Source organism: Chenopodium album, chromosome 17 (genome assembly GCF_948465745.1).
Source record: "Chenopodium album chromosome 17, dcCheAlbu1.1, whole genome shotgun sequence".
NCBI lineage: Eukaryota > Viridiplantae > Streptophyta > Magnoliopsida > Caryophyllales > Amaranthaceae > Chenopodium > Chenopodium album.
The window spans coordinates 50662776-50715834 of record NC_137850.1 but is presented as its reverse complement, the minus strand read 5'-3'; the positions used below and the strand labels follow the sequence as shown (position 1 = coordinate 50715834).

Here is a 53059-nt window from a genome sequence, read left to right as displayed (position 1 = left end):
TTTCTCTCTCCTCACTTAAAATCACCACCACCACCACCCAACACCACCACCGCCACTGCCACCGACGTAAAACAACATCCACCACTTTAAATCACCACCACCACCGCTTTATTTTTTTTCGCCGGAAAAGTAGACGAACCGTCCTGTCTAGGCGGTTCAACCATGGTCAAACAGCCTAGGAAAAACGGTTCGACCGTGGTCAAACCGCCCAGGCTAGGCGGTTCGACCGTGGTCAAACCGTAAGCGGTTTGACCACGGTCAAACCGCCTAGGCAATACGGTTTGACCATGGTTGAACCGCCTAGCCTGGGCGTTTTGACCACGGTCAAACCGTATTGCCTGAGCGGTTTGACCATGGTCAAATCGCTTTTTTAGGGCGGTTGGAGCATTTTCCGGCAAAAAAAAATTATTTAGTCATCCGCAGTGGAGATGCGACATTTGGGGGGTGGTTATTGGGCGGCGGTGGACTGTGGTGGGGGTGGTTGTTGGGTGGTGGTGGACAGTGGTGAGGGTGGTTATTAGGCGGAGGTGGGCAGTAGTGGCGGTTGTTTGGCGGTTTGGCACTAGGGGTAACATTGTAATTTCATTCATTAAATGCGGGCGATGTGATAAATTTGTGGGCGTCGTTTAGCGATTCACCCTTAAAATGATTGGTCCCTTAGCAACTAAAAAGTACTATTTCCGGTCAAATAGCTTTGGAATCTTGTCTAGTCATCAATATTTTAGGGACCATTAAATTTTGTGGCCAAATTTAATTAGTATTCTATTACAATAGTATAAGGACTTGTCAAATTAATTGATTAAAGAGAATAGTTTAGGAACTACTTGATTGATTTGGCAAAAACAGTCATAACAAAAATAGTTTAGGGACCTTTTAATTTACTCATACTTGGAAAGTGAGTTTCTTAAAAAAATTAAAAAATATTTCAATATTAAACCACAATGACATCTTCTACTATTACACTTGAACCCCTGCTAATAAATACTCATGTTATCCATATTAAACCACAATGACATCCTAATTAATACTATATGTGTACGTTTCTGTATTTGAGTTCCTAATGCACCCGCAATAAATTATTTGTGCACATATGAATGTTTTGGATTATCAACAACAATTTGAAGAACATACGACAATATATAGCCAAATTTCAATTTATAATAACTTTTTTTTTTTGTGGTTGTATATATATACGAGTAGATTAACTCTTAGCGCTAACAAATATATAGGATGAAAAATGTACCGTTATATGTATAATAAGTGATAGGTGATAAATATTTTAGGGGAAAATATTCAACGTATATGATGGTAAAAAGTACCACCACATGCATAATAGTACACAAAAATTAAAGTATTATTTAGACAATTTATATTTTAATAGTACATTATACATGCATAATGGTAAATAATAATACATTATAATGTACCACTGTAGAGTCAACTTTTTTCAAAAATTTGTCAAATTTACAATTTGCCCAAAACATATAGGAGCCATAAGAGTATACAGATATGCTACAAAAGGAAGGAAATTGAAGGCTTCAGGTTTAAGTGTCCTTAATTTAGCACTAGTAGCAACGTGGAAATACTATACTGAGACACATTATGCACAATACATTAAAGAATAAACAACTGTTAGTTGTACTGTTAAACATGAAGTGCATTACATTTATGATTTTCCAATAATAATCTAGAATGTGTCCTGGAATATAAATAATACAATTATACTCAATTATCACGAATCAAATTTTGATACTCGCCTATGAAAAGTTAAAACTCATTTTTGGTAAAATAAAACTATACCTTTTTTAAAAAAACATTTATTACATATGGGGCAAATTCAAGTTTCTCTTAGAGATAAATTTGTTAATATAATCTAATCATTTTCTTTTATTTTTTAAATAATAAAAGTAAAATAATAAAGTGTCACATAAATCATTTTCTTTTATTTTTAGGGCTATATATAACTTTTTGATTCATAGTCAAAATTTTCATAAATTTGAGAAAATTCGGCAAAATTACATGTTGATTTATTTATTTATTTTTTTAATGAAAACAATTATATGTTGATTAGTTTTATTAATGGTGCTTAATAATTTTAAATCTTTCTTTCTTTAAATTCTGATATACAGCCGTAAAGGTTTCATGTACCGAGTATATATCATTTTCCCTTTTTCATGGAACACCATATGTGACCATTTATTAGGGCCTGTTCATATTTACTGAATTGAGCTGAACTGAACTGAACTGATTGGAACTGAAATGAACTGATTGGAACTGAACTGAACTGAACTGAACTGAATTGAGCTGAAATGAATATTTTATGTGAGAGGGAAATTAAGAGCTGAACTGAACTGAACTGAACTGATTGGAACTGAACTGAACTGAACTGAACTGATTGGAACTGAACTGAACTGAAATTAAGTAAATGTGAACATGCCCTTAGTGTCAATATATAGCCAAAAGAAGTCATATTTCCAACCATTGACTACTTCCTTTAAAGTACGAGTACCTATCAAAATAAATAAGGTACATCGAAGAATTTATAATATAATGTCACATAATATGCAGTATCTACTCCACTTGGCTGGTTGTGCTCATTAAACATGCTTACATCAAAGGGAAGTTTACAGTTGGGATAAAGCTTAGATTAACTTTCCCTTGGCTTATTTGTTACTCCGTATCAGATAAGTTTGGATGACATTCTAATTAACTTCGTTTATTGCCAAAGTGATCCAACAAAAAAATCTTAAATGAGTTAGTGGTAAAGAAACAATTTACTCCATATTTCTTGAAAAAAACCACAAATCAAACGTTGTATGGACATGCATGATACATGTAAACTTATTTTTCTTCCACATGACTCTATATGACTGCCCAACCACTCGATCCATGAATTAATATGGTTCGGCTGATGGTTAGAAAGTATGCGTAATGGTGGACTATGTGAATTTAATGAATTGATTGAAAAGAGATTAATGTTCCTTACAAATCATTAGCCAAGTGATCAATTCAGCTTTGTCATAATCTATTGAAGGTATATACATACATACACAAATCATTAGTAGACATTATTTTATTTAATAAATGTGAAATTTATAGGATTGGATTGATTGAGTATTAAGGGTCTGTTCACATTTACTGTACTGAACTAAATTGATTGGAGCTGAAATGAAATGAAATAAATATTTTATAAGAGAAAGAAATTAGGAGTTAAGCTGAATTGAACTGAACTGAACTGATTGGAGCTGAACTGAAGCTAAAGTGAGCAGGCCTTAAACAAGACTTTTCCACGGGTTGAGGATTACGGAGTACGGAAGATATGATGGACCAAATGACGTTATTTTCATTGTATTTAGTGGACGAGTGGTATTTATAGAAAATGATCAAGAAGGATCGAGGCCAAACCTAGTGGATGGGTATTTTTGTTACAACTTGTCATACTAAGTTATGATAATGGTCCAAACTGTTCTTCATGAAACATCATCCTAAATATGAAGTGCCTTTTAAATATGCTCTCGTAAGTAATTATAACTATGTTCTATAGAAAACAAGTTAGTTATATAGTTCAACTCTATACATTAAATTAGTAGTTTAAAACATGTGAAATGAGAAGTATTACAGATTTACAGCTGAAACATATTACTCCGTATTAAACATGATTTACTAATTAATTAACAAGATTAATTGATTTAGACTTTAGAGATGGACAAACTTGTAAGTAGCCGCCTCGTTAAACCGTTTTCGTATTTGCATAAAGCACATGGCCTGAGCAACTAATGAGCTGGTTCTTTATTGATTATACATGTCGCTTAAAGCTAAACATCTAATAATTAGCCTATAATTGTGCGATTAAGGCTTTATTATATCTATTAGTGATGATTAGAACTTATTGTGAATGATTGAAGAGTATGGGCATTCTTAGCATTTGATTAATTTAAGAGATTAAAACTAAAATACTAATTGAACAGCTTATTTATTTTATATATAAGATCCACATTACAAGCTAATTATTGAATAGTCCCTCTTATTTTATACTATATAAGTCATTTTACCAATTAAATAGATGAAATTCGACTATAATTCAATTCCAAGGTACCACCAGTCCACGATATTATTGTACTCCATATACCATATGTCCATATATGGTTATGTACAAAAGTTTTAAAGATGTTGCGAGTAGTTAATAATATTTATTTTGGTACTTAATATTACTGCATTAAAAAAATAAAAAAAATCCATGATGATATATACTACATATTCTATAAATTAACAAATAATAGTATTAATATACACTCGGGTGCATATAGAGGTAAGTGCACCAAAATGTGTTTTTTGCTCATTTGATATAATTTTGCTCATTTTAGATTTTAAAATGAGCAAAAATATACTCTGCTGTATATCAAATTAGTAGAATACACTTGGGTACACTTTACAGGCTTACACCCGGGTGTATATAAAAGTTTTCTAATAGAATGGGATTGTAGAAGTTGGTATAGGGATTTGAAGTGATTATATGAATATCATATTGAGTAATAGAGCAACAATGAATAATTATATACTTAGCTATGACACAACACATTAATGAACTTCATCGAGCATTTTTTTTATTTTTTTATTTTTTTTATATGATGTATTATTTTGAAAGGTAGTACAGTGTAGCTATAATTGTACTAACAATTGTAAAATTGGTACGTACAAGAATAACAAATGTTTCAGATTGATGTACAAAATAAGGGAATACGTAGTTGCTTACGTTTTTATGAACTCGTCACCCTCCTTAAATGAAATACAGAAACAATAATCATGCAAAAGATTAACTCTAAGATACTAATTATAATGTGAAATTATGACATGCAATATTGTTTCCTTTGTACTGGAATAACTTGGAGAGGTTTAACCTTTTGCAATGTGATACCAAATTTCTCATCCATGTCCAAATCTTTTGGATTCATTCCATCTTCAAGTTTCCAATCAAAGGAATGAACAAAATTAGCCATCATTAAGTTCAACATTCTATAAGCCAAAGTTAATCCAGGGCATATCCTTCTTCCGGCACCAAAGGGCAAGAGTTCAAAATCTCGTCCTTTAAAGTCAATGTCACACCCTATAAACCTTTCAGGTGAAAATATTTCCGGATTTTTCCATACCTTTGGATCGCGACCAATGGCCCAAAGATTGACTAGAACTTGTGCATTTTTTGGTACGACGTAACCATATAACTCTACATCAACGTCTGCCTTTCGAGGTAAGAGAAATACAGTTGGAGGGTGTAATCGCAATGTTTCTTTAATAATGGCTTGCAAGTATGGTAGTTTTGAGATATCAGATTCTTGGACCATGGAGAAACCTTTGCCAATGGCTAGTTCGATTTCATTTTGAACTCTAATCATCATCCCGGGATTTTTAACAAGCTCAGCCATTGCCCACTCTAATGTGCTAGCTGTAGTATCAGTCCCGGCATCAAAGATGTCCTACATGACATAATCATTAGCAATTGTTAGCTTATAGCTAGGTATGTAGCAAAATATCTTTACAAAAATTCAAGCTCGTAATTAATGAATATAATTAGTGCATACTTCATTTCGTTTTTACTTTTTTATACTACTTTCATTTTCTATTAGTTGCAACAAAAAGGTATTATTTATGAGACATAAAAAATTACTTTGTTGCAAATAATAAGGAATTGAGCTAGTATTTTAACTTTTGAGCTAGTACTATATATATCACATATTCACTTTTAACATAGTTTATGATTTAAATACGAAGTAAAACACAATTATGTAAATTCTTGCTAGATTTATCTCGATACACGTAATATTTTACACAATTTCAATTTCCGTAATTGATTATAATCGCTATAATTAGTAGTTTTAAGAAACTTATAAACTTTAGACTCCATAATAGCTTTAGAGAAAAACACCTTTAACTAGCAAATTAATTAGTAGTGATTTATTATTGTAGGGAAATAATAGCAATAAGTATTGATTTATCTAGTTGCCTAAAGTTGGTTACATACATTATATTATGTCCTGTGTCTTTTATTGCCGACTTAATTCTGTAACGGAGTACTCCATATTATTGTACGGAGTACATGATCATTAATTTCAAAACCTTGAGCAATAAAATATCATACCTTAAACTAGAGAAAATCTTAAATTAATATTTATCTACAATTACAAACCGAAAATAACTGTCATTCAAGTTGACTAATTAAAATATAGTATAGCCTTATATTTTCAATTATTTCATTATTTATACTTTGTATATATTAAAAACTATTATTAGTAATTAGTGAAATAGAATTACTTACCACAAGAAGATGATTAATCTCACCCATACTCAACTCATTTTCATCGTAGAGGTTGAGAAGTGTGTCTAAAATATCACCCGTTTGTTTTTCACTTGAAACTTTGGTTGATCGAATTTTTTGCCTTTCACAAATTATGTCTTGAAAAACAGCAATAAGTTTATCAAAGTAAGCAGCCAAACGACGCCTTATTCCGAATGGATCAACGTAGCCAAGAATGGGGAAAAAATCGGCGTAATTTGGTTTACCAATTTCCTCCATTATATTCCACATGAGTTGCTTAAACTCTTGTGAATTATCCGATTCGTGGCTTGCCAATTCCGTTGAGAAAAATGTATTTGATAATAAGTTTAGAGAAGTTGTAAACGCGGCCCTCCCTATATCAACGGGTTGCCCTTTCTTAGAACAATCTTGCACGTATGCAAGAAGTTGTTCGACCTTTGCTTGTCTATGGGCTTGGCTAGCATCAAGTCGTTGATTAGAGAGAAGTTGCACGGCGGAGATCTTTCTAAGATTCCTCCATTTAGCTGATATGGGCAACCACGACATGGAAAGTTTGTCGTGGTCTCCTGCCCTAACAGAATCAGGAATAGTTCGATTAGCAAGTGCCTGGTCATTTTTAAGAAACATTTCTTTGGCTACGTTAGCTGAAGACACTACAATAGTTGTGATACTTCCTAACTGTAAGCTCACCAAAGGGCCGTGGATCTTAGCAAGATTTGCAAATGATCGATGAGGCTTCTCCCCAAGATCGAAAATATTGCCAAAGATTGGCATTCTTTTAGGCCCGGGTGGGAGTTTATTGGACTTTGTAGAGTGGTTAACAAATGATCGAACCAAATGAAAGCAAATAAACAAAATTGAAAGTATCAATGCAAGTGTTGTATGTTCCATGGTTTAATTTAAGAATGGAACAAAAAATGAAATAGGCAAGGCTAGATAGTTTAAGGTGTGTGTATATGTATGTAAATATTATGTTTTGATGAGTTGTTATGATTCCATGCTTAAAACCCACTATATATATACAACCCAATTGAGAAAAATTGGTGGTTGAGTAAAAAATGACATATTAATAAATATTCGCATAACACCTGGAATCATAAGATATTATGAGAGGTATGTACCAAATTAAATTAAATATATACAAGTATATAGTTAGATATAATTTCTCGTTCAACACATTAAGTGGACCAAGTTAAGGTCAATTCCATAAAAGTTACTAATTAAGTAATCTTATATCACTAATTATTGTATACTTTTTTTTTAATTGAAAAAACTACTTATTGTATACTTAGGGCCTGTTCTGATTGACTGAATTAAGCTGAACTGAATTAAACTGAACTAAACTTATTGGAGTTGAACTGAACTGAACTAAACTGAATATTTTAGGAGAGAAGGAAATTAAGAACTGAATTGAAGTGAACTGAATTGAACAGACCCTTAGTATTAAATAATATAAAGACATCAAAGGTGTTCTAGCTCATCATATAATTAACCATGATGCTCTATTATATCACATGATTTAAAAGTTCTTGTGTGAAAGCTAGGAAATAACCAAGGAACGTCAACGTATTAGCTGACCTCACACGTGCACCATTTATTGACTTGATGATGGAAACAAAATTATATGGAGTACATTGTCTTATACGGAGTAGTAATTGTCATCATAGTATTTATGTGCAGTGTTATACTCTATATCTTGGTTCAATCCGAAATAAGTTGTCATATTTATTATATTGTCGTTAAGCATAAGTTCTTATTTTTAAGCTTTAGTTTTGAAATTTATGTACATACAATAATATGATAAAATTACAAGTTGATTTTGTAAGTAATGTTTAATATATTCACGTACTTTTAGCTTAGAGTAGCATATATATCTAATACGGTGTAACTGAATAGTAATCATATATGTAGATGTCAATTAGATATTTAGGTTATTAGTCAATAAAATTCTTGTGGGTGGTATTCAAAACCACATCTACTATATCTAAGTTATTCTGACGGGTGTATCACATATTCACATTACATCTATCCCATTACCTTATGTGACTATCTGTACACCAAAAATAATATAGTAGAATAGTAGTCAATAGTCATCATAGTTTTAATAATTGAAAATTAGATAATACACCCGGGTGCACCATGCTCATGGTACACCCGGGTAAACAAAAAAAGGCGGAAAGAACATATAGTGTTTGATAAAGAACATACCTATGTTTGACAAAGAACATACCTTTAATATATTCTTTGAGTGTGATCAATGTGTTCTTTGAGTAAAATTATATGTTCTTTACATTATAACTTATGTTATTTAACATATGTTGATAAACATATATGTTTTTTTGGGTTTAATAATACAAAGTATGTTCTTTGAATTTGGCGTGTATGTTCTTTAAGGTCGTAGTGACGCCCAAATTCTATTTTTATTATCATGTCATATTTAAATTACTTTTATTATCGTATGTCCTTTAAGTTTGATTAGTGTGTTATTTAGGCATTAACTATATGTACTTTACAATATAAATTATGTTCTTTTAACATATGTTATTTTGAAATTTGATAATGAAATCTTAAATTATTTTTAATTGAAAACAATATTAGCGTAAAAAAATTAAATTATTATGGGAAGTTGAATTTTTTTTGGAGAGATAGAAAACTATTTTTTTGGGGAAATGATATCTTTGGTAAGGATTTTTTAAGAGGTGATCAACATTGGCATGACTCGCATCCGACTCGATCCGGCTCGAAATAGAGTGGGTTTGGGCAAACCTATAAATGCATTTTTAGTTAAAACTCGAACCGGGCTCGAAAAAAGCCCAAAAACCCGCTACTTTTCTACGGGGTTAGGCACGAGAAATTATGAAATGGCCCGGCCCTACTCGGATTTTAATCACCTCTAATTTTTTCCGTTAATATTGTGTAATTTTTCAGAAAATTTTATTAAGTTTCTATCTCGTTCTTTTTATTATATCTTTATGTTCTTTGGTAATACATGTTTTTGTCAAATACAAACATGTTCTTTGTCAAATACATGTATGTTCTTTCCGCCTTTTTTTATCTATCCGGGTGTACGATGAGCACTGTACACCCGTGTGTATAAACTACGGATTATTAATAATATTCTATACTGTGATAATAGTCTCTTTTCTGTCATCAAAATTGATTCTTTAGGTAAACGTACAACTTATATGACAACACAAACCTCCAAAAAAACCAATGCTGAAAGTAGCTTAGCTAGCCTGGCCTTTATATTTTATCACCTTCATTTAAATGAAAGTAAAGTATTTTCCTAACGTTATTCCAATTTAGTGTATGTCGATATTAGAATTACCTGTTGACAACAAATGTGAAAGTCTATCTTTATCTAATAACCATTGTAGATTTGTAGCCTTGTATTCTCCATTAAGGCATTAATAATAATGTGTTAATTAAGGTCAGTTAATCAAATAATAATCCAATAATCCCACTCTTCGTCAATGTTATTCGGTCAAATATAAGAGCCTCAAAATGACTAGAATATGATCGTGTACAGAAGGGGTCAAGTTGTATACTTAGCTTCCACTTTGAGTTTAATAAGACTATAAGAGTGAATAATATTTAAAACTTCCAATTTGTTTTTTTTAGAGTCCCTAGTCTCCCTTAGTATTTAATTTAAGGAAATTTTGCAACAAACCACCTTTTAAATCTTATTTTTTGCATATAACCACCTTTTTAAAAAAATGTTACAAAAGACCACCAAATTTAAAATATTGTTGCAAATTACCACCAATTCAATGTAAAACAATTGATAAATTTGGCTAAAAAAAACACAAAAAGTCATAAGAATATCTTAGTGTGGATGAGAATATATATGGTTTAATTTGACAACTTAGTATTGATTTTCAAGTTTTTTATGGCCATGTTGTACATTACGGACTCGTTCTTTTCAGCTTCTTTCTAATACTTGGCTTAATACTTATTCTTATCAAAATTAAATCAGATAATCAGATCAGTTCAGAAATTTTGAGATCAAACTGGATCAAAACTTTTACTCATTGCTACATATATATGCCTCGTACTTTTTATTGTGTATAAGAGAATCTATGAAAATTACATTATTTTGAAAGTATACAATTAGACAAATCTAACAAGATTTAATATAATTTTTTATTTTTTTTTTTCCGTTAATGTGTAGTTAATTTATATTAAACCTGACATGAAAAATTCATACCACACCAAAAAAATCTTTTTAAACCAAACCAAATTACCTTATTTTAGATAGCTAAAAGTAATTAATTCTGATAAATAACTTGTATTAAAACCCAAATACTCGGTAGCTAAAAGAAAATTTAAACAAAAAATAATCTTAAAACAGTCAACCCATCTGTTTGACTGAAAATCGGCCCTATTTTTATCAATCCTTCGTTTTAAACAAGATTTATTTGTATGATATACATTTATACTTGTATTATTGTGTAGTTGTACTACGTATATGCTTACTCGGTTTAGGCATCGATGCACATGCACGTTTAGGCACATCCGCACATGTAATTTCTATGTTTGCCAAAATGTAATTCGATAAGAAATTTCATCTTCAAATAAAAGATGTAAGATTGATGATTGGTTTTTTGGTGCTTAGAGAGCCATAAGATTAGGTGATGAAAATCGATTCTTAGATCCCCTGAGATCGGGAGTGAAGTTCTAACCACCTAGCTATCTTTCACTCTCAAAACCGATGATTGGTCAATTGCATACTTATATTGGTAGGAAGAAATCATGCATTCACACTCCGATACTCTGCATATATAACCAGAATGCATACTTTTTTTAATATTTGCAAGGATAAGTAATTAACTACGAAGAATCACGGGTAATTAGATATTAAGACTGCATTTGTTTTCGTAATGATTTAGTTTAACTTTTAGAAAATGTTCTTGAATTGATGACTAAACCATTCCATCTGGATTCTGGGCCGATAAGGCAGCAGTTGATGCGATTGGCATATGGACTAAGTGGTATGTTAATGGCCCATCCAGAATTATTATTGTTGTATTGGGTCATGGTCTCCTTTGGGTTTCATTAAACGGGTTAGGTTAATGTTAAGGTCCACTTCCATTTAACTTTGAATACGAACACAAGAATAACACGACACAACACATTTATCCGCTTTACTTCTAGCTACAACATTCATGTTTCTCACGCATCAAGTTTCATATCATAGATGTATAAAAACATTGAAAATAGTATAGTGCACCCGGAAAAAACATTAGACATATTTTAAAGAACATAGGCAAAAAAAAGAATATGCTAGGTTTGAAAAAGAATATACCTGTGTTTGACAAAAGAACATGTTTGTGTTTGACAATAACATGACATTACAAAGGACATAAAGTATTTAAATAAAAGAACATGTTATTTTTCATGGTTACTCGGGTGGTTGAACGTGTTTGAAAAAGAACATTATATTTGACAAAAAAGAACATATTTGTGTTTGACAAAGATAGAGGTGATCATTGGGAGGGTCGGGCCAAGGTTAAAAAAAAAGCTCACTTCTCAAGTCGGGCCAAGTTTTGGGCCGAAGTTTTTGTGCCCAAACCCACCCAAAATGTGCGGGCTTTTCGGGTCGAGTAAAAAAAAACAACTAAAATGCATAAAAACGCATTCCCAAACCCGCCCAAAAAAAATAAATTTACGGGTTGGGTCCGACCCGATTTGGGGGGTGAAAAAATTCTGCCCAAAACCCGTCCAAAATCGGGCCGGGTTGGTCTAACTTTGATCACCTCTAGCCAAAGAACATAAAGTCTCTACAAAAAAAACATGTTAATACATTAAAGAACATGTTCTTTTTCCTGGTTACTCGGGTGATTGATATTTTTTTTTTTAAAATGTACATACATTAAAGAACATATTATATAATGTAAAGAACATATAGTTCAAACTTAAAGAACATATTATGCTCACGTTCTTTATAAATATCTATAATGTTCTTTTTTTCGCCCACATTCTTTTAAATATACCTAATGTTCTTTCCGGGTGCACCATGCACATGGTGCACCCAGGTGCACCAACCACACATTATAAAAACATTCAAATAATATATGCACTCGAATACACTTAAAAAGGGAGTTGTATAACACCTCGTCACCTCTACATATATTTCTAAATCATACTTCATATGTTATCAAATTTTATGTGATTGAAATATTTAATCCTAATTGCAAAGAATAAAAAGATTAATGTGTGATTTCCACATATATATCAAACAGTGATATGTATGTACCAGATATCAATAACACTAAACTTATACACACAATGCCCCATATGAAGATACGTTCAACTGGTCTCGGCTTAGATTTGGTGCTTGAAATCTTCAAGTAGCACAAGCATGGGATTGTAAGCGCTGCAGAGGTGCAAAGCAATGCTCCCATGAGAGACAATAGGTAGCCAAAGAACGGAAAAGCCAATGCTATAACTACTTGTGTAGCAACCAAGGTCAATCTAACAATATAGTTGAACCATCTAGTCTGGTAACGCCTAGGAAACCAACCTTCAGTCGAAATTACGACTGGCTTCAATAATAGTGCATATTTCACCAAAGGAGTTATCAATGTAGTGTAAATTGCAACATTAGAGCTCAGTTTTCTCGTTGGAAGGTTCAAAGTTATTTGTGATTCGACACTTGAACCAAACATCAAGCATCCTAACACGGCCATCGAGACATAGATAAAGGTTGAGAATGCGAAGCTCATGAATAAAGCCTTGGAGAAATGATGTTTTTTCTGCATTGAGGTATAAACTGCAGGAAAAACTGTTTGACCACTATAACATAACATGTATAAGCTAGCCGCCGTTGTTATTCCTTTCCAATTGAAGAGGGGAACTTGATTTTCTACTTGGGGGAATTCAATGCCATCAAAAACTCCAACACATAAAATCGATCCAAGTATTAAAAGACTAGCTAAAACACCGGCTGCAGAAATGTAAGCCAAAATGCTTAAGCTATCCAATAGGACTGTTGGGAGAAGAATGAGCGCGATGATTATAATGAAGCATGAATTGCCTTCGATTGTTATTCCAAATGCACCAAGTGAAAATTCCGGGAATAATTTGTGTAGATTATCTCCTTCCGAGATTAAGTAACTTGTTGTAGCCATATATAGATCTCCATAAAGAACAATCGATACAATTACGTTACCAACATTTCCAAAAGCATACTCCCCTACGTGTGAATAAGTTTTGATCCTTGGATCTACTTCCATGCATCGTTTTAGTAGCAAGCTCGTGTAGGTAGCTACCCCGGCTATGGCGAAAACCACGATTAAGCTTAACCAACCTCCATGAGCTAATGCATAGGGGACTATCAAAACTCCATTGCCTAATTAAAAAGGCACAAAATAACTTAACGGTTACGGTTAAATACCTTAAAAAGCTTAAAATGTTGTGACCATGGTTACATCATTTGTTATCCGATATGATTGTGAGCATGATTTATTGTATCAAATGCTTTTTTTTTTTTAATTTTTTTTTATCTTAATTAAATACATGAACACATCTATCCTATAAACTTTCAATGTTTTTTTCTCTTGTGTATCTTACTATGAATAATAATAATAATTCTCCGACAAAGATATTTTACTATCTCAACCTCTTTACCATCTACACTTTTTTTTTTTCTTACTTTATCTATTTTTATAACACTTTTTTTCTAAACCACATTTTATTCACCTAACTCATTTTAATTATCGATCTCCTTTTAGTTGAATCAATCCATTTAATATTCACTAAAACAAGCTAGAGTTGTACTGTGCAAGTGGGCATGATAACCAAAATTAAAATAAAATAACATAAACCGGAAGTAGTAGTAGATAGAGCTACAAAATATCTTAGCTAGCTATAGTTATTAGTACATATTAATCACCTAATCTTCACTTAACTAAATTAACTTTGAACTAAATAAAACTCATTATAATTGTATACATAGAGTGTGGATAACACTTATTAACTCTTGTAGTATTATATACGAGAAAGAGTATTAACTCTTGCATGAGTTATAAAACGAGATCTAAGCTTATTTGTTCGAGGAGGTACGAGGATGTGAACTATAATTTAATCCAAATTTTGAGTTATAATTTTAGATATTTTTTTCCCTTATTAGTGATTTTACAATTAACTAGAATTGCATCGATATTTGTAATCGATTTTAGGATTTATACAGTGGTACATACCCAAAAGAAAAATAATAAATAAATAAAACGAAATAATAGTAATCATACTCAATCCGTTCATTTTTGTTCTTTTTACAGTGACTTAAACTACCTTTTAAAATATACCTCAAATAGTAATAACAATGAAGATTGAACGGAAAAGTGTGAAACCGAAAATGAATTAAAAGGAGAAAAAACCAACCTAGTATGACGTTGATGCCATTAAAAACAGTCTTCAAGAAAGAAGTGTTGGATTCTTCAAGTGAAGATTCATTATTGTTGGCCTCTAACTCTAGTAATGGTTGTGTAAGAGAGGATTTCATTTTGCTCTTACTCTCCATCCTCTCTTAGTAGTATGGAAACAAAAAAAGAAAAAAATTAATTAACATAGAGATTGAAATAAGCAGTATCTTATTTTATGATCGAGTGGATTTTTTTCTTTCTTGTCTGATTTATAATTTAAAAGAGTGTTGTCGCTATTTGTATAGACATTAGTACCCTATTGTGACATTGACAAATATTGTCAAATAACGAGTTTAATTTGAGGATCACGTAACTGTGTTATGCACCACTTATTTTTAATCTAAACAGGAAATGGTGCGTCCATTAAAAATGGTCACTATTCAACGTGCTAATGCACAATAATTACAGAAATATTTAGATAAATTTTTATTAAACTTTTGATACAAAGTTACAATCCCACTTATATATAAAGGCTAAAGCAAAACATTTATCATGAGATAATGTTTAATTTTTGGTTATCAACTTAAATTTTGTTGTCTTTACCTTATTTTTAATCGTAATTTATCATCATTTTCGTATCTTAATGTTAATACTCTGCATGGATGGTAACAAGGTGGTGGAACCTACCTTAGATCGAATCTCTTCTACATCACTACATACGTACCCTTGTAGCTCTCTTTACACCAGGCCAAAAAATATTCACAAGAGTCACAAGAGAGCTCATTCAGTTTCATTGTCAAATGGATTAGTATATGCACTAAAGTACGCTTAAAGAAGCATATAGTATACATTTAAGCATCTAACAAGCAAGGAGTACCAATAAAAATTTGCGCCAAAAGAAAAAGGGAAAAAAAACAGTTAATAAAAATAAAAAAAAAAACCATGTGTGACACACAATTGCATACAACGTTACTGTGTGATTTCCACCAATATATCTAATAGTGATGTGTATGTGCCGGATATCAATAAAACTAAACTTAGGCATACAATGCACCATATGAAGAAGCGCTCAGCTGGTCTCGATTTAGAAGTGGTGCTTGAAATCTTCAAGTAGCACAAGCATGGAATTGTAATTGCAGCAACGGAGCAAAGCAATGCTCCCATAAGTGACATGAGATATCCGAAAAAAGGCAGAGCCAAAGCTATGACTACTTGCGTAGCAACTAAGGTCAATCTAACAATATAGTTGAACCGCCTACTACTGTGGTATTTGCTAGGAAACCAACCTTCTGTTGAAACTACGACAGGCTTCAATATTAGTGCATACTTCACTAAAGGAGTGATCAATGTAGTGTAGATTGCAACTTCAGAGCTCAGTTTTCTCGTTGGAAGGTTCAAAGTTATTTGTGATTCGACACTTGAGCCAAACATCAAGCACCCTAACACAGCCATTGAAACATAGATGAAGGCGGAGAATGTGAAGCTCAAGAGTAAAGCCGTAGAGAAATGATGTTTCTTTTGCATAGAGATATAAACGGTAGGAATAACTGTCTGACCACTAAAACAAAACATGTATAAGCTGATCGCCGTTGGTATTCCTTTCCAATCGAAGAGGGGAACATGATCTTTTACTTGGTGAAATCCAATTATTCCTTCGAAAACTCCAACCCATAAAACAGATCCAAGGGTTAAAAGACTAGCTAAAACACCAACAGCAGAAATGTAAGCCAAAATGCTTAGACTATCCAACAACACAGTTGGGAGAAGAATTAGAGCAACGATTACTATGAAGCATGATTTGCCTTCAATTGGGATTCCAAATACTCCAATTGAAAATCCCGGGAGTAGCTTGTTTAGATTATCTCCTTCCGAGATCAAGTAACTTGTAGTAACCATATAAAGTTCAACATAAAGAACGATTGATACGATCACTTTACCGGCATTACCAAAAGCATACTCGCCTATGTGGGAATAAGTCCTGATCCTTGGATCTACGTCCATGCACCATTTAAGTAGCAAGCTCGTGTAAGTAGCTACCGCGGCTATGGTAATAAACAAGATTAAGCTTAACCAACCTCCGTGAGCTAATGCATAAGAGACTATCAAAATTCCATTGCCTGTTCATGTTATGTAAGTCTATTCATTAGTCTCATCTTGTAATATATACACAAACTTAAGCTGCCCTTAAAAAAAAAAAAAAAAAAAAAAAAAAAAAAAAAAAAAGCAATAAAATCATTAAAAACAGAAAATGTAGATTAGAAAAGGAAAGAGAAATTTAAGCACGAACCTAATATGACGTTGATGCCATTAAAAACAGTCTTCAAGAAAGAAGTGTTGGATTCTTTAAGTGAAGATTCTTTGTTGTTGTCCTCCAACTCCAATAATGGCTGTGTAAGAGAGAATTTCATTATGCACTATTTAGTCACTTACACTCCATCCACACTTTATATTATCAAATTGAATATGCATGTCCTGATCATCTTTAAAATCAGGACCTTTCCTGACATTTTATGGGCCCTAGGCAAAATCATAAATAAGGGCCCTTAGAAAAAAAAAAAAAAGCAATCTCTAGTACAATATATACAATATACTGCATACTCCATATTACTCCGTATTACACTTAGCTATTAATCTAGACATAGTTCTGTGTACTACGGAGTAAATAAGAACAATGTTTCATTGTAACTATGATATATTGCTATACTACGTAGTATATTTTAAGAGTATGAACAATTGAAATATTTTTTAATTACATAGATTTAAAATAAAGTTGAATACTTGATCATAAGTTTGTTAATTTAAAAGTTAAAACTACAGTATCTAAATTAAACACTAATTCCCAATAATTATCCATGGATAAAAACAAAGAAAGGAGAGAGAAACTTTATCTGAATTTGAAAGAGAATAAACACAATTAGTGGACACAAATACAGGCAAACAACTCAATGAGATGATTAAATAAATGATTTTGTTATTTTCATTCATAGTAGGATAATTAAAATGTACGAGTATAATTGAAGCTAATGACTGGTGTAGTCTTTTACGAGTAATAGTTTTTAACAATATTTTAAGTGCTTATAACATTCCCATAATTTCATTTACATTATCAAAATATTTGGGGAATTGATAAGAGTGAAAGGCAAGACCCATTAATTTACTTGGTGGGAAATGAAGTTTTTTACTTGTATTTAATGCTAAGAGAATTGGATATAGTGGGAATTGCAACAATTTTGAAGTGAAGCGAACGGCGAAGGATTAAAGAGTGTTGTCTTTTTTTTTTTAATTTATTTATTATAATTTTATGAAAGCTGAGGTAATATATTATTTTGGGCCCCCATTGGCCATGGGCCCTAGGCCATGGCACTCCCCGCCTACCCTCAGGGCCGGGGCTGTTTAAAATTTGAATTGCACGTCTAACATGAATGCATATCCATCTTTTCATCCAAATAGTCGCACTAATTAATAAGCTAGTAGATTCATCAACATGCATGGGGGTACTAAATTGTAGACTTGGCAATCCTGACACGACCCAATTGGCCCGACCCGACCCGACCCAAAAATGTCAACCCGAAATTGACCCGAACACAAAACTGACCCGACTTGACCAATACCCGATCTAAAGTGGAGTTGATCAGAACTTGACCCAGTAATTGAATTGACCAGACCTGAAGTTGACCCGATACCCGAATTGACTCGACCCGAAGTGATCCAACCTAATCTTAATCCGAATTGATTGACCCGAAGCGACTCAAACTATACCCAAAATGACTTGGCCCAAAATTAACTGATACTCAAAATGACCTAACTGATTTAGAGCTTAATTACTTTATCCGATCGATTAAACACTTATCAAAAATAATCTAAGCAATACAGTCTCGTGTAGTTGTGTGTATAGTACTGTTAGAAAGTGCGTGAAATAATTTAGTACTCGTGATTCATAAAGAGTACCACTTGATTAGGAAAACTTGTTATTGTTATTATTACTATTACTCTTCTTTTTTTTTCAGTGTTACATTGAAATTTTTTCTACTATTCAAAATTAACATTAGTGTCTTTTTTTTTTTTTTTGTTTTTTTTTTTTTTGCTTCGGAAAAAACTAATTTGAACTTTTGACCAATTAATCAATTATAGTTATTATACATATGAAACAATACAATTTTGGGTGTATAGTACTGTTGGAATTGTCATCTAATAAAAACTTTATTAATACTAGGGAGGCTAACGTGTGCATTCTCAATTGTTATACTTTATACTTATTGTCCTGGTAACTATAATATACTATTGATCAGATTGGTCTGAACAACCCGTTTGTCAGGTCTACTAAATAGTATAAAAACTACCCTTTTTTTTTAAAAATGAAAATATAAATGAATTACCTAAGTTTTCTAAAACCTCTCATAAGTTAACAAGATATGAGTTAGCAAGTTAGAAATTTAGAATTGAGTAGTGGGGGGGAAGAGTAATGGAATCCTTACTCTCAGAGTGCTCCTACTAAATATTGAACTCTTAAATTCAAGATTAAAAGGTCATTTCCTTACCACTAAATCAACTAACACTTGTACTTTGAAGCATTTGTTAGCTATTAATTAATACATTCATATGAATAACTAACAAGTTTTATTGCGAGAGATTATCTTAAATTGACAATAGATGATTGCTCGCTACATGCATAATATGAATATAAAAAAAAGACAGATAATATAAAATGATGAGCGAGAGAATGTATGTAGTATCTACCTGGTATTCGAAACTTGGCATGTCTAAAATTGTGGTTTTTGGTTGAACTTTGTTTAGCCAACCAAGCTTTGAGGATAAGATAGAGCACATTGGTAGCTTGGAAAGCTGGGGTTCTTCTTCAAGATTTGTTTCTTATTTATATTACTTCTCATCATGGAACAAAGATTAAAGTGCGTCAAGTGTTAAGAGTTTCAGCACGTGCTTAATATTTAACAGTTTAATATAATATTACAATTGCGAAGTAATTTTTTTTTTTTTATTTAGGTGATACTATATATAATGATTGGGTTACAAGTATAGAACTTGAAATGACTCGAGCTATTCCTATCGATATTTGTATGGTGCCATTCAATTAACGGGATTAGTACAAGTCACAGCCACACCAATTGTTTGTTTGTCTTTTTTCCTAATAAGGTATGGGTGGTTGAAATTGTTGCTTCTTGTTTACATAGGGAGTATCATTGAAACCTATGATACTTCTTCCAGTTTTTATTAAGCTAACGCGTTTAATCTAGGCACGTATATTAAGGAGAGGAGAAAGAATGATAAAACATGTGGCATAGACTAAATGCAAATTATAAAACTTAACTAAAAAGAAAAAGTCTCAGTTAAAAATAAACTTCCTTAAAAGGAATACTTGTCAACTAAACAAATGGAGGTAGTATGAAGTATCTGTTGGGCCTGGGTCACCCACCTTAACTGGTCGCACGCACACTCTACATTAGTATGATATTGTCCGCTTTGAACTACCCCGCACGGATTTGTTTTTGGGTACCTTCTCAAAAGGCCTCATACTATTTGGAGTATGCACTTACTTATAAGGAAGTCCTCTCTTCCTTATTTCTTCCATGTGGGACTTAGGGCCTGTTCTCTTCAGCTTATTTTCAGTTCAGTTTAGCTCCAATAAGTTCAGTTCAATTCAGTTCTTAATTTCCTTCTCTCATAAAATATTCAGTTTAGTTCAGCTCCAATCAGTTCAGTTCAGTTCAGTTCAATAAATCAGAACAGGCAACAGTATCATGTATTAGTGTACTAAAGTAATATGAAGTTGTGTGAAAGGATGGAGTACGTAGCATCAAGTAGACAAGTACCAAACAAAATATATTAGAGGCCGGATGTCTCACATGAATGGTAAGACTTTTCTTACTTCTAATTTTTGAGGTTCGAATCTCGTTCAGTAATATTGCTTTAAGGTTTTGCACCAATTGAATATTGAAAATTAATTTTGTTCTTGTATGTGATTTTTATGAAGAATTATAAGATTCTATATAGGACATGAGGATATATACAATGTACACATATATGTGTAGTAAAGTCTTACAATTTAAAGGATTTTTTTTATCATATACCACTGAGTTTAACGTTAATTCACCATATACCATCAAGAATTTTCAAATTCACCGCATAACCTTCAGTTTTATGAAAATGTCACAACATGTCCTTTCCGTTAACTCAGTTAGTCATTAACGTTAATTGCGCCATGTTAAATAGGCAATCGTTTTTCAAATCCTAAAAGTTTAGGAGTCGAAGACTTACTTTCAAACTAAGGATTTTAAATAAAGTCTTGGTGTACTCAAATACGAGTAATTAAATAACAATGAAACTATAAAATTAAATTACTCACCCGATTATGAACATTTATAGCAACAAATGTTTCATGTGTGGATGGATTTAATTTACACGATAATGCCTTTGAGGAAATAATTAATACTTTGTAATTAATTCATAAGTAGCCAATAATGTAAGAATTTTTAAAACATAAGGATATATATTATGAAAGGAACCCGAGCATCGCTTGGGGTACGTACTATTGTACTGGTGATAGAATTCTAATTATTCTAATATTTGTAAATATGTTTTGAGATTTCCTAACATGATTAGCACTCATCTTTGTAACCTTTTATACACGTATCAATAAAATACACTCGAATTTGAGAAGTTTTACCTTATGTAAAAATGGTATCACAACTTTAGTTTTTTCAATGTAGCTTCGCAATTTTATTTTCTCTTTTAACTTTTTCACCCAGCCGATTTTTTCCCCCGTTGAGTTTACCAATTTCTTCTTTCCACGACACCAAATTAATTCGGTCCACCCACTTTTGTCCACTCTCTAAAATTAATTGGTTTACCAATTAGTTCTCTGTTCTTAATTCACCTTTTACAATTAATTTGGTGTACCTAATTTCTTGCTGCCATCATGGGTAAAGATGGTGATCCTTCTTCTTCCAACTTTCACCCCGCTCTAGGTGACTAGGTGTTAATAATATCAAGAATGCCTTTCCTCTTATTCTTGATAGAAAACGTACTATATTCAAATTGTGTAGAATTGTTTGAATGTCATGCACACGCCTTTAACGTGCTTGATCATATTGACCCTAAAACGCCTAAGCCGTCGGACTTATCGGATGCTACGTGAAAACGTCTTGATTCCGTTGTCAAGAACTGGATTTATGGTACAATTTCTACGGATTTGCTTGAAACAATTCTGTGCAAAGGGGACACGGCTCAGCATATTTGGAACAAACTCAAGGCCATATTTCAAGATAATAAACCAACTAGAGCTGTTTATCTTGAAAATCAATTTAATGCCCTGCATCTCTCTAATTTTACAGCATATTTGAAAATCAACTTGCCAATGTTGGTCAACCCGTATCGAAACAAAAGTTGGTTATTCGTATGGTTTCAGGGCTTACAAACACCGACTTTGATACCGTGGCTGCTATGATTCAACAAACGGAGCCATTACCTTCGTTTGAAACGGCCCGATCTCGGCTCTTACTTGAGGAATCTAGTCGTTCCAACGCACTAGTGCCGCACCTTCATCTTTTGTGGCACAAACCGGCAGCCCTGCTCAACCTGCTACCGCACCTTCCACTCAACATCAATAGACCCAGTCAGCCGGTCGTGGTGGTGGCCCTGCTGGTCGTGGTTGTAGGCGCAGCAAAGGGCATGGTAGAGGACATCAACACAAGCATTTCCAACAACAAGCAGTACCACAATGGGGTCACTCTCAGGCTCAATGGACAGCATCGCCACAACAACCTCAAGCCTAACAAGGGGCACCGCAATGCGGTCAGGCCCCATGTCCATATCCCCAACAGCAGTGGGCTAGTCAACGCCCCTCATATCCTGCTCCACAAGGCAATAGGCCTCATGCCGCATGTATTGTTGGGCCAAGCCCGTCTGCTTACCAATATCAGCACAACCACAATCATACTACAATTTGGGCCATATTACAACTTGGCAATGATGACACCCACAGATCTCGGGAACACTTTTACTACAATGGGCTTTCAGAATTATGAACCATCGTGGTATATGGACTCTGGTGCTACTTCACACATGACTAATAATGCTGGTAATCTCTTACCTCTTTTCAATTTGAGAACTCATAATTATATTCAATTGGGAAACGGTCGATGCATTCCAGTAACGGGTTATGGTCATTCTTGCATTGCTAATAAATCCCTCACCCTTTGTGATGTTTATTTAGCTCCTCAAATTATTAAAAATTTAATTTTTGTTCTTAAATTTACCGATGATAATTTTGTGTCTATGGAGTTTGATCCAAGTGGTTTTTCTGTGAAGGATCTTTAAATGGGGAGAATTCTAACTAGATGTAATAGTACGGAAGATCTCTATCCAGTTACAACCACACCATCAACCTGTCTAGTTACATCTCTCACAGCCTTGTCTTCATCTACATGGCACAACCATTTAATCAGGACATCCTGGAGCACCCACTTTAAGCTTTTTTAGGAGTAAAATTTTGATTGAAGGTTGTCAGTTGGGAAAACATGTTCGTTTGCCTTTTCATAATTCTAATAGTAATACCTTTTCTGCGTTTGACATAATTCATGTCGATTTGTGGACTTCTCCCATTCGTATTGATAAAGGTCATAAATACTATTTAGTTTTATTGCATGATTATACTCATTATATCTGGACTATACCTCTTGCTCATAAGTCTCAAGCCTATCAAACCTTTCTTAATTTTCGACAATATGTTTTTACTTAATTTGAACGTCCTATTAAGTCCAATCAAAGTGACCTATGCAAACACTGAATCCTATGCTTACATATTGAGGAGAGGAGAGAGAATGATAAAGCAAGTGACATAAACTAAGGGCATGTTCACTTCAGCTTAATTTCAGTTCAGTTCAGTTCAGCTTCAATCAGTTCAGTTCAGTTCAGTTCAGCTCCAATCAGTTCACTTCAGTTCAGTTCAGCTCCAATCAGTTCAGTTCAGTTCAGCTCCTGATTTCCTTCTCTCATAAAATTTTCATTTCAGCTCTATTCAGTTTAGTTCAATTCAGTTTAGCTCCAAACAGCTCAGTTCATTTCAGCTCCAATTAGTTCAGTTCAGTAAATGTGAACAGACCCTAAATGCAAATTATAAAACTTACCTAAAAAGAAAAAGTGTCAACTAAAAATAAACTTGCTCAAAAGGAATACTTATCAACTAAAAAAACAGAAGTAGTATGATGTATCATGTATTAGTGTACTACTGTACTACTCCGTATGAAGTTGTGTGAAAGGAGTACGTAGACAAGTACCAAACAAAATATATTAGAGGCCGGACGTCTCACATGAATGGTAAGACTTTTTTTATTTCTAGTTTTTGAGGTTCGAATCTCGTTCAGTAAGGTTGCTTTAAGGTTTTGCTCTTGTATGTGATTTTTATGAAGAGTTTTAAGATTCTATATAGGACATAATTAAGGATATATACAATGTTCACATATATGTGCAGTAAAGTAAATAATTTAAATTCCTCCAATGTAAATATATAAAGTGTTTCATAAAGCTCGGCTCAATTTTTTATCAGGAAATTAACTCACTTTTGCATTATTTCAATTTAGTGAACCCGTTTAACTACTTACTACGTAGTTGCTACACCCCATTCGCTAATTTTCACTCATTCTCTTGTATTTCAATGTTTTACTATACCCACACACAAACATGATTACTGAATCTCTCATTATTTACGGAGTACAAATGAAAGCAAGTTCAACTGCCAGTCATTCATTATCTGTAGTATCATGGTCCTAAATTGGCCTCATAGATGTTAAAGTTTTTTACCATATCTTCGGCAACAAAGCGAATTTAATCTCTTTGGTTTGTTGTAAAGTCATTTTCAACATTATTTGCCTTGGTCTCAGCTTGATTGAGCATGAAAAATGAGATTTAACGTGTGATGATGAATTGGAGGTGTTTGTCTAACTGATTGTCACGACACGTTACTCACGTATATAGACTACTAGATTAAACCATGTGCGATACACAATTGTTAAATAATTATAAGGGTTTTTTGTCAAAAACTACCTAATACAACTTAAAATTTGTGAGAAACTACCTAATAAAAAAAATGTTGTAATAAACTACCTTATAAAAGATAAAATGTTATAATATACTACCTTAGATCAAAATTCCACCGTTGACTTAATTTTAGGATGTTGATCCACCTTAGAACGCCCCCAAAACCACCGAGAGGGTTGGTTTTCAAGGTGGTAAGATTTTTTTCGGGGTGGTTGGAGGATATTCCGAGTTAGTGAGGGTAGATTAGTGCTTTGGGATGGTGGTTTTTAGGGTTAGAGGTGGTGGTTTTGGGGTTGAAAGGTGGTTGAGATGTGGTAGAGACGAGTTCAAGCAAGTTGTGTTAGTTTTGGGAATGAAAGCGGTGGTTTTGGGAGTATTTTGAGGTCAATCAACGGTAAAAATTCGGTATAGGTAGTATTTTACAACATTTTACCTTCTCTTAGGTAGTTTTATACAACATTTTACCTTTATTAGGTAGTTTATTACAACATTTTTTTTATTAGTTAATTTTTCGCAAAATATGGATTTTATTAGGTAGTTTTTGACAAAAAAAACCCTAATTATAATGACGATAAATTTTATGTCATATGGATTATTATTATATATATAGACTACTAGATTTAACGTGTGACGATGAATTGGAGCTCATTCAGTTTCATTGTCATACGGATTAGTATATGCACTCAAGTACGCTTAAAGAAGCATATAGTATATATTTAAGCATCTAACAAGCAAGGAGTACCAATACTTTTATATTTTATTTATTTTATTTTGCTAATGCCAAAAGAAAAAGGGGAAAAAACAGTAAAAGAAAAAAAAACATGTGTGACACACAATTGCATACAACGTTAATGTGTGATTTCAACCAATATATCTAATATTGATGTGTATGTGCCGGATATTAATAACACTAAACTTATGCATATAATGCACCACAAGAAGAAGTGCTCAGCTGGTCTCGATTTAGAAATGGTGCTTGAAATCTTCAAGTAGCACAAGCATGGAATTGTAATTGCAGCCGCGGTGCAAAGCAATGCTCCCATAAGTGACATGAGGTATCCGAAAAAAGGAAAAGCCAAAGCTATAACTACTTGCGTAGCAACCAAGATCAATCTAACAATATAGTTGAACCACCTACTAGTATGGTATTTGCTAGGAAACCATCCTTCTGTTGAAATTACGACAGGCTTTAATATTAGTGCATACTTCACTAAAGGAGTGATCAATGTAGCGTAGATTGCAACTTTAGAGCTTAGTTTCTCGTTGGAAGGTTCAGAGTTATTTGTGATTCGACACTTGACCCAAACATCAAGCACCCTAACACAGCCATCGAAACATAGATAAAGGCAAAGAATGTGAAGCTCAAGAATAAAGCTGTAGAGAAATGATGTTTTTTCTGCATAGAGATATAAATAGTAGGAATAACTGTCTGACCACTGAAACATAACATGTATAAGCTGATCGCCGTTGGTATTCCTTTCCAATTGAAGAGGGGAACATGATGTTTTGCTTGGTGAAATCCAATTCCTTCAAAAACTCCGACCCATAAAACAGATCCAAGGATTAAAAGACTAGCTAAAACACCAGCAGCAGAAATGTAAGCCAAAATGCTTAGACTATCCAACAACACAGTTGGGAGAAGAATTAGAGCAACGATTACTATGAAGCATGATTTGCCTTCAAAGTAGTAGTCCATAAAACCATGAAACGCGTACAGAAAGTGTATAATAGAAAAGGAAAGAGAAAGAACGAACCTAATATAACGTTGATGCCATTAAAAACAGTCTTTAAGAAAGAAGTGTTGGATTCTTCAAGTGAAGATTCCTTATTGTTTGTCCTCCAACTCCAATAATGGCTGTGTAAGAGAAGATTTCATTATGCACTTACTCTCCATCCACACTTTATATTGTCAAAATGAATTGAAAATATGGACTATAGACGTTTTAGAACCATCCACACTATATGGCCTGTTCTCTTTAGCTTATTTTCAGTTCAATTCAATTCAGTTCAATTCAATTTAGTTCACTTTATTTCAGCTTATTTCAATAAATCAGATTAGGCCCTAAGTTACCCGTTTATTATTATTTTTTAAAAAATACAAATTACTGCTTCAGTACTTCCTCTATTCTTTTTACTTGATATGTTTAATTTATCACCTTATTAATGATATGCAGAACTTTAACCATCAATAACTTTAATTATACTCTCCATAAGTAAGAATCATAAAATTCATATATTATAATTGTACTTATTGAGATGATTCTAACAAGATCCCAAATGAATATGTTTTTCGTTACATACAATTCATCAAAAAAGACGGTTAAAAGAGAGGATATGAATATGTAAAAGTCAAAACGGGTTAAGTTAAAAAGAACAAAGAAATTACATTTTTAAGGTAAGAACTACATCCAGATGCTCTCCCAAGTTAACAAAATCTGAGTTAGTAAGTTAGAGACTTTGAATAGAGTAGAAGGGGAAGGGTAACGGGATCCCCACAATGGAAATTAAACCCTCAAACTCAAGATTAGGTTAAAAGGTCATTTCCTTTCCACTAAATCAACACCTGTACTTTGAAGTATATGTTAGCTATTACTGAAATACTTTCGTATGTAACAATAACAAGTTTTATTGTGAGAGATTGTTGAAACCCATTGTAGCCTACTTGTGAGTTTTTCACATTAGAGAAAGAGGAGAGATGATTCCACTTTATAAAGTAGAAGAGTACTTCCTACCATTGCCAATTGGTTTTAGTATGGAAGTTTCTAAGTTTTGTTTGTGGACCAAACTCTCCTACTCCTTATTCGGGTTGCCTAGACCCATTTCATATTCACTCAAAATTTATCAGAGATTATCTTAAAATGACAAGAAACATTTAATACATGCATAATACGAATATAAAAGAACTTGGTTAACTGGAAATATAACATAAAATGATGAGCAAGAGAATGTACTTAATATATATACCTGGTTTTCGAAACTGGGCATGTCTAAAATTGTGGTTTTTGCTTGAACTTTGTTTTGCCAACCAAGCTTTGAGTATAAAATAGAGCACATTAGTAGCTTGGAAGGTTGGGGTTCTTCTTCAAGATGTGTTTCTTATTTATACTACTCATGCAGCAAAGATTAGAGTGCGTGGAGTGTTGGAGTTTCAGCACGTGCATAATAATCCAATCATGCATTATATATTAATTACTAATATATAATGCATGATTGGATTATAAAACTTTCAAATGACTCGAGCTAATCCTATATTCCTATCAACGAATATTTGTATGGTGCCATTCAATTTACACCAATTGATTGAATTTTGTTTGCTAAGGTATGGCCTATGGGTGGTTGTAATTGCTGCTTCTTGTTTGCATACGGGCTATCATTGAAACCTATGAAAACACTGTGATATGATGTATCATGTTTCATGCTTCATGTGTTAGTGTCATACGAAGTACTATATATAATGAGGTTGTGTGAAAGGAATACTGAATAGTGAATACTTGAATTGCAAGACTGTTTTTTTTTTCCTTCAGATTAAGAGGGTTCGAATCTCGTTAAGTGAGGATGCATCAGGGTGGAAATTTTGCACCAAAAAATTAATTGTGAGGGTTGAAGGTTAGTCAATGTTCTACTGCTACTTACCAATAGTAAAATTTATCCCTAGTCTTGTATGTGTTTTATATGAAGAGTTTAAGACTCTAAATAGGGCACAAGGATACAATGTTCACATGTATGTATACTAAAGTACTTAAATAATATAATATCTCCATTATACATATAAAGTTTTTCTTAAATCTCAACTCAATTTTTTCAAAGGATATTAATTGACTTTTGCATTATTATTATTCTGTTTAACGACCCTTTAACTATCTTATACTACGCGTTTTGGTAATTAGCCTAAATCAGATTTTTACATATTTTTAAGCAGCAAAGCGAAATTAACCTCTTTGGTTTGTTCTTAAGTCAATTGCCTTGGCCTCAGCTTGATTGAGCATGAAAAATCAGATTTAATGTGTGAAGAATTGGAAGTTTTGGCTAACTGATTACCCCGTCACGTATATAGCCTATATAGAGTACAACAATTAATAAATAAATAGAGTACTTAATTAAACCAAGCAAGCTTGCTTTTATAATTTTTATCCTACTTGGGTGTCTTAATTTATTCACTTTGTAATTTGATCCCTTCTTCTTCTTTGTTCATCTAACTTAAATTTTTTTCTATCTTTTAAAAAAAATCACTAATAACAAATCGATTATTCTATGGTAATCGTCCTTAAAATGACTATCATTATACAATATTAATAGTATCGCCATCAGTATAAACATTGTCATGTTGACATTATGATATATAAGATCAATAAGATGTATTGTTTATATATGTGCTCGAGGATCACACCTAAAAATATAATGTGCTGTGGAACATTATTTATAATTTAATTGAAAACAATGATAGATTGATAGTTGCATTCAATATTAGTCAATACACGACAACGTGATTGCTAATGCCGGAATTGTAAACCAAATTTCTTAAACTTTTTATACCCTAAACAAGTAATTCCGTTGCAAAACAAATACTTCTTATTCCATTGTATTTTATGGATCAATCTTAAAGAACTTTGACTATAAATTCTCATTAATCTATACCGTATTAAAAAAAACAAGGATGTGCAATCTTGATATAATCGCCTTATGTCTATTTTAAGAATACAAAATCGTTATTATAATGGAGTCCTCTCTTTTTCAATAATTGTTTAAGCTTTTATTTGCCCCATGTAAACACATAATGCTTTGCCCAAACTTCTCTTGTTAAATGGACCAACTCAATCAAAGCTTAGACTTATTATTGAGGCTCATGATTGGTTTATATAATCTATTTATCATACTCGTTGGTCATCTGAATGACTCTATCACCACTTTCTCTTTTGGTATTTCATTAGTCTTTTATAATATTAATGATAGAAAACTACTCTCTTTATGACCAATTATTTAGTAGCCCACTAACACTACTTTTACGGCATGTTTGCATTTACTGAACTGAGTTAAATTGAACGGAACTGAACTGAATTGATTGGAGCTGATCTGAATTGAACTGAAGTGATTGGAGCTGAACTGAACTAAGCTGAAATGAATATTTAATGAGAGAAGGAAATTAAGAGCTGAACTGAACTGATTGGAACTGAAGTGAACTGAACTCAAATTAAACTGAAATAGACAGGCTCTTAGTCTCTTATCGCCCGACCTTTCAATCTTACTTAAAATCGATAAATTATACGAGATCAAAACTAGTTTACAAAGAAACATATTGACATACCTTGTGAGAGTTGTGACCACTCCACGGTCAAAATTCCTGATCGTAATAATAAAAAAAATCCAACATCAAAAGTACAACTTTGTATACATTTTGCGGCTAATAGAGGGGCAAGAGGGCCATTTTACATTCGTAAAAGGCATGAGAAACGCACACGCTAACCTTTCAAAAAGGGCGGCCCACCAACCTTCTTTCTTCGGCCCAAACCCTTTCCTTCCTTCAAAGGTTTCTCATACCCTAGAAAATTTTCGCATTTGCCTTCTTCTTTCTTGAACCAAAAGAAAATACCAGAAGAGAGAGAAACTTTAGAGAGAGAAATTAATGGCGACTTTTAGCGAAGCACCTGCTGGTAACAAGGATACCGGAGCTAAGATCTTCAAGACTAAGTGCGCTCAATGTCACACCGTTGATCAAGGCGCTGGTCACAAACAAGGTCTTTTTCTGATTTTTTTTTTTTTTTTTTTTTTTTTTTTTTTTTAATTTAATTTTTATCAGAATTTGATTTGTTCGTATTTTGTTGTTGTTATGATTTTTATGTGGATTTTGGATTTTGGTGAGTGTTGTTGTTTGGATCTATGAATTGTGAAATAGATCTGTTTTGATTTTGAATTGCTAGTTTCGAGGTTCTGCGTAATTACTGAAATTGATTTCGGTTTAACTTTCTATGAATTTTCGAGGTAGATCGTTGAGAGTTATTGATAATTCAAGATTATGTTTGATTGATTGACTTTAAGCATATGTGAATTGCTTTGGTCTGATTGTAAATTATGCTCCTAAGATGTTTGATTGAGAGATTCGTGGAATTAAATTGTAAAGTAGAGGAGGACATTTGTGGAAAGTTTAGCAGTTGCTTTATGTTGACTAAGGTGGCATAAGGTTTACTTTTCTTTTGCATAATGATTAGAGATTAAGACTGTAGAATTCTTGTTTAGAAATTTTGATGGACCAAGAAACATCAACTTAATTCAATTCTTTGTTTACATAATTATAATTGTAATTGTATTCGAATGACTTCATTTTGGAGTAATTTGATACTAGTTTTTTGCTCGGGCGATGCCCCAGGTCATTATATGTATATTATCATGAGGTTTTATAATAAAAATTATGTGATAAAATACAAATATAGATTATATTAGTTACATTTGTTGTAAATAAAGGAGTAGTCTAATACAAATAGTATAAAAATATTTAAGTAAGATCAAAAAGATAATTTCACAAACAATGGAACAATATCGGTGTCTCGTGATACAATTCATTGACTTGAAAATGAATTTCCGACGCAACCAATGTGCTCAATTGTATTCGTGAGCACGTTCCCTAAGTTTAACACACCAGTTCCACACAAAAACACTTTTGGATGGAAGGTTTGAGTCAGGTAACTTATGCCCAATAGAGAATGTATATAAACTATTGTGTGGATGTATTTTTGAAGTGTAAAAATCAGAAAAAAGCTTCTTCTATTTATAGAGAAACATGAAAGAACATAGAAGAGGAATCCCAAGCATCAAAGGAGTTAGGGAGGTAAATAATCACCTTAAACATCCTCATAAATGGGGGTTATGAGAGTTACTTATCAAGAGAATAATGGTGGTGATTAATCATCTTAAATATCCTCATAAATTAGGGGCATAAGTTTTGAACATTGATGTTAACAATTCAATATTTTTTTTTTTATTTTTATTTTTGTATGAATTATAGTAATTGTATATTTGTATGACATGGCGCCACATCATTTGCCTAGTCATGATGACACGTGGCGGACTCATGTCTTCTCATTGAGTTTTAATATATATATAGATAGATAGATTTGGGTTTCCATTGTCTATTAATTGTAAATCTAGATGTGCATATTAATTTTCTGTCCAGTGTAGCTTATTTTTCAGTCTCGTCGTGTTTTTGTTGTTACCGTCATGCAAATATGACTTAGATTTTCTCGTGGAGATACCTTTCTAGCTTACCTATGAATGCTTAATTTTACATTTTCAAGGTTCAAGCTCTATTCTTCCTCAAGGGAAATATGATAATGTAATATTGGGCTCATTTAATGAATACAGACAAGTAATAAGTGACTTGCATTCTTTGTTACTCAGCCTCTTTGTTCCAAAATGAGCTATTTAGGACAAGACTTTAGAACCCTTTGATGCAATGTACCATGTTGATGCTTGCTTTGCATAAGCTCAGGAAACACCTGTCTTGTTACCAAACATGTCTAGGCTGTATCTCAATGTTAACCAACTGCTTGATATTTGAAAATATCTAGTCGATGCGATTGGAATGGGTTGTATCCAGTTGCTTGAATTTCTAGAGAGTTAGTCGATCAAATATAATTGTATTTGTAGTCTATAGATATCTCTGTGCCTGTTGCGCTTTGATGTGATGACTTGATTTTGCTTATACAGTCTATTAACAAGTTTTTGCTGCTTGACCCAATAATTATCTTGTATATGCTCTGTCAGTAGCTGTATTTTTTGAATAGCATCTGAGAATAATTGGTTTTGTCACCTTGATGAGTTATATCAAGCTTTTCTGATTCTGTTTTGTGTTGAATCAGGTCCAAATCTAAATGGTCTTTTTGGTAGGCAATCTGGTACAGCTGCTGGGTACTCTTACTCTGCTGCTAACAAGAACAAGGCTGTCGTTTGGAGTGAAGACACACTATATGACTACTTGCTCAACCCCAAGAAGGTTTGTTATCTATCTATAAAATTGTTACATATGGAATCTTCTACTTTTTCTCTTGTTTTCTAAGGAATCTGGTTCAGTCGTCAAAAATACTCGAAAGCACTTGAAATTTTCTCCTGTCATGTGTTTACCTGTCTATGTTTTATGTCATATGGTTTCTACTAAGCTGTCTGTTTTTTTTTGCTCCTTGTCTTCACTTGAAAACGTAAAACTGAGATTTAGAATTTTGGAACTGAAATGCTCTCTGTGTTCTGAAACAAACCAACTTGTTCTAATTGAAAAATATGTGAGATGCCATGATAAATGGATAACTTGCATATCTTTCATCAAAAAATGCTCGTCCTTTTTGAGAAAGATTTGGCCTAGAAGCTCATGTTATCTTTGGAATCTTCCTCCCTGAAAGAGCTATGAAAGCCGAATATTATATAAAAGAAGCCTTATAAGTTGGATCTTGTTTCATTGATGTCATAAATTTGAGGGGCAATTTTAACTCTCTTAGTTTGCATGATATGGTTCTTTCGACCTGAGGAATTCGTTTTATTCTGAGGCTGTGTTTGTTTAATTAAATGTTGTAAAAAACAAGTTGTCATCGAATGTAGTTCAGTGTTGTGTGGTAACTTGTCTCTGTCACAATCTACTTACACCATTTTTAATCATGCAGTACATTCCCGGCACAAAGATGGTGTTCCCTGGTTTGAAGAAGCCACAAGATCGTGCTGACCTTATTGCATATCTGAAGGAATCTACCCAGTGATCTGATCGCACCACACATACTTAATTCCTTTTGTCTAGGAGAGATCAAAGGAGGATTTTGATCAAAAAATGAGTTTTTTTCCTTAGCGAGACCAACTTAGAATTCGTTTTTGCAAATAAGTTTTACCATGATGGGGAAATGTCACCCTCGATTCATATTATACCATGCTGCTACAGCCTGGTTTATTAACAATTGTTTACAGATGACTTACAGACTTGATTTGCTTCTGTAGAAGGGAAGAAATTGGAAAATGTTCCATCTCTTTTGTCACAGAAGTGTGTTAAGGTTTACAAATGGTTTGAATTGTAATCGTTAAGATTTTGTGAAACTTTCAACGATTCATTTCTTTCTTACAGATGCATTCTTCTTAAGTGATCTTCTTGTGTTCTCCTGTTCTTGTTCTCATAGTATTCTACAGGTTGTAGTCTAGCGTTGGTTCTCACTTCGTTAGTACTTCTCCAGAAGTGAAACAAGGAGCTTAAATTCATTTGTCTTGAATGTGTTTATGCTGGCCAATTAATTTTTTAATTTAACAACTGATTCTTTTTCCGGGTCTGTCAAACCATAGTGTCATCCCTGTAGTTGTAAAAAAAAACTACCAGAATTTTGAAGTTGGTTGTGCGCCTTAACTTGCCTTGGCTCTGCCTTCCCCATGATCGAGCCTACTACTCTACAAGCTACATGTGATGTGTTTATGCTTTTAAATGGATGCAGCATACAGGCACAGTCCTTGTGCCTCCGGCGTACTTTGTCGAGTCGGCTTTCATGTGCTTTTTCAATGCTACACTCATGTTCATATCTATCTCATGTTCATATCTCGAGTTTTATGGTACACCAATGTGGCATGCCATGTCCATCTCATGTTCATATCTCATATCATGCTTTTTCCATGTTGTGTCAATAGCGTGCAATGCCATTTTAACTAGCTCAAGTTAACAAAAAAAATGTATTTAAGCAGAACACTTGTTCTAATGTAGTCCTACTAATCAAAAAAGATGGTCATTTTAAGTAGACACGTGGCTTGATTTCGTCCATTAAAAACTAGGCCACCAGAAGACTGAAGGCAGGTTTCGTGATAAAAAAACCCTTCTACTTTCCAGAAGTTTCTTCAATTTTCTAAATTTCCCACTTAATTTTCCATTTTCTTCCTCTGATTTCCAGGCTAATTGTAGCAAGTTAAACAATCTTTGTTACTAAAAATGGCAAGTTTTAGCGAAGCACCAGCAGGAAACAAAGATTCAGGAGCCAAGATTTTCAGGACTAAATGTGCTCAGTGCCACACCGTCGAAAAAGGCGCTGGTCATAAGCAAGGTTTCTCTTTTTTTCTTTCTTCTCAATTATTTTTCTTGATAATAATATGAACATTTAAAAGCATATACTAGTATATGTTGGTGTTGTTTAATTAAGTTATGGAATTTGTGTTAAATGTTAATCAAGATTGATGATCAAATAATAATATCAGATTTTGGGTTAGAATTGCTCTAGTTAATGAGTTGGTACATCGAATTTGGCCTTGCTAAATGGTAATTAGAGATTGTGATTCATATACTTGCGTTACTGCGTGTTTTTGTGCACCTATTAGAGATTGTGATTTGAACGCCTTGTTTTACTACTTAGGTGAACGTTCAGCTAATGTAGATTGTGATTCCGAACACTTGTGTTGTTGCTACTTGTTATATGTGATCAAGTCTTTGTGCACATATTAGAGATTGTGATTCGAACACTTTCGTTGTTGCTAGTTATGTAAGAGCAATTGTGTGCACCTATTAGAGATTGTGATTTGAAGGCTAGCTTTATTGCTACTTATGTACGGTGTAAGCGCGCGCTACTATGTGCACCTATTAGAGATTGTGATTCAATGCTGAATGGGGAGCTCTAGATTATAACTTGGTTATCGAAGGGTATATGTGGCTTAAGTATATGTGGATGATTTACGAGGGGGTTTCGTATTTGTAATTTTCTTGGGTTTTTAACTTTAGTTTGACGATTTTTAAATGGACTCTGGCAATGCTGATTTGTTGCTATCTCTTTATCATATTCAAGCACGATGATGCTTCAGTGAACTTGTATTTGTAAGTTGTATCATTGGAGGTCTTATTTGTGCTTTTATCTTTTAATTTGTTGCATTACGTGTTTGGCCTTTATAATTTCTTCTACAAAGATATTATGTTTGCATTACATATTATATAAATTTGTTGTATTGTATTATTATGGTCTTTAAGTTTCTGTCGATGTTGTGGTTGATCATGATCATGTAAGTTGTGTATTCCAATGGTCATGTATCTTTTACTAAATACTTTTTTGTGACTAGTGACCTTGTTATGTTCTTGGTAAAGTCGTGTTGTGTCTGACAGTTGTTTGAGAATGCTTATGATTTTGTATCTTAAATGCTGATTGGAACTTACTACTAAAATACGTTCTAGTACTTAATTGTCTGATTAATGCTTATGAAATAAATGAGTATTGTAGCTATTCTGATTCAGATTTATGACATTACAGGTCCAAATCTAAATGGTCTTTTCGGGAGGCAGTCAGGCTCAGCTGCAGGATATTCTTACTCTTCTGCTAACAAGAATAAGGCCGTTTTGTGGGCAGAAGATACATTGTACGACTACCTGCTGAACCCAAAGAAGGTATGTTGATGACTTAATCGTACTCTTTTCATCAAATTGATTCCGGAAGCCTATGTTTTATCATAATTCACGTGCCACAAGTGTTTAACAAGTCATAATGTCAAAAATTGGCTGTCGTATAAAGGTACTTGCATGCTTTGAGCCCAAAATGACATGTCATGCGTGTAGTCGTGTAGAATATTTTGACTTGGGTAGTTGATTTGAACTAGGGGAGTTCGAGTATTGAGTCATAGGCTGATGTCTTCCATTACATCTATTTATCTGTGAAATTTCTCTACATTACAAGTAAATGGAATTACCTCCACTTCTTCACTCTTGTGTTTATGCTGTACATGTTGTGTAATGTTTATACATTGTTACCCTGTTTTAGCTTTCTTCAAGTTTGTTTCAAAGTCAATATAATTGAGCAAAATCTTTTGTTCTTGCTCCTCAATTGTTGATGTACTTCTTCCTCTGCAGCAGAATGCAAACACTATTTCCTATATACCGTTTTGTCCATCCCAATTACAAGTAAACATACACTTTGAATAGGTTTTAGATCTCTTGATCCTGTAACTTCATACTCCGTACTATGTTAGCTTTTAATAGGGGCAGAGGCAGCTACATATATAGGAGATCTACATGCTGTGATGTTATTAAGGCCAATATAACTGCTCTCTTTGATTTGAATAATTTGATGCATGAATGTTGGAGATAATATTGAAGCTATTTCTTAGAATTAACTTGCACATGTTGTGGGTGCCGTGCAGTACATTCCTGGAACAAAGATGGTTTTCCCTGGTTTGAAGAAACCACAAGATCGTGCAGACCTGATCGCGTATTTGAAAGAAGCTACCGCTGAATAATTGCAAAGTATCCCCTTTCTTGCTGGAGATAACATCTAGAACTTCTCATTAGCATGATTGCACGAAAGGAGCTTGCAACAATTGTCTTTTAAATAAAATTCAGCATGATTCTTTGTTATTTAGGCTATAAACTTGGGTTATTATGGGTCTTTTGTTCTTCCTTCCGTATTGCAATTCTTTGTTGTTTAGGCTGATCGATGAAGCATTGTCTTCGGACCGAAGTTAATTGATAAATAAGAACTTTGTATTATTTCTACTGGTAAATGATGTTTATTTTGTGGGAGATACAATTTTACATTCATTAAATATGAACTTGTTGCTCAATTTCATCTGCTCAGATTGTGGATTCATTAATTTCTTATTATCAAGATGCTTTGGTATGGGTGTATTCTTTTCCTTTTTTTAAGCAAATTTCTTAGCATGTTGGCGTGTGGTAGACTGGCAGTGTGTGGCACTCGTTGTTCATGTTTGTCATGATTTCGTGAGCCGGCCGGTTAGGGCAGTCAGGTTGTTTAGACATATACACACAATTGAGGTTTCTACAAACCCATTGTCTAAAGATTCTCAACCTACATTTAATAAATAACGTTATAAAGTCCGTTAAACAATAATTTACCATAATAAATAAATACTTTATATCCTTGTGTTTGATCGGGATTTGTCCCTCTCTTTCACCAAAAAAAAAAAAAAAAAAAAAAATCCTTGTGTTTGATACCATATAGCAAAGTTTAAATTATTCCTATAATATGGAGTACTAATCACACAATTTATTTATTAATATAGTTAGTACTCTCTTGATCTTTCGTCCCTTAAAGATTGCCCCATATATTATTTTTACGTGTTTAATTTTGTATCATACACTCATATAATATGCTAACATAAACGCACAAATTTGTCCGAGCTTTAGTAAAAGATAGAAGGAGTAATATAATTTCATAAAATGATTCATGGTTGACTGGTTGTTATAATTTTGCCACTGAAAAAAAGAAAAAAAAAGCAACAAAAATCGAATAATAAGTTGAAAACCTTGGCTTTGGGCCAAAGGCGTTGCCACAGTTCCATTGTTTAAGTATCTCACTCTCATTTTGAGCTCGAGAGACAGAGAAAGCCTCAGATCTAATTACGAATCCTCGTCATTTATATCCAAAATTTCCTAATTTTAATCATTCATTTCCAGGTTTTATTTCTTATTATACCAATTTATTTCATTTAATTTCGTCATTTTCTTATTCTTTGCTTTTGATAATTGTTGGTTGTTGCTTTATTTTATGTTATCTTTTCAATATCTTGAATTATATATTGTTCGCATTCTTCCTGTGTTTATTCTTTTTCTATTAATTTGATTGCTTTTTCTTTTTGTTAATAATTTTATCTATGATTTTGTATTTTTATGGCATTGTATACAATTTGTGGAATTCCTGTTACTGAATTAATTTGAATATTGGTTTCTGATTTTGAGGGATTTGATTACGCCTGAAACCCTAGATTGCTGTTGAAAATTTGTGCAATCCTGAAAAATGCCTGCTTTTTCTCTGTTTTATTGATTATTAAGGATGGTTATGGGATTTTGAGCGAATTTCACGTAACTTATAAATGTGGCGTATTAAAGTGGGATGGAGGGACGAGGGACTAGTTTGCTATGTAACTGTTACTTTCTTGCTGGAAATGTCTCAGCTTGGGCTGGTTTTAATTGCTGTGAAATGTGAAGTGATCATGTCATTCATAAACATTCTAAAATAAAAAAAAAATATAAAAAAAATTTTGAGGTAGGGTAATCATTGGCGAACGAGTTTTATAGGAGTGGCAAGAAAAGACAAGAAGGGTTATTTTTATGATGAAAAGACTCTATGGTGCTTTGCTGTTTAGTGAGTATTAGAATTAAGTAGCTGCTTTCTTTACGGGAAATACAACTAAAGCTTTTAAATTTGGTGAAATGTGTGAAAATCATCTTTTTTGGGAACTCTAGTTGCTCGATAGAAAATCATAATGTACATTTTAGACTCTTGGAGAGTCTATGCACTATGTATCTCCTCTATCTTTGGTAGGGAATGTATTTCTAGTCATATAGATTGATACTATATGTCTTTAGGGAAGCTTAGAGCGCCATGTTGTTGATATTGCTTATGGCCATAGACCGTTATGTAGAACAGTAGACAACTCGGGAAGAGGCCTCCATGTTTTGTTCATGTTTTGTTGTGTATTAAAAGCACAACAAAACATATGATCCTCTATCCAGAAATAATTGGTACCTTAATAATTGATAGTGTAATTGAAATAGTATAGTGGCAGTAAATATGAAGGGAGGTAATCCATGATACCATGTTAGTATAGAGGAGTAGCATTTTCAATTAAATTCTAAGGGTAGAGACTATGGCTCTGTATCTTGTCTCAGATGGAAGCCTCAAAACAAGCCTTGGGCAATGGTATGAGATGCAATATCTACCTGAGATGCTACATCTAGTTAGCCAATATAATAAGATGATATCCCCTTTATTCAACAAATTTTTTACTTTTTGTTGAGATGCCCTGATTATATCCTGCAAATTAATCTAATTGTTTGTTCTGCTATCTTGCAGGGGCTAGGGGACTGCAAGTTTTCATACCATAATCTTTGCCAGTTTTTTTTTTTGCAATGTCACGTAGACCTGTAAATCCTACTCGGCGTTTAGTTGATAGTGGGAACGTTTCTTTGGGAGGGTCATTGCAATTAAAGTCACGCTCGTCACCTCTTTTGACTATAGGGCTTGTGCTTTTGGTACTTCTCTTTTCTTTATGCATGGCCATTTGAAAGCAGGTTTTACACTTTCTTGTACTAACATCTGACACCGTATGTGTTCCAATATTAGGCCTTTTTGTATGTTGGTATTTTGATTTTTTGTTACTTTTTTTGTTGATAGTTAATGTTGAAATGACCTGACTAATGTTGAAACACGTGTTTTATTTCTTTACTTCCTTTTCTACTTCATGTCAATATTTCTTGTAAAAAAGTACATTTTTATCAGAATGTTGTTTTCAGTAAACTTTTTCTTATGCAAAAGGCATGCCTTTTCAAAGAAAAATTCTTATACTTTCTTATCAATTTCAGGGTACAATCCTTTTCTATGCCTACTTATACAGCAATTCAGGTTTGTAATGTATTGTATTACTTATTAGTTCATGCTCTTGTGAATAATTTTTAATTATTTCATTTACACCTTTAATCAATGTGTGAATTTTTTCCTTTCATGCTTTGCAGGTTGGACAAGTGGGGTTGATGTTGTGAGTAGATTTGAAGGTAGCTTTATAACTCACTCCTTTTGGTTTCTTTTGTGTAGGTTTAGTGATAGAAATTTAACTTGTGGTATTGCTTTTGTTTGTGTGCACACTTCTTAATGAGAATGGCTGTATGATGGGTACGATTTTTTATTTTTCAGTTGCTAAGATGTATTTCTAAACATAGTTGTAATTTGTGTACACAAGCTAGGTATTAAGGTATCCAATTATCAAGCACCAATGGCCGATGAAATATGTAGCACAGACTCTATTATCAATGCTTTTTTTTTTGGAGGGGGGTGGGGTACTGGAGTGGGGTGAGGTGAGGTGGGAGGCGGGGTAACAACATGTATATTTTTCTTGAGCTAATCTCTGAAAGTAACTTCATGATATCCTAAATTGTATGTTTAACTTTCTTGTATGCAACAAATTCTTTGTTTTGCCAAAAAAAATTTGTTTGTTAGCCAGGAGAATAGAACAGTAGCAAGCTGATGGTCTGTAAATTATTCAAGTATATGACCTTGTTACATTTCTGTAGGTGGTGTGTCATGCACGTTAGAGCTGCAACAGGCGTTACCGATTCTAAAGAAAGCATACGGAGACAGCATGCATAAAGTATTACATGTAGGCCCTGATACTTGTTCTGTAGTGTCTAAGCTATTAAAAGAAGGCGGCAATGAAGCATGGGGAGTGGAACCATATGACATTGATGATGCTGATAATCAGTGCCAGAAGCTTGTGCGTAAAGCTATTGTACGGGTTGCTGATATCAAATTTCCTCTTCCATACCGTGCAAAATCATTTTCACTTGTTATGGTATCAGATGCACTGGATTATTTATCTCCTAGATACCTTAACAGAACACTTCCTGAATTGGCAAGGGTTGCTTCTGAGGGTCTTGTTATTTTCACTGGTAATGATCTATAATTCTAAACCATAGCAAGTTTATTTATTTCTGCTTAAAAACCCAATTTGACCTTTTGAATCTGCCGTCATTTGTCCAATACCAGACCAAGTGCATGACTAGATAATTGATATATGATGAAGGTTATGTTTGCTCTTTTGTCTCTGGAAGTGTGATGAAATATGAGTTGGCTTACCTTTAAGTTACGAAGTATGATTTTTAAGCTTATATTTCCCATGAGGAGTAGTGTCACAGGATCCTTATCTTTTTAGTATGGTCACTGGCAGTTGGCATGTCCTTTCTAGAGCGAAAAAGTCTAAAAGCTACAGAATCATCTATCTGATCAGTATATTATATATTTCAGTGAGCACTTATGCAATAAGACATAGGCATGGCAGGGAGGACATAGGTAATAGGGCATAAGACATAGGTATGCAATTAAGCTATTATTCAGATCCCAATAGCTAAAAGAGAAAACGCATGAACTTAAAGTTTGATTTTGTAACTTGTATATATGATGAAAGGCAAAGAGACTCATGATGCTTAAGGGATAATTGACGTAAAGCATTTCGAACAATGTGGAGGTAAATAATAATGGATACTCCCACTATCTTTTTCTTAACTTTGTAGTTTGATTTGCACACTTGGTAAGGACATTGGAGAGGTAGCAAACCATAGTGTGAACACATGATTAAGTATGGGCATTGCAGTCATCAAACAAAGTACTGTATGTTTCAGTTATTGTCAAATGTCAATTATAGATAAAAGATTATAGGTAACCTATCAAGTGAGAAATCAGATAAATCTTTTGTGGTTAAAAATATCCCATTTATATTAATTATGTTTCCTCATCTGTGAAGATTTGCTGATTTGTCTTCCTGTATAATAGGTTATCCTGGACGACAACAGAGAGCCAAGGTTGCTGAGCTATCCAAATTTGGTCGCCCTGTAAGTGACGCGTTTTTTATCCTTAATTCCTTATACTTTTCTTCAATTGGGTAAATTTTTCCTTTTTTTTTTTAGTTAAAGTGTGATCCATCTCATGACTGGCTTTCAGGATACCAGTTTGTCCATATTCTGAATAGATCAAATATACCCAATTTGTAAATTATCTTGAGTAATTGCAGTGGGGTACTAATGAAGTGGAGACTGAAAAATAAAGATTTATTGTTTCTAACTCAATGCTTAGAGCTTGTCAAACAATGGTGGCTTCTAGTCTGCTTCTTACTGAGAAAATTGGACTTTTATTTTCTTTTAACCTTTTGCTCACGTCTGCAAGCCCTTGTCCCTTCACTTGGGCTAAAATTAAATTTGAAAAGTTAGATTTAAAATTAAATTTGTGAAGGAACATTACCAAAAGAGAAAGTGATTAAAGTTTTGTGCCTCACTGCATCATTTGCATTGAATGTTTCTGCACAGATTCATCTTTGAGTGCTATATGGGAATCACTATACCTTATGCCCCCATTATAAGGCATCTTAGTTGCATTGTGTATTAATTTGTGCAAACTTCAAAGTTCTGTGCCACATAGAAGGGGATCTTTTTATATGAAGTAAAAATTTCCTTTAGTCTTCACTGTTGCACTGTACATCTTTAGCTGGGTTTACTTATATAAAATCCAAAGAGGTAGAGGTTGCACAGAATACTCCGTTTTGTGTCATTTCCTCATCTTTATGTTTTGTTTGTAAGATTTTGGGGTGGCACCAGAGGGTACAGGCAGGGGGCCAATGGCCAAAAATGGTTAGGGGAGAGGCAAAGGAGAGTAGAAGGAACCGCAGGCCAAGATCTTTTCAGCTTCTCCAAATAGTTTCCATTTGAATCTTGTGCTTCAGTAGTGTTGAAGCACACCTGTGGAAGGATCCATATAGTTTAAACTACTTTAAAGAGAGTAATTTGGGGAAGTTCCCATTTTTATTTAGTAGAAGTGGCCTATGTGGCTAAATATCTAGGGATAGATGGAGTAATAGTTTATTTATGGCGCATGTTCATTTTCAAAATGCTCATTCCATGTGCCACAGGCTTTGAGATGTAAGTTTTATGTTTAGTATGCCATTGTCCATAAATTGCCGTAATGTACATCTGTGTAAACATTTTGTGGCCAGTTATGTGTATCAGATGCTGATGTATCTTTCAGAAACTCTCTTCAACTTGTTACTGTGATTGGCGCACATTGTTCATTAATCTTGGAATTCTTATTCACCAATGATTAGTCATTATACATAATTCTACTGTTAGTTTAGTTATTTATATGATTTGCCTACAACAGCAAGAATAATGTCCTGATCTTTTGTTTGTCAAGGCCAAATTGAGGAGTGCTACTTGGTGGATTAGATATTTTGTTCAAACAAGTTTAGAGGAAAATGAAGCTGCAACGAAGAAGTTTGAACAGGCTGCAGTAAAGCGTTCATACAGGCCATCTTGTCAAATTTTCCACTTGAAAGCATATCCTTGAGTTCGCAAAGATCATGTACTTATACAAGGGCACAAGGCTTGGTGTGAGAGTGATACTTAACCCGTTTCATTACTGCATAGCTCAGAGTATAAATATATTGTGGTGGTGTGAAGAAATTACCAAATCCTTGTAATCGAAATTTAGCTTAGGTAAATCTGGGAATGTTGTCACTCATTTTTCTCAATGCCAGAATGCATCTCTTGAAAGTTTTTCTTTCATACTTTAACTGCCAAATTGTCTAATGTGAGTCACTGAGGTCCCTTGTCCCACACTCCCACACCTAAAACGTCAATGTGTTGGCCTGTGGCACAGCCCAGCACAAATAAAGTATGGCACATGTTATGGCACGGCCCATCCACACTTTTTATTTAGAATAACACAACAAGACACAACACAACTTGGTACAACTGTATGCTAACACAAGTTAAATTTAGTTTAGCCACACAAGTGGCTAGACCCTGGGCTGTGTGCCACACAAGCGGCTAGACCACGGGCTGTGCCTTACCACAGCCAAGGCGTGTAGGCTCGACACGATATTATCTTTATCCAAACTTGATTGATAAAGGGCATGGTGTAGATTAGATTTTAGATCTTTCATAGTCCGTATCTTATTAGTGCTTTGCCGACTAAGTAAAGGGGCATCCTATTATCCAAGTGTTCCAATTCTCGAGTGATAATGCATGACATCCCAGCTTATAGCATTGAGAGAACATGCAAGCACAATTAAAATTATATCAAAGCAGCGTCGGTGTAGTGCTTGCGTAAGAGGATCTTATATACTTTTTCGTTGATTATATAAATAGTTCACACTCACTTTGATAGCTTAAGATAATACAGAATAAGCAAAAAGTTTTAATATTATCCTATCCGTTTAATAATACTTGTCACATTATCTCAACTTTTTTCATGACATTACATTTTCTTCTAAATCTTGAATAGTTATATCCATATAATTTGTCTACTAGGGTGTATCAAGTTTAGTCAATTATCACATTAGTTATATATTTATTTATCATCAACTATCTATGCTTTTATGATGATAAGATTTGAGAATATAATAAAAATTGATGACTTTATTCTATTTTTTTTTTAAAAGGGGGTAATTTTCACGTAAAAAAGCAAGAAGTGATCCAAAAAAAACTAAAGAAGTGTATGGGTATTGTTTTTGGTGGGACATTGGAAATTTGTGTTTTGATTATTTGGCTAATACTTAATTGAGAGGTCATTTAAGGCTTTAGGAGAGCTCAGTTTGGTCAGGGCTTTTCCTTTAGAGTCTCATTCTTACATCAAGAATTTGAAACTTAGGTAATGTAAGGTATAAGTCAAATTTTTACAACCATGCTATCTCAAATAGTCACAATTTGTGGGTAGAAAGTTTATTTATTATATTCTTCACATGTGAAATTTAAATATAGAAGTTTATATAATTAAGATTAACAATCTTACTAAATTTTTCTCAAAAAAAAAAAAAAAAAAATCTTACTAAATTAGTTTGAGAACATGTGATGCTGGAGTTTGCCTAAGAATAATTCCAGAATAAACCGAATGCTTATGCCACTAGTGGGTGCTAAATTCCAATAATGATCTTGCTATCATTAATCTATCAAACCAATTGTAAACCATCTTGTACACTTATGCATAAGTTTTTTTTAATGACACAGAACAATGATAAACCGAAAAGTAATAGTGTATTGAAAATCTCCCTCCGTCTAGAAATAATGTGTGAAAGAGAAAAATATTATAAAATGATAATGAAGTTAAAAGGAAGAGAAATAAATACTTTAATATTAATGTGAGTGTCCGTTAAAAAAAAAAAATATATTAATGTGAGTGAGGTTTTCACTTTTAGTAATAGGCCACTTAAAATAAACAATACTCCGTAGATATTATTTTCATGTGGTTCAAATCTGTTACACTTATTGTGGTAGTATATACTGAAATTGAGGAGGAATAAGATTTCAAACCCAAAATCATGAATAAAATCATCCAAACAAATCTTTTTTTTTTATACAAAGTTATATCTAAAACTTAAGACCAAATTCGATTCGACTCTGTCACACCATCTACACCAAAAAAAAAAAACATTTACTCTGTATGTTACTCCATATACTCGAATGAAGTAGTTGATCCGTCCTTAAAAGAAAAAATAAAATAAAATAAAAAGAACTTTTAGAAACGAAAAGAGTAAAATCGTAATTGATCCGTAAAGATTGAAAGATTTAGACTAAAGAGCCCACACCGCACCTGCAATCAGCTTTGTCATCCACACTTGTGCATCACACGTCGCGATTTCAGAAACGAAAATTCTCATTTTCTCTCTCCAAACCGCTTCCGTATAAGCTACTGCTACTGCAACTTCTACCATTATTACTACCTCTTACAGAACTAGGGTTTCTTCTAATTCTGCAACAATGGCGGTTCTTAATTTCCGAGCTTAATCTCTAATTTACTACAATTTCGAAGCAGAGAGAAAATGACTGTTGAGTATACATGTTGCGAGACGCATTTCTTCGTGAATATAGGAATCATCGTTTTTCTGGTGATTTTTGCTGGATTAATGTCTGGTCTTACTTTAGGGCTCATGTCAATGAGTCTTGTTGATCTCGAAGTTCTTGCTAAGTCTGGTACTCCTAAGGATCGTAAACATGCTGGTATAATTTCCAATTCTACTCTGTTATTACTCATTTTTATGTTAATTTTTTTATTTTAGTTGCAAATTTATGCCAATGCTGTCATTTTGATTTCATGTGCTTTTGAATATGCTTGATTATTTATGTTGATTTTGTTTTTTTGGTTTGGTTTATTGAAATTGTGGAGAATTTGGTGAAAGTTAAGTTATTCAATTTCATGTGAATGTGATTATTAGTTATAGTAACATGAACTGGTATAAATTACTAGAAAAGCTACAGTTGTTTGAAATTATTAGTGAAATGGCTTTGGTTTTTGATTTTGGTTGGTTTGGGTTGCAAAGGCAGTGTTCTTTTCGAGATCGGACTGTTATATGTGCTTATGTATTGAGGAAGGGGGTGATGTCTGATGTGTATGTGGTGTAAGTTATTGTTCTTTGTGAGGAGGTAGTGTTCATATTAGAAAAATTGTACATTTCTTGCAAATTTAGCACCTTGATAAAGATAGTTGAGTTTCTGGTAATCAGCCAGCTCCAAGATGGCTAGATTGAACTAGAAATATCCTAGGCTCCAGTCTTTTCATCGTGCAATAGCATCCTAATTCTAATTAAATTTTGTGGAAAGAGTTATTCCGAGAAGATAGAGCATGTAAAATGCAAGAAAAGGAATAATTGGAAGTTTATTTTCAACTGAACTGTTTCAGTTATCTAGGATTCACTTGTAATTCGTAGTTGATTGGATATATCTTATCTTCTTATTTAAGGGCTTTGGTGCTAGTGTATGTGTTTAGCATAAAGTGTTGAGGAAATGGACCAACACAAAAAGGGTTAAGAGTCTTAAGAGCATTTGGAAATGGAGGTAGTATGTTGCTAAAGAATACTTGAATAATAGGTTGGTTTATGTCTCAGTTTATAGGTCACCCAAATGTTCAGACAAGGTGGTTTATAAATCACTTTTTTTTTTTTGGTAATAATATGTTGCTATATTTATCAGAAATAATGAAGCTTTTTAATTTTATATTTACATTTTTTTTGGTGCAATCATTGTAAAGATTCAAAATTATTGTATATTGCTCCTAATGAAAACTTCCCCCTCTTCTCATGATAGAGAAGATATTGCCTGTTGTTAAAAATCAGCATCTACTACTCTGTACCCTGCTTATCTGCAATGCTGCTTCTATGGAGGTATTTTCATGTTCATATTGTATGTCTAACGCACTAACTTTGTAGAAAATACAAGCTAAAAAAATCCAAACCCTACTTTTGCAGGCACTTCCAATTTTTCTAGATAGTTTGGTTACAGCCTGGGGTGCCATCCTCATTTCAGTTACTTTGATACTTCTGTTTGGCGAGGTTAGTTGCTAGTAATATTCACATTTACGTAAAGATTCCAACTAACTTTATCTAAAACTGCATTGACATTGGCAGTTTGTCACTTGGTAATCAATATAAATTTTTAACTAAAAGGGCCTATGATGTTTTATTGACAGTATAAAGAATGACATCAATGTTGTATAGGTATTGCATAATGATTTATATATTAGATAATGAAAACTCACCTTAGATGACCTATGCTTTGGATTGGAGAGAGTACTATAACAGCATAACTCTTAAAGAGATATTGTCAGTGAGTGGATTTTGTACTGCCGTTTATGTGAGGCTATAGCATTCCACCCATTCTGCTTAGATGATAAAACCTTGTCTGAAAAGAAAGCTTTTTAGGCATTAGGGATTACATGTACCACTACTACCTGATTGGAAGTAGAGCTGTTTCCTGATCAAGGGTATTTTTGTCTGAGTAGTACTGTGTAATTGACGTTTTTTGTACAACAAGTATATTTCCTATCATGTTAACGTTTTCGTAAATTTTTAATCTAAACGGTATTCCATTGCAAATGCAGATTATACCACAGTCAGTTTGTTCTCGTCATGGTTTAGCGATTGGTGCAACAGTAGCGCCTTTTGTTCGTGTTCTTGTTTGGATTTGCTTTCCTGTTGCCTATCCGATAAGCAAGGTTTATGTTTCCTCTTATGTTTTTTCTGTTTTACTTGATTACTCTGGAGACGCTTTTGAAGTTTCCTATCATTTCATGGACATTTATGTCATTATGTTGATTGCTTGTTAATATTCTCGTCTGCAGCTGCTAGACTATCTTCTAGGGCATGGACATGTGGCTCTTTTCCGAAGAGCTGAATTGAAGACACTTGTCGATTTCCATGGAAATGAGGTCTGTGTTTGATTATATAAAATAATCTTTTCTTATGATATTTCCTTTAAATTTATTATTGTAGGAATCCATACCCTTTTTTCTCTCAGATAAACCAGGATCATGAAATCCAATGAGAAGAGGCTAAAAGTGTCTAAAAACACTAAAGTAGGGTGTTTTCCTTGTAGAGGAGGGGTTGAGAAAAGAGTCATCCCTGATTCCCTGTAAAGTAAGAGTTTGATTCGAGTAAAAAAAAAAAAAAGGATTGCTAATGCCCCCAAGTTAATGATCTTATCCACAGTATCAAGAATAGAGAAACGATGCAAAAAATCTGATGTCACAAAGTCATCATTTCTAGTCCTTCAAATCTGATGTCACAAAATCGATTCAATCCTATACCTTCAAAAAACACAATATTTGAAAAGGGATCAGCTTTCACACTTTAACTATCCCTTTTTCCATCCGTTCCAAGTTATAACATGTATTTGGTCGATCCTGAACCCAGCAAACCTTTTAGGGCAACAAATCATGCCAAATAGAGCATCTAGGGAAAGGAACTAGGAGGTCATTAGCTGATTCTTCACCATGTTTGAAAAGACTAGCGCTACTAGCAGTCTAGCACTACTGACTTTTCATTTTTCTTGTGGATCTCTTTGAGAATTTTCCCTTCCATGTTACAAGCAACGTACCCTGTTAAAACCAAAGGGGCTTGGAAGTACCTTGGACCTCCAATTGGCTTGGACCGGGGAATTAAGTTATCCTTTAAGGTATATCAAGTTGTGCTTTGTTAATTCTATCAGTGTCAGTGAGAGAATGGACCTGTTTTTTTTATTAGTGAATTTGAGCCTCCACCAGTATTTCCTTCTTATAGTCGAAGACTTGTAGAGGCCCAAGCTACTGCTATCCCAGTCTTTAAACATGATTGATTCTGGGGAAATATGTTGATTGAAAATTTGAAATATGGAATCCTACCTTTAACAAGACATCTTATGATTATAGAACCCAACCTTTCTCTAGCTACACTTCTTTTCAACTTCAGAGGTTAACAACACCTGTGGCCGCTAATTGAAGAAGGTAAGAAAATTTCTTAGAAGAACAAGTTGATGAACTCCTAAATGCTCATTACAATCAATAGAAAACTGTTTGTGCAAGGAAGCATTCTAACACCTTCCTGAAAATACCAACTGAAGTGACCACTTTTGGGAGGAGGTTTAATGAGGTTACAATGGTCAAGGAGCTTAGACCTAGCCTGAGCGAGGTCTTCCACTTTCAGATCAGGGATTTTGACCAGATAACCTTCATGTAAACACCGTGGAGTGTCTGATAACTCCAATTATTCCTACAGGATGTCACAACAGGTGTCGATTTTTATTTTAAACAATATGGGATGTTCTGTATGCAGTGTTAGCCATCATAGCAAGGCCTATTTTGTTCTATTGCAGCTCTAATGTTATGGCGACTATTGCCTTGATATATCGATCCTTCATGTAACCATATATCCATTTTTTATTTGTTGAAAACAGGCTGGAAAAGGTGGTGAATTAACGCATGATGAAACTACTATTATTGCTGGAGCGCTTGAAATGTCTGAGAAGACAGCTGGTGACGCAATGACTCCTATATCTGAGACATTTGCTGTTGACATCAATGCCACATTGGATAGGTGCAATATGTTATCACAATTTATAGTAATAAATAAACATATACGAAGTATATGTGTATTTTTTTCGTCATGCTCAGGAAAATAAAATTGCTATATGTAAGCTTATAGTATCTCCTTTGCAGGGTCACAATGAACGCAATTCTGGATAATGGCCATAGCCGAATTCCAGTATTTTATGAGCAGCAAACAAATATTATTGGACTTGTTCTGGTACGTTCAGTGTTGTTTTCTTCATTCAACTTTGCTGCTTCATCCCATAAAACTGCATTGAATTTGATTTCACAGTAATTCCTACAGCTTTTTTTTCCTGTTGCTTTTGAGAATAGAGATGAGCCATATTTGGCAGTATATTTACTAAATTTATTACAAATGAATATTGCATAGATGAGATTACAGTGTAGAATAGGGAAACAGAGGGAAAGTTCTCACCATAATAATATAGATTTCACGTTATATAAGAGAATGAATTTTGGAGATTGTAGTATGGAAGCAGAGGACAAAACCTCCTGAACATGAATATCTGCAAATCCTCCCAATTATATTGCATCTTCAGCTGTACACTCCTTTGTAAGAATGTAGCTGAAAAAGATGAAATATGAACTTCCTTTTCCATCAAATGCACAAAATGGGTAGAAATGTGAACTTGCTTTCTCATCACACTCACCAATATATCTCTCTAGCCAAGTGTAACAATAGAACCCAGGCATATTTAGTTATCACATTCGATCCAAAATATCTTGCTTCAAAGAAAGTGTGTGATTGAGCAATGGTGGATAATAAGGTGGTCTGCTGTCCTTAGTCTGTATTTTTTGTTTGGGCAATCCTTGTTATTTAATTTTGTCAATATATACTGCAGTATGTCTTCTAACAATGATTGCTTAACAATTTCAGGTGAAAAATCTGTTAACTATTGATCCAGAAGATGAAATACCTTTAAAGAGTGTAACAATTCGCAAAATTCCAAGGTACGTGTAGGGACTTTCATTCAAATGATGTTTGTTACTCAAAAGTTCAAAGCAATTAAAATTATTCCCTCCTATTCTTTCTTTAACTCACTATTTTTGCTCTCTTTCTTGTATGGCAATGGAAATTCTCTATTTTACCCGTATTCTATTGCATGCTTCACTACTATTCTATATGGAGTAATCCAAATGTCTCGTAACAACTTTCTCTTATCATGTTAAATAGAAAGATATAGGGATTATATGATTTTGAATTCCTGGTAGATTCCCAAAATATACATGTCAAATAATTTAATATGTGCGCTTTGCATTTTATCATGTAGATTTTCATATTTGTGTCTCTTATGTAGGGTACTTGAAACATTGCCTCTATATGACATACTGAATGAGTTTCAGAAAGGCCACAGCCACATGGCAGTAGTCATTCGGCATGTGAACAAACCAGAGGTGCCGCTAGTCAATGGTAATTCTGTGGGAGGTAATTCCTGGTCTGTGACCTGCTTCATTACTAATGAGTTTCTTTTAATCATTAAAGACTAGATACGTCCTTAAAAACTTTATTGAGGGATACTGAATTCCTGTTTGATAAAAAAAAAAAAAAAAAAAAAAAAAAAAAAAAAAAAAAAAAAAAAAAAAAATCCACCTATCATTGCATGATACAAAACGTCTGGAGGAGATGAACATGTGATAATTACTACTCCGTAATCATCTTTTGTCCTTTATGCTCTATGTAGATTCAGTGAAAGAGGTGAAGGTGGTCATTGACGATGATGATGAGCAACAGGGTACTCTAGAGAAGGCAAAGAGTCTGAAACAGAAAAGAAACTTCTACAAGTGGAAGAGCTTCCCAAACAGTAACAAATCGAACAAGGGAGTGAGGGCCAAGAAATGGAATAGGGATATATATTCAGACATCTTAGAGGTTGAGCAGCCTTTGCCAAAGCCTGATGAAGAAGAAGCGATCGGGATTATCACTTTGGAAGATGTCATTGAAGAGCTATTACAGGTAATTGAATATAATGTTTGTCTACTCCCTAAATTTGTCATAAACTAGCTTGACTAACTTGACGAAACTACCGGAAATTGGTTAAAATGGTGTATTTGCAGGAGGAGATTTATGACGAGACAGACCATCCTATTGATGATTCATGACACTTGGCTATACAAGTGAATATCTTAATTATAGATGATATAGCCATTATCAGTCCAAAAGAGGAGGATTAAGTTTCCGATAAAACAATTTGTCAATCCGAAGCTAGGTTAGGTCTTAGGTGGTCTGAGGCTGGAATGTATGATACATGCCATCATCAATATAGGTACTTTGTTTTGTGAATGAGTTGTAAATGTAAGCTAACAGTTGCTGATGGTCTCGCTTCGTTTGAGGTGAATCCATTATATTACAAAAATCTATTAGCGCGTGTAAGCTGTTTTTAGGACAAATAATAGATTAATGCTCGACTAGTTTCTCGACTTCCCTTTTTGTGCAATCTCAACATCACTGAGGTCACTAATACCCTTGAATTCTTGTGTGAATTAAAATTATGTGAGGTTACTTGTTGAACAGGTTTGGAATAGGTAATTGATTTCTGATAATGAAACATTATCAGCTTATTTGGCGTAGTCAAAGTATTATTATATACAAAGTATTTCGTATATATATAATTTTTAATATAAAGTCTTATTATATCACATGGTATTATTATATCACATGGTATTATTATATACAAAGTATTTCGTATATATATAATTTTTAATATAAAGTCTTATTATACAAATGACTAGGTCAATAATTGTATTAGGTAATAAAGGTGGCTTTCAAGTCTTTAACACAAAGCTGGTTTAATTGGAATGGTAAGACGCAAGAAAGAGAATAATTGCATATGGGGTTAAAGGCTCGAGGGATATAGAAACCAGATTTTATCTAATTTATTGCTTTTCCTAAATCTTATACCGAAATAAAAGGGATATTACATAAGTAGTACGTGATTACCCTTTTTCCCATTTTATGGATGATCCATGATGGTTGTGATCTCTTACGTTCAAAGAATTAAAAT

At 33.5% G+C, this 53059-nt stretch overlaps 7 protein-coding genes and 1 pseudogene across 9 annotated transcripts; 4 read left to right on the top strand and 4 right to left on the bottom strand.

Annotated features, from left to right (window-relative positions):
* Window positions 1–4776: 4776 nt before the first annotated feature.
* LOC145588465 (cytochrome P450 76AD1-like) lies at window positions 4777–7201 on the bottom strand. The gene is made up of 2 exons (XM_081645115.1): window positions 6311–7201; window positions 4777–5471 (listed from the first exon to the last, which is right to left on the bottom strand). The coding sequence occupies exons 1-2, from the start codon at window positions 7199–7201 to the stop codon at window positions 4845–4847; spliced, it is 1518 nt and encodes a 505-aa protein (XP_081501241.1). The 3' UTR covers window positions 4777–4844.
* Window positions 7202–12395: 5194 nt separating this feature from the next.
* On the bottom strand, window positions 12396–14923 carry LOC145588464 (amino acid transporter AVT1I-like). Its single transcript, XM_081645114.1, has 2 exons — window positions 14693–14923; window positions 12396–13661 (listed from the first exon to the last, which is right to left on the bottom strand). Exons 1-2 carry the CDS (start codon window positions 14829–14831, stop codon window positions 12520–12522), a joined length of 1281 nt encoding a protein of 426 aa, XP_081501240.1. The 5' UTR covers window positions 14832–14923; the 3' UTR covers window positions 12396–12519.
* A 616-nt stretch (window positions 14924–15539) lies between these two features.
* Window positions 15540–19584, bottom strand: LOC145588463 (amino acid transporter AVT1I-like). Its single transcript, XM_081645113.1, has 3 exons — window positions 19411–19584; window positions 16961–17060; window positions 15540–16790 (listed from the first exon to the last, which is right to left on the bottom strand). Exons 1-3 carry the CDS (start codon window positions 19498–19500, stop codon window positions 15643–15645), a joined length of 1338 nt encoding a protein of 445 aa, XP_081501239.1. The 5' UTR covers window positions 19501–19584; the 3' UTR covers window positions 15540–15642.
* Window positions 19585–25978: 6394 nt separating this feature from the next.
* On the bottom strand, window positions 25979–26422 carry LOC145589270 (amino acid transporter AVT1I pseudogene; annotated as a pseudogene).
* Window positions 26423–30273: 3851 nt separating this feature from the next.
* Window positions 30274–33816, top strand: LOC145590142 (cytochrome c). The gene is made up of 3 exons (XM_081646891.1): window positions 30274–30458; window positions 32577–32710; window positions 33369–33816. The coding sequence occupies exons 1-3, from the start codon at window positions 30347–30349 to the stop codon at window positions 33459–33461; spliced, it is 339 nt and encodes a 112-aa protein (XP_081503017.1). The 5' UTR covers window positions 30274–30346; the 3' UTR covers window positions 33462–33816.
* Window positions 33817–34528: 712 nt separating this feature from the next.
* On the top strand, window positions 34529–37222 carry LOC145588462 (cytochrome c). 2 transcript variants are annotated; one of them, XM_081645111.1, is made up of 4 exons: window positions 34529–34772; window positions 35961–36094; window positions 36673–36734; window positions 36844–37222. In XM_081645111.1, the coding sequence occupies exons 1-4, from the start codon at window positions 34661–34663 to the stop codon at window positions 36878–36880; spliced, it is 345 nt and encodes a 114-aa protein (XP_081501237.1). In that variant the 5' UTR covers window positions 34529–34660; the 3' UTR covers window positions 36881–37222. The 2 variants fall into 2 exon arrangements, with proteins under 2 accessions (XP_081501237.1, XP_081501238.1); XM_081645112.1 differs by lacking the exon at window positions 36673–36734 and having other exon boundaries at window positions 34535–34772.
* A 656-nt stretch (window positions 37223–37878) lies between these two features.
* LOC145590141 (putative pectin methylesterase CGR2) lies at window positions 37879–43767 on the top strand. The gene is made up of 7 exons (XM_081646890.1): window positions 37879–38116; window positions 39516–39694; window positions 40025–40064; window positions 40175–40213; window positions 40730–41104; window positions 41985–42043; window positions 43395–43767. The coding sequence occupies exons 2-7, from the start codon at window positions 39572–39574 to the stop codon at window positions 43545–43547; spliced, it is 789 nt and encodes a 262-aa protein (XP_081503016.1). The 5' UTR covers window positions 37879–38116; window positions 39516–39571; the 3' UTR covers window positions 43548–43767.
* A 1817-nt stretch (window positions 43768–45584) lies between these two features.
* On the top strand, window positions 45585–52480 carry LOC145590140 (DUF21 domain-containing protein At2g14520-like). Of its 2 annotated transcripts, none has more exons than XM_081646889.1 (11): window positions 45585–46198; window positions 47282–47358; window positions 47443–47526; window positions 48075–48188; window positions 48315–48401; window positions 49904–50043; window positions 50166–50253; window positions 50935–51008; window positions 51356–51468; window positions 51740–52011; window positions 52113–52480. In XM_081646889.1, exons 1-11 carry the CDS (start codon window positions 46021–46023, stop codon window positions 52155–52157), a joined length of 1272 nt encoding a protein of 423 aa, XP_081503015.1. In that variant the 5' UTR covers window positions 45585–46020; the 3' UTR covers window positions 52158–52480. The 2 variants fall into 2 exon arrangements, with proteins under 2 accessions (XP_081503015.1, XP_081503014.1); XM_081646888.1 differs by having other exon boundaries at window positions 45595–46198; window positions 51356–51483.
* Window positions 52481–53059: the final 579 nt, after the last annotated feature.

Bases quoted from the DNA above. Each gene is read 5' to 3' on its own strand.
- LOC145588465 (XM_081645115.1), bottom strand. From the start codon at position 7,201: ATGGAACATACAACACTTGCATTGATACTTTCAATTTTGTTTATTTGC. The intron at 5,472-6,310 runs GTAAGTAATTCT...TATGTCATGTAG, and splicing joins AGATTAATCATCTTCTTGTG to GACATCTTTGATGCCGGGAC.
- LOC145588464 (XM_081645114.1), bottom strand. From the start codon at position 14,831: ATGGAGAGTAAGAGCAAAATGAAATCCTCTCTTACACAACCATTACTA. The intron at 13,662-14,692 runs GTTGGTTTTTTC...CTTTTTAATTAG, and splicing joins TGGCATCAACGTCATACTAG to GCAATGGAGTTTTGATAGTC.
- LOC145588463 (XM_081645113.1), bottom strand. From the start codon at position 19,500: ATGTGCTCTATCTTATCCTCAAAGCTTGGTTGGCTAAACAAAGTTCAA. The intron at 17,061-19,410 runs GTAGATACTACA...TCTCTTACACAG, and splicing joins TGCCAAGTTTCGAATACCAG to CCATTATTGGAGTTGGAGGA. The intron at 16,791-16,960 runs GTTCGTGCTTAA...TAACATGAACAG, and splicing joins TGGCATCAACGTCATATTAG to GCAATGGAATTTTGATAGTC.
- LOC145590142 (XM_081646891.1), top strand. From the start codon at position 30,347: ATGGCGACTTTTAGCGAAGCACCTGCTGGTAACAAGGATACCGGAGCT. The intron at 30,459-32,576 runs GTCTTTTTCTGA...GTGTTGAATCAG, and splicing joins AGGCGCTGGTCACAAACAAG to GTCCAAATCTAAATGGTCTT. The intron at 32,711-33,368 runs GTTTGTTATCTA...TTAATCATGCAG, and splicing joins ACTTGCTCAACCCCAAGAAG to TACATTCCCGGCACAAAGAT.
- LOC145588462 (XM_081645111.1), top strand. From the start codon at position 34,661: ATGGCAAGTTTTAGCGAAGCACCAGCAGGAAACAAAGATTCAGGAGCC. The intron at 34,773-35,960 runs GTTTCTCTTTTT...ATGACATTACAG, and splicing joins AGGCGCTGGTCATAAGCAAG to GTCCAAATCTAAATGGTCTT. The intron at 36,735-36,843 runs GCCAATATAACT...GGTGCCGTGCAG, and splicing joins CATGCTGTGATGTTATTAAG to TACATTCCTGGAACAAAGAT.
- LOC145590141 (XM_081646890.1), top strand. From the start codon at position 39,572: ATGTCACGTAGACCTGTAAATCCTACTCGGCGTTTAGTTGATAGTGGG. The intron at 40,065-40,174 runs GTTTGTAATGTA...CATGCTTTGCAG, and splicing joins CTACTTATACAGCAATTCAG to GTTGGACAAGTGGGGTTGAT. The intron at 41,105-41,984 runs GTAATGATCTAT...CCTGTATAATAG, and splicing joins GGGTCTTGTTATTTTCACTG to GTTATCCTGGACGACAACAG.
- LOC145590140 (XM_081646888.1), top strand. From the start codon at position 46,021: ATGACTGTTGAGTATACATGTTGCGAGACGCATTTCTTCGTGAATATA. The intron at 47,527-48,074 runs GTTAGTTGCTAG...TTGCAAATGCAG, and splicing joins TGATACTTCTGTTTGGCGAG to ATTATACCACAGTCAGTTTG. The intron at 50,044-50,165 runs GTGCAATATGTT...TCTCCTTTGCAG, and splicing joins ATCAATGCCACATTGGATAG to GGTCACAATGAACGCAATTC.